The sequence below is a fragment of the Aquila chrysaetos genome, chromosome Z (genome assembly GCF_900496995.4).
Source record: "Aquila chrysaetos chrysaetos chromosome Z, bAquChr1.4, whole genome shotgun sequence".
Lineage (NCBI taxonomy): Eukaryota > Metazoa > Chordata > Aves > Accipitriformes > Accipitridae > Aquila > Aquila chrysaetos.
In genome coordinates this window covers 42,439,195-42,511,283 of record NC_044030.1, presented here as the reverse complement: position 1 = coordinate 42,511,283, position 72,089 = coordinate 42,439,195, and the positions used below count along the sequence as shown (strand labels likewise).

The following is a 72,089-nucleotide window of genomic DNA, read 5'->3' as shown; positions in this document are numbered from 1 at the left end:
ATATAGGTACCACAGCAAAGTCTGAATGTTCAGATTAGACACAGCCTCTGTGACAGTCTGTTGATTCTGCAAACCTGCAAGAATTGATACTGCACAGCAGGCACATTTAAAAAAAAAAAAAATCCATTAATTTTGCCTCGCTGTTATTTGAAGGGACAGAAATAATTAGCAAATAAATATGCAGCATATGGAGATAGCCACCAGATGGTAGCAACCACATAGTATGGGTACCTGTTGAGTTTTCTTAATTATATTGGATTTCTTGAAACCATGAACACTCATGGATGTGTTTATACATGTGAGCTCGATAGGCTGACCTGTAAAAATACTCCGTAAATTGCGAACAACTGCTCAAACTCTCCTACATCAAAAAACACCAGTAAGAAACATCCTCCACGGCCACTTTGCTCCTGGTAGCAGAACATATCCTTTATGTTCCTTCTGGCAAACAGGTGAGACAAAATTGGGAGTTCACAAAAATCAGCAACATGGTTGACAGTAGTCTCTAGTCAACTGTTGTTGCATTGTCAAATTTGATTCTTAACCTAAAGTCAAGAAGACTTTAGTGCTTACTAAACTCTTTTGCTTGATAGCTTATGCATAAAGGTTTTAAAAGGGAATAGTGTACAGTGGAAGAACCTTTTTCATGGTATTCATCCACTACTCTATGCTAATACCATCTGCTCACCAACGCACTAGTGAGGCCCTGGCCTCTAGACTGCTCTAGGCAAACACAAAAATCTGCCCTGTCCCATAGAAAAATAAATACAGAACTCCTAATCAAATACTGCAGTTTGCTATGTTTCTGCTGACCCTCATTTACACAGCTACAGGGACTGCAGCAGGCTTCTACAGTCACAGCTTCTCCAGACATCAGAACAATATAACATTTAGGAAACAAGGCTTTCCAAAAGTGAGTGTGTGTGTAAGGGAGAGTACCTCAGGCCTTCTGGAAGCTTCCTCTGCCTTTTGTTTCTGGGTGAAGTGCAAAAACTTGCTTATGGCATGCTAGGGCTAACTCCTGAAGTCAATTCATACTCCTCTGCACAGCCATGGACTGCCTTAGGTCCAACAATAAACTGCACATAAGCACCTTTCATGAGCTGGCTGCCCTGCAGCACAGAAAAGCACAGCTGGCCCAAAATAGACCAGGAGTTCATTAGATCTGCATGTCATCCACTGCACTACCCTGAATAGCTCTTTGTGGCCACCACTTTTAGAAGTGCAGTCAGAGCTGGCCCTGATCCAACATCCATGGGCCTTTATAGACTTGAAGGCTCTAAAAATAATGCATTTGAAATAATATACTCAAAGCAAGAATGTGACAGCCCACTGGAGCATAGCTCAGCACAGACTGTCTCTCTTGGTGCCTGAGGAGCAGTAAGTGGGGACCAATTGCATTGATCATTTCTCTTCCCTGATTTTATGAACATGATTTTTAAGAGCCTGGGATCCATTGCAAGTATAAGCAATAACAAACCTGAGAACCGTTTCCCAAGCTGTTGCTGCCAAGAGACTTATGCCTGCTCCAGAATACTCCATGACATAGGGAGAGTGCAAACTTGTTCTCACTTTTTTTTGTAATGGCTGCTCAGCAGTGCTCCAAGTCTGCAGATCTACTGTTGGGCATGATCTCTGTGCCACTCACCTTGCTAATATTAATCTCCCATCTCACAAAGAAAGAATTTTTCAAAATCTTCCCTTATAACAAAGCAACCTTAGCAGGAAAAAAAATACCACCCCCACCCCCAAACATTAAAGAAAACAGGGATTTCCTAGCTAGACCCATAATACATTCCCACGTCTGCTTTCTGAGTGACTGCAATTTCAGGTGGGAAAGAGGATCCAGGCTGTCTTGAGGTGTCTCCATTCAAATTTAATGAACCCCCTTCCCTATACAGAAGGCAACCCCATGAAGCAATTGGAAGAAGAGCCTAGCAGCTGTCCTTTTTCATATCTCAGTGTATCTGCTGTGATTTGTACCACATCTCCAACACTTGCCATACTTCAGGCTCTAGCATTTTTTTCAAAAACCTGCAGCCTCTAACTCTGTTCTCTGCAGTCCCTCAGGAAACCAGACACAGGGCCTTGCACCTGCATTACACAGAATTTATAACTGTCAGTTGTGACAATCATTTACCTGTAGCCCTGTTCATGCTACTCTGGCAATGCACAGGGACTTCTGCAATCAAGAGAAGCATAGTTTATACCTGCTTTGGGACAGTGCATGATTTACAAGGCATAATAAAAGAGACTAAAGACAATAGCTCTTGAATATTATTTCCAGCTGTGCTACTTTGTCTGTGTGACCTTGGGAGTGCAGACTCTATATTTAAGTTTCCATACATATGTTTGTTCCTTATAGTTGCCCTAATGCTTTTTAGCTGGTGAGGTCAGTAGTTGTCCACTGTGTATAGGTGCACCATGCATATAATACAACAGAAATGTTAAGCTACAACATCATACAAAAGAAAGCAAGTATGTTAAAAAGCTAAAACTAACAAGACAGCAATATTTACTTGTACACTGGGGCGGGCGATATTACCTTGTAAATGTTTTTGAAACTTTCTCTTACACTGCCCTGTTCATGCTCACAGCTTGAGTCACCAAGGGCCTGTTTCTGAGAGCCTGGGGACAGCCAGTGAAATCCCCACTGAGATTTCTAAGCGGTGTATGAATGCAGGAGAACAGTGTCACTGTCAAGCATTACTTGAAAAACAAACAATCACACAGACTAACAAACTTGTTACATGTTAGAACAAATTGTTGCATATTGTAACGTGTTGCATATTGTAGCAAGTCTGTACAAGGCAAACAGTTACTCCACTGCATAACAGAGAGAAGCTTCTGCTGCATCATACCACCACCACATGTTACCCTTAAAAGATAATGACAAAGCAAGGTTTTGGTGAGGATTATAAAGTTCTGGTGGGGATAGACCACTTCTTTCCAATATAAGAAATGTCCCTGGTTCTTTGTGTTTTACATATAATTTACAAAAGCGCCTGGTCTTCCATGCCCTCTACGGTATAATTGTATAGTGAAGCTGTGCTTCAGATGTGAGAAAAAACAACCCACTGTGACACTAGCCATTGCTAAATATGCAAACCGTTACAGTACTGATCACGGAGAAAAAAAAAAAAAAGGTGTTGCCGCATTGATAGATGTCAGAGGCAGCCTTAAAAGGACAACCCCCCCCCTTTTGTTTTATGTATTCTCTTTGTTGCATGAGAACCCAGACCACGTTTGTAAGTCTGAAATGTCAGGGAGCTAAAGAAAAGTTGCCTAGAGTGACGGGGTGGAGGGGTGGGGAGCAGAAAGAGGAGGAGACAGGAGAGGTTTAAGATCAGCTTTAAAGATGTAACTGATAATCATCTTGCTGCATAGCAGAATTCAAAGACCCACATTAGACAGTGAGGCTTCCCCTGCAGCGCACAGGCAGAGTGCGGTGAGCCAGCTCCAACACCCTGCATGGAATAAAGCACTTCAGAATTAAACATCCAACATCACAACCATCACTGAAAGTTAGACTCTCACATCTTCTAATAAAGGTAACTACAGCTGAGGGGTAATAGCTCCAATTACTCCTCAAAAGGTGTAGCAGATACTGAAAGCTTGGAAAAATAGACTAGATTTCTCCTACATAGCTTTCAGTTACTCAGATTCAGCAATGATGTTAGAATAATTTGTATTGAATTCTTTACTGTAAAAGCTACTACATCAATAAAAACATTGATACAAAACACAGGTTAGAGTGCCTTCCTCAATCACATTTGCTTTTCCTCCACGGACTTCTCCAAAGACTCTTAAGCAATTTTACTTGTTTTAGCTGGTCCATGAATTTTAAGCATCATAAATACAGCCAAAGCTGACCTCCTTGACATTATGCAATTTTTGTTTTATACTAGGAATTCTGTCTTTTCTGCAAATTACAAACAGTGAATGATTATGATAATGTTACAACTGAAGCACAAGCACTAGTTTCCTTTTGGTTTATAGGCACTTGTTCTAAGATCTACACAAGCTTTAATTTGTGTCATATAGTCTATTCCAGCAGTCTAAATTCATCTAAATAGAAGTAAGATTCACATTTTGGGTATGCTTCTATGTGCAGAAAGAATTAAAGTTATAGAGTCTGCTTTATCATTCTGTAGATCACTTTGTGAGGGAAGGACACTCTCCAGTGTGACACTACCATCAGGCTGTAATGCAAGAGTCTCCAGGAGCTAAGGCAGAGTCTTGCCTTTGGGCAGCATTAAAACACCTTCTTTCTTTAACGGAATCATTTTTACAGTGAATTTATATTATACTCCTTCATCTAGAACACTTTTGCACACTGTTTTTCAGAGGCAGTGCTTTCTCCCAGCAGTACATACCTGGGCAATTGAGCTACATGTCCTTTCAAAATAAAATTCTAAGGCGGGGACAGCTATTATCAGAAAACAGCCAGGATACTCACTTAGTAGTCATCTTTCTTACATCAGAAGAAAACCATTTCACACTTTATGGTCCTAATCCCAAGTTCACTGAAGCCTGGGAGGTTTCACTAATTTTGATGGGGTTTAGGTCAGATCATTAAAAAAAAAAAACAACAACCAAACAAACCACAAAGTAGTACTTCACCACCTAGCTGCCAGCCTCTGGGTGGGAATACAATTAAAGCTGAGCAAAGCAGAACCTAGCTGAGGTTTTCACTCAGCTCTTTCCCATACCCCTTATGCATCTGAGAAGAATACTTTACAGCTTTAGAGCAAACCTGAAATTCTTACACAGCTCTCACCCAGTGGGATTTCTGAGAGGATGACTAGTGGTGGGTAGCTAAAGCAGCTTCAGCACTCTTTCCTCAGGTATCTTCATAAACACCATCTGATGCAGCAGGACTGCACCTATGCTTGGTATCTCATCCTTGAAGAAATGACTGTTTTTATCTGCTGTGTTTAACTGTCACAGCTGCCTCCAGGGAATAACTTATTTGCATGGTGAAGACAGAAAAAGAGCACAGTTGCCAGGCAGCTACCAGCAGTGGAGACCTCTGAATAGCTTGAAGAGAATGGCTGTGGCTGTTCTAGGCACCTGGAAAGAAGGGAGTCTTTTTGGCAAGGCAACAACCCTAGACTAACTGATTAGCAATGACAACCAGGCAAGCCAAAGATGTTGCTAACACTTGGAGGCAGGGTTGTAGGTCTGGCAGAGATATCTCTTTTGTAATCAGAACAGAGGGAATCCTGTCATAAAACAGGAGAGTCTGATGGGTCAAAGGAGAATGGAAGAGGAGGGAGGAATACAGCTGGGAAATTTATCCCTGAAACAAAGCAAACTGAAAGAGGGGCTGTTCCCTGGGCATTTGGAAGTAAAGACTGCTTCATGACTCACAAGGGTAGACTCTGAGAGAAAAGGTGATTAAAAGAAACCCAAGTCATTGTTTGGAAAGAGGGTAGAGGACAATGAAGAAATATATAGAGAGATGGGTATGCAAAAATAAGAAGAGAGAGAAATAAGAAGAGGAGAGAGGAGGAAGGACATACCCGAGTTCCTTAGTCTGGGCAGGGCACAACCTTGTTAGGTAAGTGGGCTGATTAACCTAGAACACACCTACTCTCAGGATCACACCCAACCTAGGGCTATCTCAGAGAGCAGTTAACTGAGCCAAGCTCTCTAGACTGGGAATTACACTGAACAGAAAAAGACATACTACTTGTTATATAAACAGCAACTTATTATGTTCCTGCAGAGAAAAAGAAATATGTGTACTTTGCCTGAAAGGTTATGTTTCTCTCCAGCTGTTTCACATCTGAGTAACAGCACAACATTTGGGAGAAAGAGTAATTTTGTTCTGCTGTTGTTTGTACTGCATGAGGAGGTCATGCTCCAGGCTCAATTTCAAGCTACTACTACAGTCTGAAGAATAATTAAAAATAATGATAGCTTTTTAATTGCCTACAGAACTTACAGTTTTATTTGCTCTCTCTGCTGAGCTGCAGTCATTCCTGTTTAAATTCACAATGCAGAACAGGATATGCAGGAAAAACAGAGAAAATTATTGAATCCTTAAAAATCAAAGGGAGGACATAGTGTGCCTTCTGAGTTTTTCCCTGTAGTATCTTGAAAGGTCTGTAATTTGCTTCTCTCAAAAAATTTTGGAACGGCTGTTTCCTCTTCACAGTGCCTTTATACAATTTCCATTGCAGTCCCCCCAGACTGTGGAAGATCACATAAAGTATTTCTGACACTGGCAAAAAAGTACATATTATGTTAAGATATACGTAATACAACTTTTTCTCTAAAAAGAGTACATTGTAACAAGGAAGAACACTGACGTTACCATGCTATGATTTAAACTGATGTTCAGGACCCAACTCTTGCAGTGAGGTATCCACACTGATAAACACCTACGTTGTTTGTTGTTCTTTTTTAGAAAAAAAAAAAAAAAAAAAATCCTAGTCCTGCTTCCACTGAGACAAGTAGAGAGATTTTTACTGATTACAAAGTCAAGAGGAAAAATATTTCATATGTCATCATCACTGTTTGGCACTCATATTGCCAGTCTCAGGCACTATGCCAAAAAATGGCTAGACATCAACACTTAACAACTGCATGCTCTCACAGATGTGGGTTGCTGGCAGATCATAGAAGACAGGTTTCTGCTGATGCTGCCTATGTTGCTTCTGCTATCTGAAGGAAAAAAACAGATCTTATTTCAGCTTGTTTCATTCTGTTCCCATGTTAAAGCCTCCATGGTCATTTAGGCATGGATTTTGTTGTCATTGGCCTCTGAGGAACATCTTTGCAGAAACAGCATGAGAACCAATTGAAACTAGCTGCCTAAGCAGTTGTTAGCTTCTTGAGGGATGTAAGGAAGTACATGCTATGGCAGTCTTCAGGTGCAGAACCACCTAGCCAAAAGTATTGTAATTGTGGAAAACATACTGCCTCCACCAAACTGTTCCTTGGAGGTTCAAGGTTATATCTGAGAATCCAGAAGCTCTAAAAATGGGTTTAATTCTTCCCAAGTTATGCAGGAAGGCCACTTGGAGCCATTAACTGGTGTTTTTCTCAGACATGCGTGCACACACAGACACAGAAAGTAATATATGAAAAATTGATACAAAGCCCTAAAGTACTTCGAAGTCATGAAGATGGGAAGGAGAGGTAAAATATGGAAAGTGTTGCTTTGGCACAGATTATCCCCTCTGTTGCTCAAGTGGGATCAAAGATGCTCTGCTATGGTAACCTCTCCACACAGAATGGTCACAGTGTATGCAAGCCATTAGCTGTAGCAGATCCATAAAAAAAACCTGTTAATACACTTCAGAGCAGATGCAGATTTAAAAAACCAAGGTGTTATTCATTTGAGAATCCAGTGCTTTGCTTGAATGAGGAGAAAATTGTTTACATAAATCCAACTCCCGCCGAAAACCAAACCAAGATTCCCACTGAAAACAATGTCAGGAGCAACTAACAAGCTTGTAAGAATTAACTACATCTGCGCACACAGATCTGAGAGAGTTCCCAAATGCCTGTCATGATTTTGTATACATTTTTGATATTTCTTGCAGGGTTTTGTGGAAAAATATGTGTTTGGTGTAAATAAATGTAGCAGATGTTTGCCAATTTTTGCTTTGACAAACATCTTTTTCCATGTCAGAGGTAATCAAGTTTCTATTATTTGGAAATTATTTCAGAGTATAATATCTGAGTTCTTATATTAAGGAACTGTCTCTTGAAATTCAGGCTCAATTATTTTCCTGCTTTTAACTTTTGTTCTGTTGTTCCTGGCTAATCTCAATTGTGCTACTCTGAAGCATCCATAATTATCAGTATAGACTGCTCACCATCAGAAGTGTGTAATGTAGAAATGGAGGAAGTCTCAAATGTTGGCTGGAGCTTTTTCTTTTTGCTGAAATGTCATATCTTGCATAATATCTCCCCACTGAAACATTTGTCTTGGATCAAAGAAACTGGCATAGGAAGGCAATTTTTGATCAAAAACACATAAGGGAGTATAAGTTTTTGCAATGGGTCACAAACATCAGCTTTTCTGTGCTCTTCAGCAACAGATACTTTTTACTTTGGTTTAGACAGCTATTTGACATCTTCAGATATGAAACTGTTTGGGATTCTCTTTCCTGTTCTTGGTGACTCAGCATTTTCCTTTTCAACATCTATTTGTGAACAACTGCTACTACTAGACTCATTAGAAAGAAAGCTGTGTTTGTTACATGGTGCACCATTCCAGTTGTTAGATCTTACTGCTGACTGTATAGTATAAAAGAGAGAGATGTGTGCTTGCTCCAAAAGTGATGGATACTTTTGCTGTTCATTTTTAATATTTGTGAGGGGTGACAACAATTCTAGTACCTGAAAAGAATATAGGAACTTTTTCACATTAATGGCACAGGACTGTAAAAATAAACTCTATGGATGACTACGAAATTTTCTTTTATTAGTAGTATTATTATTACTTAAATTTTTTAAAGACTAGGATTTTCAGTAAGAGTCACGGTTTTGTAGCCATTGATCTTCAAGCAATACAAACAAATCATCCGTGCCACAAAAATCTTACAATCTAAACATAGTATAAAAAGTAATCATGGGCTAGGTATGAAGATAAAAGCAAGATGATCACATAAGAGGCCAATGACCTGTTGTTCCCAGCACACCACAATAATGACAGAATACATTCTCTTTGGATTGATTTGTTACATTATGCATATCTTTTATAATGTTTATAACAGACTGTAAATGTCAACTGCTCCATGAAAAAAAATCTCTAATTTTCCACATCATGCCTTGATTAATAAAATTGTCCAAAACTAGTTTAAAAATGTAATCTGTCTGGAACAATGTGTAAGGATACATGTATAAAACAGATCATTAAGAGGGAGAAAGTGAACCTAAGGAAGCTGTAACATTGTGTATACCTCTGCTTAGCTTACCTCCAGCACCCAGTGCCAGCCAATCTCTTACTAGGAAGTTGCAAAGGCGATGAACCAAACCATGAGAAGGATGTGCTATTTGTTTGCTGTCCTATACCATTAAGTACGAGATCCAAATGTTATGCATTAAAAATAATTTTATTTTACTGAAAACTCATGAGAAACTGACCATTTCTGTATAGATGTAAGCAGCATTACTTAGTCTAGAAACTAGTCCAGACACACTCCCCCTGTTGTTGGGATTGCAGTGGCTTGTTGGTTTATTCAAAGAGTACTCAAAGTTTATGAAAGAAAGCAAGTGAGCTGGTTTCATTAAGATAAATGACCATTTAAGGCCACACAACCTAAGGGACAAAGCAGAATCAGATACCTGCCTCTTACTGATCTTCTGACCAAGTCTACTGATATATAGAGCACCACCGAGAAACAAAATCATCTTTCAATTTATGCCATGAAGGTAAGACAAATACTTATTTTTTTCATAACAGGGGCAAATGATACTAACTGAAGTTCTGTGCCCATAACTACAGAACTTGAAATATTAAACTGTTACAAATTCTGGTATCAATTCTTTTTTCACCACAAAAATTCAGTACAAATGTATTTGTGACTCTGAGCCTAGAATATCTTTGTATTCTGACAGTTCCACTATATTGAACAAATAAAAACTTGGTACTGTAGAGCTACCTAGTCAATCAGTCCATAAAAAAATCAGCATAAAAGAAAGTAGATGACACAGAAAACCTACAAACTGCTTTTACACTGTTACAACACTCACTTTCAAATCAAGAGGGAATGACTGTTTTTTCTGCTCGGTATCTTCTGGCAGTATGTCTTTCCCATTTTGATCCGTTGTGCCTTCACCATACTGAAAAAAAAAAAAGCAATTTTAATTAGTAATTAAAAGACATGAAAATTATAGAGAAACAGGATTAAAAGGAGAAGAGATGAAGAGGAAAAATACAAATGCCCAAGAGGGAGTCAGTCCCTTATTGCCCAGTGTCTGGTGAGCTATCTGTGGTTCATTATGCATCACAGTACTTTGCCCACCAGAGTTTAAACCCTTCTCAAAGATGGCAGGATTTCTCACTTTCCTTGTGAGATGATTCCCAGGACAAGAGATTTCAGCAGTAAGCTCATCCTAAAATACTAGATTTTCCTTACTTAGTGTGATTCTTTTTTTCCCTGGTTTCCCTTTTCCTGCCATAGTCAAATCCCCTGCTTACTTGCTGCCTATGCATCCTGGAAGACCAGCATTTTCTCTCCTTTGCTTACATTTTGCCAAGGCACACCGGTGCCTTCTAAGCTCACTTTATGGGTTTCCCTAGCGGCCTTCCTGCTGTTGCTATGCTTTCCCCTGAATTCACCTTCCACATCCCAGGAAGGCAGACGGGAGCAGAGCAGACCCCCCCAAGGGGCTCCTGCTCAGCCGGACGCCTGCGGGTTGTGATCCTGGTGACAACCTGGGCCTACCTCGCTCGCTGTGGGCCCTGCCCCTGGTGGGCCCCGCCACGCGCTGCACACAAACCACCATGCTCCCCGTGAGATGAAGTTCATTAGGGAAGGAGGGCAACGAGGGCTGCACAGAAGAGCGGCTGGCCCCTCGCCCCCGGGCCAGGGAAGGAGCCGCCCCAGAAAATGCCCACGGCCATCTCCCCACCCTCAGCAGCCTCGCTGAGGAGGGTGGGGCAGCTGACCAGAGAGAACATGATTGGTGTGCTTGGCGGGTGGGGCGGGGACAGAGCTTGAGTTAGCCAATAGCTGCTCAGGACAGTGTGTTCAGGGAGTGCCAGAGGGCGCTGAGGGGCAGCGGCAGCCAGGGTTGGGAAAGATGGCCGCGGGCAGCAGGGCCTTAGCTTCCCTGCGCCTTGTTTTCTCTGGTTGGCTGCCCAGCAAGGAGGGGATGGGGAGGCTTGGTCCTTCTCTCGCACCCAAAAGGGAGGGGAAACCCCACGTTGTGGGACTGCAGTGCCTAGCTCTGGTTTAGCAGGTATAACTGGAGGGCAAGGCTGGTGTCAGTCACCGGGTAACTCTTGGGGCTCAGGTTGCCACAAAAACAAGCATCAGCAAATGGCAGCTCAGGTTGGCACAATGACAGATACAATACTTTATAGTTTTATATGTATTTGGCTAAATATTTTACCTTGGGTGAAAAATTCCTGTTTTTCTGCCTGTTTTCACTCTTCTCTCACCTCCTGCCCGAAAGGCCACTTTCTTGAATTAAAAGTACCGCAGCGTGTGGCAGACTTGCTTTAGACAGCGGGTGAGTATGAGGGAAGCTTCTTGAGCTGTCAGGGCCAGAGGTCTCAAGCAGAGCAGAAACAAAGACACAGCCTTCACAGTGCACCGAAGCATCCCCCATGCAAAACTCAGTGCTGGTGGGTTCCCACCAGAGTGCTGTTTTCCAGGAAATATTTTTCCAATTCATAATAAACCAGGGCTTCCATTTTTAAAAGTGCACTCATGCAAAAACCTCTTTACTGTGACATATGGGCCTAGTTATAATGCAGGGCTTTTTAACCAGTTCAAGTACAGCACTGAGAGCACAAATTTCAGTAAGATGTAGGATGGTGAATGTGTAGATCTAATGTGAATAGTTTTCTTTGAAAGCATCCAAACCTGGAGTTCAAAATCATTTTTCTGAGTCTTTTTAAACTGCTTCACAGTTCCACAGTGGGCCATACCTATCAAATGGGGATGGCAAAGTTCCATGTCACATGTTTAACAAGCCTTGGGTTTAAGGGTTGCAAGAGGATTTTAATGTTCTAAATTATTTGTAGAAACCAGAGGTTCTTCATTAAAAGAATATTGTGGGTGCCAACTTGCAATATCCTCACAGGAGGTGTTTCAGGCTCCCTAAGGCATGGGCAGATGAGCTCTAGTTCTTGATAGGGTAATTTAAGTAAACTGCACTCACTGTATAACTATTTATCACTTTGCTGGGGTTTTCCCACATTTCAGCAAGATTGAACAGGTTCCTTTCTTGGAGCAACTAACTTCACAGGGCAACACATTAATGTAAACTCGCTGTCAACAGTTGAGGCTCAGGCACTTGTTTCACAAACATGCCATAGCAGTGGCAGCCTCAAACAGAGGGAACAAGTACACAGGAACTTCCTAAAACCACTTCAGCAAGATTTGCCAATATTTGTTTGGTTGAATCTCAGTTCATAGCTCAAATAATAAAGGCAGAAATTCAGAAGATGTATGTCAAGGGGAAGCAATATGATTTCTCTTCTCAACAAAGTTTCCAAACAGCAGTTTTACATTACCACTTTTTATGCCCAACTATTGGATTTTCTATTTATTTATTTTGGGGGAGTATTCAGTGGATAGTCAGCAGAAATAAACATTGACTATACGCTTCAGCTAGCTCTCATTTACAAATGGGAGGACTGCATGCTGCAAACCTCTTGTGAAAACAGAGGCTGGCAGGAGGGACTGGTTCCTGTTCTCTACCACCTATGTGCTTCATGAAATCCCACAACATTACATGCATTAGCACCTTGCCTTTTCTCCTTATTTGAATACTTGCTTGCATTTAAGCTTCTTATGTGAAACAAGCACAAGGAAGGAAATAATATAATTAACAGCAAAGTAATCTAACTTAAACATGGTTTTGCCAGACTACATACAACTGTTTAGTATTTAATCAGAAGGACTACTGTGATTAGGAATGAAAGGTCTATGTGAATGAATCACCATGAGCAAATTAAGGATTAAAACATGTGGTTGAAAAAGGAAGTGGCTGGCTGCAAGTCCTCTGTATGAACTGAATTCTGCTACTTAGGTTATTTCAAATTTTTGGAGGCTGTCGCGTTTCATTAGCTAGGAAGGGGAACTTATTCCTGCTGTCTGGGCTTAGCTTCAGTAAGCTACAGAAGGAATTTTTCATTAAAATCATATGCAATAAAATCATTATGCAATCAGCAAAAAACCCCAGATAAGTAAGGTGTGGGGGATGAGAGTATTTCTGTTGTGAGTGGAGACTATGCTGTTTTGTGAGATTCTTTGTCCCGCTGGACTGTACCATCCTAGCAAGGAACTTCAGTTACCCTTAAAGTTAAAGCGAACCGTCAGAAACAAATCTGCAGTAATTTGGAGACGGACACAACATTAATGAGGTACATGAACACACTACTAGCAAGGGGAGAAAAGGTGAGAAAAACATTGCTTCAACAGCCAAGGCTGGTCAGAAAACTCTGCTCTGCTCCTCTCTGCATCAGGAGCTCTGAAGTGATGTGACTGACGTGTTGCATTTCTGCAGTCATCTACCATCCTTCAGGAACAGGTAAAAAGCACAGAACAGAATGCGAGAAGGACAAACGGCAGAGCTGAACAGCAGTACAAGCCAAAGCACGCCGGTATTCAGGAAAAGCAACAGGAAACTTTGAACACGGGTGTCGGGAAAGGGGCGATTCGCCTTTTGAAACGCATAGGCTGGAGACTTGCTGCCACCCCGTGGCAGCAGGTGTCCGCTCCCGTGAGCTAGAACCTCCAGCCGCCTAGGAAGAGGAGCGGGGCCGCGGCTTAGGACCCTGCCCCGGGGCAGACACGGTCTGGCAGCCCTGGGTTCCACCGGGAGGAACCGCACCGCGGGAGCGCTGCGGCCAGCGGCGGCACGCACAGCCGGGGAAACGGCCCACGGAGAGGGGCCGTAAAAGACGAGGGTGAAGGCCTTGCCTAAATTCGGCGGCTCATCTTCCCTCGCTGTCTCTCTCTTTAAGAAAAATGCCAGATATTGCACACAGAAATTGCTGTTGAAACGCTGCTCAGACCCAAATGCATGCTAAGTACCTGCATTTTTGCTTACCATGTTGAAGCTGCGTATCTCGTGGCTGTTAAAAGTGGCAGTATAGAACAAAGCGGCCTGAACCACTCACTGGCAGATGACTTTACAGACAAAAAGCTGTACTGGTCACCATAAAAAGTAATTTTTCAAGTACTTTTTTGAGGGTTCTTTTGTGATGAACACAGAGGTGTACACTCTGCCACATCACACAGCTATGGAATTCTTCTGTCAGAAGAGAATGCAAAATTTTAGTGTTACAAAAAATTAGTCTAATACATGGCCAGGCAGCCAGTGTAAGCACAATAGTGGTACAGTTGGAGATTTTTTCCACTAGTGAAGGCACTGATTTAAATAAATGAGGAGAATAATAATTACAGTAAACCCCCCCAAACTTACAGAAGCAACCCACAGCAGACAGGATTTAACTACAAAAAAAGAAACCAACCTATGTTTCCTCGACTAAATTTCACAGTCCCATTACCTGCATCTGATTTTTAATATTGGAGTTCAAATTGATTTTTGTCCCATTACCTGTTGTCAGCATGACTTGCTTATTGAACTGTTCAATGTTTTCCTAAACAAGTTGTTCTTCCTGAGCCATTCAGAGAGAGCTATAAGAAGGGATGGACCAGGTAATACTGATTTGCAGGTGCAAGCAAGTGGTTTTTTACAAGTTCTGTAAGAACTCCAACAGAAAGGTAACCGTTGCGTTTCCACGCTCCCGACTGTATGAAGGCTTTGGTTCTCTCACTCCAACATCGCGAATATGCAATTGAACCAACAATCTCTAGCGTTTTTCCAAAATCTATTACTTCGCCCCCTATCGTTCAGAATCTTCATATAACAGGAAAAGGAAAAATGGCTTTAGGGGTGGAAAGACTGTATCTAAGAGAAAAAATGTGTCATAAAAGTAGTACACTATGGCATATTAGTGCCATTATACAGCACTGATGTGAAATGGCCAGGAATGCCCTTTGACTGTCACCCTTAAATTGCCTAGGCAATTAAAAACTTTTTATGCCAACAGTTACTTTGATCAAAATCATTATCCTGCATTAAAACAGACCACAATGAGTTTTTGGCATGTAGAAGCCTTCAAAATAAGCATCTTGCCTGTTAGAATTTTTACCCTGAGAACAATGTATCACAACGTTTAACAGAAATCTATGCCTTACAGCCCACCCTTCCAGTACGTGTAAATACCTTTCTGTACATAGTTAATTAATTTTTTTTGCCATATGTTTCTATGGTATTCCAATGCTGCTAATATTTGGAAAAGTTTAATATTTCTGAGAAATATTAACTCAGGTAACAGTAATGTTCTATCTGCTTTGTAATCCCAGCAAACAAACCTATTCTCTCCCCCCAGTGATTGTTTATTACTGTAAACAAAATCATTCAAGATATTTCATGTTTACCAACAGGCAGTGTTTATTATTATAACTGAGAACTCTACATACAGTATTGCACAAAATTATGATGGACCACTCAACAAAACCATGTTGCTACGCCACCGTAAATAGCACTTTAACAGAAGTTTAAACACATTGTGCGTTAGGTGTCTTAGTAAAGTGACAATTTAGAGTATTATTTCGTGGGAGTACAAAAGTGCAAACTTTCACTCAAGGCATATACACAAAACACATGAAAAGGATTGCTATATGTGCCACAGGTCTAAAAAAAAGCAAAACCAAACCAAACTCCCCCACCCCAAAACACACCAAAACAAGTTAAATGAGTAAGTACTAGCACTCTTAGCAACCACCAGTGCTACCACCTTCACAGTCTTACCCTCCAGCAAGAAGCAGAGAAATGCAATCTGAAGAAAGGCCCTTAGCTTGGAGTTTTAGACATATTAATGCAGCTGTATCACATTAACTGCTTTTTTTTGTTTGGCAAGACTTCCAGCACTATAAATGCACCTAGGCAGTGTATTACCACTAATTCCTGAATTACTATATGAAGTAAAGTCACTGTGTACAACAGTTGACAGTTGAAGGAAATGGTGTTTTTACATCAAAAGGTGATATAGTATACAATCAAAATTCAGGTATTTAATATTAAACTACAGGTGTGGAAATTCTGACCTTCTGTTCCTATGCACTACATAAAACAGATCAAGAATTACTTTTTCATTTTTCTTCTTCCCTCTACACCTGGGAAGAGGTGTAGAAGGACGAATAAAAACATAGCTGCAATCCTACGTCTTCGGCACATTACTATCCGAAGTTGTTGACAGGCATGAGGGTACAACTGTCCAGATTCAATGTGACCTTTGGATTTTCAACATGCAGCCTTAATGCTCTCAGTTCACTCCCATCTCGGCACCTTCTTGTCCTTGACTGCAAGACCCCAGTCCCTGTTGTCCCCTGCTTTTCATTTGAACCCTTTTCACCAGGTGTTCTGATCAGCTGCCTAGGCAGACACATTATCTTCTCTCCTGCAGAAGCGAGCAGCTTAGCTGCACAATGTCATCTTTGGACAATCAGGGAAACATGGAGATAAAAGAATGGAACAGTAGTTCTCTCATATCACTTTCTGGGAAGGCCTGGGGAGGCATTTACACTTCTGCCTAAGCACCAGCAAAGAAGAGTTGAAGACTTTATAAGCTTGAAAAACACTAGTTTACAAAAACAGAATTCCAATAAGGAGAAAGCAAGCATAAATTCCAAAGAAAAAATGGCCTCCTATAAACGTAATATTTTAATTACTGTCTAGATTAATTTAAAACAATTACAAAATACTATGGATTTCTAAATTATAAATGTTTTTTCTTCTGTTACCAAGTTAACTTCAAGACGGGAGTTAAACAGAAGTTACTGTAAATTTGGGTGAAAACCCCTAGCAACTACAGAGGTCAAGCTGTAACAAAAGTAGTAGCAGACATGAGTAAACAAAAAAAAAAAAAGTAATGAGAAGTCTAAGATTTCTCTCTCAAAAAAAGCATTCATAGCATTTGGTTCACAGGTAGCACATTCTGTGAACATGGGGAATCAGAATCCGGAGGCAGTTTTACCAACTTTGCAATTTAAGTCAAGAAAGATAAACAACAGAAATGTGAGAAACAAGACCTGTGTGTATCTTGCTTTAGTACTCCAGTGCCTCAATCTATTTCATGTTCTTGAAAATGACTTTCTAAGTACAGCAGATACTGTGCCTTCAACAAGGAAAGGAACAGAATTAAAATTGGGTTAGGCCATTTTTAAGTATTTCTGCAAGCAGCACTATGGTAGCCTACCACTATATTAATACATGAACTTCCTTTTAGACTTCCCCAGATTTACACAAAAATAAACCACCAGAAAATCCACACACAAAAAGATCAAAGCATCAGAAAACTACAAAAACAAAGCAAGCACCTACATAATCATAGTGAACTCTGAAGCTGAAGACTGTGTGCCTGTGCATATAAATCTTTATAAACAAACACAGATAAATGGTTGAGGGTTTTGGGGGGTTTGGTTTTGGTTGTTTCCCTCCCAAGTCAAAGCAGAACACATAGGCAATATATTCTTTCAAATGGGTTTTGGATGGAGAAGCGAGTAGAGTGGACAAAGAAAATGACAAAGGAAAAGAACAGTGAGATTTTATTTCCTCGGCATGTGAAGGTACAGAGTTGTTACTACAGCACTTAACTGTTCTTACCTTTTGGATCCCAACTCATCACAAATTACAGCATAACTACATCAGTGGTGGAATTTAACACACAATTTAAATTTTCAAAATGATTTAACTTTATTTTTCTTCACGGTACCCACACTTTATGGAGCCTACAAATGTGAAGAAAATGCATTTGCTTCTGAAACCCATCATAGTAAGTGTTTTGGGGTGTTCAAAGTCAAAGAAGTAGTCCTGAGATTTCAGATGTTAAAGCTTTCTCCACAGCCACATGTTCCTTTGATGTTTGGATTATTGAAGACAAATTCACTGGACAGCTTGTCTTCTACATAGTCCATCTCAGTTCCTAGAAGTGTCAGCTGTGCCTTCTTCTCAATAAACACTCTAACCCCTTGAAGACAACAAAGAAAAAAAAAATTACATACAGCAAAATCATCATTCAATTTGAAATTCTCTTTTGACCAGCGATAAAAAAATGGAACCCAAACGTGAAGGCTACCAGTATAACTTGGTTTCCCTGGCCTAATATAGGGCACTTTTACCACTGTTTATACTCTACCTATAAAAGCCTTGCAACAGTCTTAGAACTGTTATCTGCATGTGCACATGCATGTATGTATTTTTTGAGGTGGGATTTAAAAACATGATACCCAGGGAAATACACTGTAGAACCTGGGAACGAATCTCAGCTTCAATATTTAATTCCTACACATTACAGTCAGTAACCCATTTCCTACCATTCTTAAAGTCTGTGCATCCAACAAGATGCCCCAAATCCTTGAAAAACCAAATGTTCCTCTCTCAAAATGATTATTTTTTGCTCTGCCAAAATATTAGGTCTATGTTAACTGTTAGCAATACTGAATCCTATAATAAGGCAAATGTGTGAACTTCCAAAGATATCACAACTTTTAAGGATTAAGAATTAGTAGTTCTTTTTAGGAACTAGAAAGAGCTCCCTTTTCGAAGTATACAAAGGATCTACCTCTCTGGAAAGTTACTGAACTTTAGAACTGCATATCTGATACAAAGTTGTGAGCGGACAGCTTTAGCTGCCCGGACTAGGAAATAATAAAAATAAAAATGTAAAATTGTATCAGTAAACAGCAACAAAAACTCATTAAGTTATATGAGAGATTGCTGGAAAGCTGTTTCATCATGGTAGACATTGAGATAAAACACACTACTAATACAACTCAAGTCTGTGGGCAACCGAGTTGAATCTACACATTTTTGGGGTCGGTTTGGACAGTAACTGACAGTGAAGGCTAAACCTAATGAAGGAGTTTATGGACCTGATCCCTGAAGCAGTGATTACTACCTAAAAGCCAGAAAATTTGTGCTGGGATCCAAAGCCACCAGCTCAGTGAGCACAGAGCTATATAAAAGACAGAGCCTTCACTGGCAATCTGGCTAGAAGCAACCAAAACAAACCAGAAAGCACACAGGCACACGTGAAACGTTGCCTGGCTTTGGAACGTAAGGCCTCTGACCTGACTGAGGGAAACTGCTTTTACATTCCTTAAGATCCAAACCAGGAAACGCCTTCTGAAAAATGTGTTTTCAGCCATGTAAAGCTAAAGCTCAAAGTCAAACAGAAGAGGTAACTCCAGAAGCCTGCTGAATTTGAAATCAAGAGGCACTTGCAGAATTAGGTGGCAGTCCCTATCTTACATACTCTGGTTCATTTTAATCATTTGCTCAAGTTCCAACTAATTCTCTGTTTAAGAGAATAAAATCTATGAGTTCGTCACAGGTATTCTGAAGACAGCTGGAAGATGGGCTCTGCCTAGCAGCATAGCTTCTGTAAGAAAATAATTGTGATACCCCACTTATATTTAAATCTCTTACTTTGCCACCAAATTAAAAGTAATATTCCTGAACATAATATAACAGAGTTCAGTAATGCCCAAAAAAACCACAAACCAGCCTCACAAAAGGAATTTTAGGAACTTTTAGAAAAAGAACAGAAACCAAAACAAACACTATTATGCTTCTGTAAAAATCCGTATTTGACAAAAGATGACTCATAGAAATTTTTATAAAAATTGGAAAAAAAACTATAGAATTGTGCTGGTTTTGACTGGAACAGAGTTGTTTTTCTCCAGAATAGCTAGTATGGGGTTATGTTTTGGAATTGTGCTGGAAACAGTGTTGATAACACAGGGATGCTTTAGTTATTGCTAAGCAGTGCTTACACAGAGTCAGGGCTTTTTCAGCCTCTCACCCCACCCCACCAGCCAGTAGGCTGGGGGTGCACAAGGAGTTGGGAGGGGACACAGACGGGACAGCTGACCCCAACTGACCAAAGGCATTTTCCAGACCATATGACGTCATGCTCAGCATCTAAAGCTGGGGGAAGAAGAAGGAAGGGGGGGACGTTCGGAATGATGGCATTTGTCTTCCCAAGTAACTGTTACGCATGATGGAGCCCTGCTTTCCTGGAGATGGCTGAACACCCGCCTGCCCATGGGAAGTGGTGAATGAATTTCTTGTTTTGCTTTGCTTGTGCGCACAGCTTTTGCTTTACCTGTTAAACTGCCTTTATCTCAACCCACGAGTTTTCTCACTTTTACCATTCTGATTCATTCCCCCATCCCACGGTGGGAGAGTGAGTGAGCAGCTGTGTGGGGCTCAGCTGCTGCTGGCTGGGGTTAAACCATGACAGAAACTTTAGCAATAGACCTATCATGGGATGCTCTACGAAATTATCAAGCAGCAAGCTTAAATACCAGCATATGAAAACAATTTTTAAAATACTCCTAAAATCATAGACTCCATTGTTACAAAGCAATGTAAAAGTCAAAAGCATAAAGAGGTTAAAAACTGATTATGAATCAATGATGAATAGGACTAGTTAGAGAAGATAATCAGGAAAATCCCTTGCAAATAAAATCTTTACTTTGCCAAGCCTTAGTTTACGAATGCTGATAAAGTAATCCTTTATATATGCACTGCTCTGTATTACTCTCTAAATATCTGCTCTTAGCCACCTCCAAAGACATGAATGATGGACTAGACTATGCTGGCAAAGTAGCATCTGATGCAGAGACTGCAAAGCTGCAGATTTTAACTAACTGGTTACTTCAAAACAGAAACTAAGGTCACAACAATTCCCGTAACAGAACAGTAGGACCTCTTGCTATAATTTGTTACTTCAAGTAAGTTCTAACCTTGACCTTGGCAAACCCGTAATAGGTTATTCTTCCCCACCACCACAGAAGTCTGCTCTGCTGCATCGGAAACTCACCATCTTGAACTACTTCTTCATCAGAGTCTCCTTTCGATTTCGTATATTCTAACGTGTAAGAAAGTCCATTGCATCCTCTTGTACGAACACCTACTTTAACACCTACCTAAAAAAAAAACCAAAAAAACAAACCCAACACCATATTCATGACTTTTTTTAAAACCTGAATACCAAGATAAAAAGTATGCGGAACAACAACATGCTGACATTTATTATTCTCCACTGCCTCAAAGCAGAAGTGAATTACCTTAATGGATTAAGAGGTAAGATTTTTTTTCCTTTTACAAAATTGACTGCCAAGGTAAAAGCAAACATCAGATGTTCGCTGCTGCGGATCAAACCCTGACGTATGTTAAAGTTTTGAAGTAATAAACTGTTGGCACTCCTGTAGGTGCCTGGTCTCATAAAGACAGTCAAATTTCAAAGATGGATATTTTTGTGACTTCAAATTAAAGTTTACTCAGATGCTAATTCAGGCACTATGTTAAGATTACTGACAGTAACATAATTATGAAGCTATGAGGTGAAGACAAAGGCAGATTTTCACAGAACTCTTGCAATGGCACCGTCAGAAAACTTACTTCAAACTAAAGTTTTGGAAAACATACTTTGATTTCTTCATTACCTCTATTGCCAGTCTCAATTAAAAATCAATCCCTTCCTTAAATCAAGTATGTTTATTTGCTCACTGTTTTAATCGACCTTAAAAGCCAACCTAGTCAACATGTTTGTAACATTCACAGTATCCAACAAGTCTGACAAAAAGAGCAGCTGTGTAAGTAAAGAACTGAGAAAAGGTTTTAAAGAAACAGAAAACAGTGCACAATAATATTTCAAAAGTATCTGTACCACTTTCCACAAACCAATGCTTCATAACTGAAAGGGAAAAATTTAATTGTCTATCTCCATAATCAATGTTACAATAAAAATGTATCAAAATGTATCACTTGTCATCAAGTGGGATCTCAGAAACAGTGTTTGATATCTTCAGACTGAATACCTTTCTCCATAGGAACTGCTACAAATAATGGGCTAGAAAACACACACACCATTTATAGCAAGGGGATGACTGACCAGCTAATCTGTGGGCTTAGGGCTTCCTTAGGATGGTTTAAAACATTAGAACAAAGAGTCTAGTTAGTTGCAGATGTGCAGGAAGCAAAAGAAACAATGGGCCTTGTATGAAAGTTAAAAGAGAAATAGTCTTCCTGAAATAATATACACTGTAAAGAAGAAAATCCAATGCTTGTTTTTATAATGATTAGAAAGCAAGACTCTGTGTGTTTTTCCCCAAGAAGAAAAGATGACAAGCTCAATCAGTTATTTGCAGAAATGCTGATTACTTAAAATTAAACATTGTCTAGCAAATTTCCTAAGAATTAGATGTTTTCCAATGGGTATGAATCTAACTTTATTATTATATAGTTCACAATGAGAATTCCCACAAGAACTTAATTAATAATGTCTTAACATCAAGAGTTGAAGATCTCTTTCCTTACCAGAAGTCACCACTATGCCATACTAAGAAGCTTCATTAAAATATAGCTCAAAAATATTTTGAAAATTTAAAATTTTTTCAACTTTATCCATCTCAAAAGTAACTGTACAGTGAGATGTCATTACAGTCAGTTATCTTCTGCATTTTATTTTATAAAGAAACGAAGCTTGTTATATAAACAAGCTGACATATTTCCCCTCCAAAAAAAGATGCCAACATCTCCAGTAAACACCTCAGTGTTTATTTAAAGCTTCTAAGGTAGCCAGAAATGCTTTGCGATCATGAGCTGTGCTAATACCTTAGCACAATCTACAGGTTGGCCCTGTTTATACTTACATGCTCAGGTTTATCCTTAAGAAGCTGTTTTATCTTCTGAACAGCTGATGGTGTCTGAAAAACAAAGACATATGCATCAATTTGAAATGGTTTTTTTTTGTTTGTTTATTTGCAGTGAGTGCTTGCACATATATAAAGTGTGCAACATACTTAGTTGTACCGTAAAAAACCAATTCTATTCCAACTCTGTGCACTCAAATTTTCTTAGTTTACGCTTGTCCCCTATCTGCAAAGTCCACCTTCAGCATCAGCCACCTGTCAGCATTGACCAGCCTGTATTCTGCTTGAAACTGATGTCTGATCTGAAGATATGCACTCTGCTGTTAAAAGGAGGATTACTGAATCTAATCCATGCAGAACACAGTTCTTCACTCCCCTCCTCACCCACACTGCCAGCAAACAGATAGCTCAAGAACTGCAGTCCTTAATATTACGGTGTTTGGTGTTGCCTGCCCAACCCCCCATCACTACCACAATTCAATTAAGTAGTTCTGCTCTTGTGAAACTTTTGTCACATACACCTTACAGACAAGTCAACTAGGCACAGAAGTGTTTATGGCCTACTTCTCTTCCCACTGGCCTAGAGGGCAACTAGTGGCTTTACAGCACATAAATTCACTGTTCATGCAGAACTAGTTGTTGCCGAAATGTGAGAACACAACACAAACATAAAAACTTCCATTACATGCTTACAAGTTTCTAAGACACTGAGCAAAGGAAAAGCGTTAGTGTGATGTTCTTACTGTGAACAGACTTAAACACACAAAGCTAACTACAGGCGGACTTACAGTAGAAAACCTTTTCTAATCACCGCTATTAATCTTCATTGGTTACAGAATCAGTACTGAACAGGAATTACCTGCTCTGACAAACGATTTAACCATACGCACTTAGTCTGCCCCTGTTCCTGCAGGGAACTGGCTGTACCTTCCTCCGCGGTAATCCCTCTCAACAGTACGGCCTCCCCAACACTGCCGCTAGTAGCAAACGCCCTTCCTCAATCAACAGAAGGATACAAAGCCTCCTTGGAAACAGCCTGCTCCTCAGCTTCTGTAGGTAATGCCTTTCCATTTGTTGCTGTTTTTTTTTTCTTTTAAATAAATACGCCTCTCCGGGTGACTGTGCAAAAAGGCCTCCCCCCCTCGCCCCGCACGAAGGGGCCGCACTGGTGCTACCCCTTCTCCCGCTGCCTGCCCCCCACGCTCCCGCGTTCTGCAAAGGGCCCCTGCGGAGGGAGCAGAGGGGAGCGGGGATGGGATGGGCAGCGGAACGGGCAAGGCGCAGCAGCTGCCCCCCGGTAAACTCAGGAGGGGGAAGAGAGCCCTTCAGCCTCCCCGTAGCCCCCTCCCAGGCCGCGACACCGCCCGACTCCGCGACGCCTCGCCCGCCCACGCAGACAAGGTGGAGCGGCGCGGCCCGTCCCCGTCCCGCTGCCACCGGCCGCCCGGGGGCGGCTGCGCACCACCTGCCCTGCCGCGGGTCGGGCGGCAGAGGCCGGGGGAGGCCCGGCGGCCCGGCCCGGCCCGTGGCGCAGTGCTCGCACCCGTGAGCCGGCGGGGCCAGCAGGGGCCGGGCGCTGCCCGCCCGCGGCGGCGCGGCACTGACCAGGGTGAGGGCGGCGCGCGTAGCTTGGATCTTCCGCTTGCTGACGGCGCGCACCGTGGCCCTCACCACCGACGAGGCCATCGCCCCCTCCGACCCGTCCTCTGCCCTCTGCCATGGGCGCCGCCGACGTCACGCCTTGACGCCACGGCGCCCTTCCAGCGCTCGCCCCTATTGGGCAGCGGGCCGTGATCGGCAGGCGGCGGCGCCTCCGCCCCCTTCGCCCGCCCAGAGCCGGGGGACGTGCGCCGCCGCCGGGCGGTGGCGGGGGGCGAGAGGGGCCCCCTCCCCGGCCTGCGCCGCGCCCCCGGCCGCGGGCGGGCGGGGCGTCCCGCTCAGGAGGGCTGTTCGCAGAGATAAGCGGCGGGGTTAGCCGGGGCAGCTGCAGCAGGAGGCCCCTCCCTTCGGGCGCCGCCGGCGTGCCCGGGGCGGCGGGGGGGGGGGGGAAGAGCCGCCTAGGGGAACGCGGCGGCCCGTGGGGGGCGTCGCCCCCGTCTCGGAGAAATACGGGCAGCGCACGCGCGTGTTCACCGGCGGTCCCACGGAGGAGCGCCCCGAAACACCTTCGCGTAAGGCCGTTCCGTAGGAAGCGGCGGCGGCGCCGCGGGCGACACCCGCACGCCGAGGGGGGCCCAGTCCGGACGAGCCCCTCGGCCGCGCGAGCCAGAGCGCGGAGGCGGCGCCCGCCGCCATCCCTCACGGGCGGCGCGCCGCCTCAGCCGCGCCGGCGGCCGGCGGTGGGCGCCCAGCCGCTGTGCCCGCCGCCGGCCTGGCGCACCGTCCCCGTCCCCCTCCGCCCTCGCGGTGTGGCGGCGGAAGAGCCCGGAAGCTGGCGGAAGAAGCGCGCTGCCGTTCCCAAAGCGCTCGTGGCAGGCCGCGGGGGGGGGGCGGCGACTTCTGGGTACTTGCGAGAGAAAGCCCCGCAGCCTCGGCACAGGAAGACGAATCCCATTGCTTTTAACTGAACGATGGCTACGCCAGAAGGGAAACGAGCACCCACTTTTAATTCCCGCCGACAGCATCCTTAAGTATGCTAGGTAATACTTCAAAGCCGCCTTTACAAAGTCCAAGCTCGAGCAGGGCGCCCGCTTCTACTTTGGGTACCCGATCCCGGGCATAGCCGTTTCAAAGAGCTTGACAGTAAACGCGCAGACGTTTTTCTTTTTTTTTACATAGGTACTTATGCCACTACTCTTTAATGAGGCACAGTACTTCTACCTCAAAGATAGCAAGTGTGTAAAAAAAGTTGTATTTTCTTTAGCTACGCAAAACGTGTCTTTGACATACAATTCGTGCAACTTGGGCGCACATCCTCGATGAAAACACACTCACTTAAGCGTGGGAGGGCTTAAACGCACCATCAGCCTGCAGCTGAAGTCAGTAACATGCCCGCTTGGAGGGGGGAAGCTTGCGTATGAATGGAACCAATACCTTCTTCATCATTCACAGTCTACCACGCAGGCACGAAGAGCTTTACCTCCCTGTACTTCCCTAGGATGCTTTCAGTCGTCACTCTTCAGTCACCTGTCTGCTGAGTGAATCTCAGCATGAAAGACTGAGCATGGGCTAGAACAGCAGCCTTTTTTGAAGGTGTTTTTTATCTTCAGCACATTACCAAAGGAAGATAAAAGCCAAAATCGGTATTAAAATCCAAATAATTCAAGTGAATAATAAGAAATATTGATAACTTCATCAGTATAGGGAAAAAAAAACCCCATTTTTCTTTGCTAGCAAGCTCCCGTTCTAAGCAGTTATTTCAGGCCCCCCAAAAGTTACTAGCAAAGATCATTTTTGATGACTTCTGCAGTTCTTACAAAAATGCAATGAGGTTTATAAAAGAAATCATTGTGTATTAAATACTTTTAAATTGAATTTGTAATGGATGAGAAACCAGTTTTAAATGTAGCTATGAAACAAATCTCACCAGAACAATTAAAGCGGGGGAGAGAGATGTATGGTAATCCAGTAGTTACAGAGCTGAGATTAAATTGCCTGTTTAACAACAGACAGTTAACTGTGCTGCATGCCTGAAAGATAATTTCATCCTCCTTTTTTCAGCATTGATAACTAAGTACTCATAGCACAAGATATTTTCCAACTTTGGAAACACGGACATCAAAAGCATGTGAAGTTCCTGTGAAATATGAGAATAGCACTTTATTAAAAAAAAAAAAGCAGCACAAATAAACAGTGCTACCAACTCAGTGTCCCTCCATATCATCAGAGGGACTAAGTGTACAGGTGGTTCAGAAGAGGTCTTTTAAATTATTAGTTTATTAGTATTTATTATTACATTTTATTAGTATGAATTTAGTAGTAAAGTTATTTTAGTTTATTACTACTACTTTTGATACTGTTCTTTTTCTAGAAACTTTTTGTTAATGCAGTGCACACTTTCATAGTTTTTCTTTGTATGTGGAAAGTCACTCCCTTGAGAATATACTCCCGTAAGGTAAGCAGGATCTTGGATATCAAGAATTATTATGAAGAACTTACTTACTTTTCTCCAATTTTGATTTTCAATCCATTTCATAAATTTTACAACAACTTAAATCGAGCACATATGTGTGCCTCCTCAACTGTGTTTATTCTGTCACAGATCATTCTGTAAGTTATGACTGTGCTCTTTAACTACTCTTTAAGCAAACAAAGGATTTGTTAGTTACTGGTTTAATGCTTGCAATATATAACCCAAGTTTGAGAGGGTTTATTTTAGGGCCATGTTGTGGTTTAACCCAGCAGGCAGCTAAACACCACACAGCCACTCGCTCACTCCCCCTGCAGTGGAATGGGGGAGAGAATTAGAAAAAAGGTAAAACTCGTGGGTTGAGATAAAGACAGTTTAATAGGACAGAAAAGGAAGGGAAAATAATAATAATGATAAAAGCATATACAAAACAAGTGATGCACAATGCAATTGCAGCATGCCAATACGCGGCCAGTCCCCAAGCAGCAGGCTGCTACCCGCCCCAGCTCTCCCCCTGCCAACCGCCCCCAGTTTTATTGTTCAGAATCCCTTTGGCCACTTTGGGTCAGCTGCCCTGGCTGTGTCCCCTCCCAACTTCTTGTATCCCTACAGCCTCCTTGCTGGCTGGGTAGCATGACAAGCTGAGAAGTCCTTGACTTAGTGTAAGCACTGCTCAGCAACAACTAAAACATCCGTGCGTTATCAACATTATTCTCACCCTAAATCCAAACCATAGCACTATACCAGCTACTAGGAAGAAAATTAACTCTATCCCAGTTGAAACCAGGACAGGCTATGAGATTACTAACTATATTAGAATGTGTAGTTGCATAAGGAAGCAGCAGCTTCAAAGTGATAAGACTGGTTGATCTGCAGAATGAGTTTTCATTCAGATGCAAGTTTAGAAATTTCACAGTTGAAAACTTCAGAGTTGAAAACTTCACTGCTAAAGTACCAAGTATCACAAACAGAAGAGGGCAAGTATGCATATATCTGGATTCTTTTTGTTCGTTTTAAACAGCTTCTATCTTTGAGATTATGCCATAGTCTCTTAGAGGCTTACACACTTCATTCCCATCAGCAAAACTGAAAGTAACTCTGAATAGAGGGCTAAATAAGGCATACAGAAGGCATGTCAGCCTTTTTTGCGGGGGGGGGGGGGGGGGGGAGGAACGGGCGGAATATAAATGAAAAACTACAAGAATGACCTTATTTTTGAGGGGAAAACTGACAATTTCATATGATGAAATATGCTATAGAAGACAAAAAGACAAAGTTGGAATTATTTTTTGTTTGTTGCTAGCTAATATTTTGCTTGAAAATATGTTGAGGAAAGAAAAGAAATTATTTGTGAAAGTTGCACATCTAAGAGTTTACAGATAGGTGGCTATAGATGGATGAAAACAAAAACAGGAACTAGGATCCCAGTTCCCTAAGACCACTTTGGTAAATCTAGCTTTCAACTTTAATAAAAATAGATTGGTAAGGAAAAAAATTAAACATGACATTTCTAAAACCAGATAATTCTAATAAGTTATCATTAATTCTACATTTAAGTCAGGAATACTGAAAACTACAATCTAAGAAGAAATACAGAAACTTAAGTCTGTTTTTTTTTTTTTTTAAATTTATTTCAAAGTCATAAATAACAGTGGTTTCAATTTTACCATGTAACTAATTCTTTCCTGAACAAGATAAGACGGTACATTACCAGCTCTGGAAGGACTTCAAGTAAAGCTTAAGTTCATACTACTAATTAAATTCTTGGCTGGTACAAGGATCCCCTTCACATTTTATGAAAATGAACGTGTGTTTTCCCCGGTTGCCAAATATAATACCTCTATTCTTTAAAGCATTTTTGTCTGTATCCCCAAGGCCTTGAAAAAGATTCTTAGCAGCATCAAACAGGACTGACCTGTTTCTTAGTCTTTCTTTCTTCTTGTACACAAGCACAGCAGCAAATGAACTCCCATAAAATCACAGAACAGAAACAAACCCAAGAAATCTCAATGGCACTGCTTGACCAGAGATTGTTTTATGTATGTTTACTGGTGTCTACGTTTTCAGTTCTCTACAGGAAAAAAAAAAAAAATGTAGCAGTCTACAAACATTTCAAACACTTTTACACAAGGATTCAGTAAACAATCAACATTAATAAATATTATTTGCTCCTTCAAAAAATCAGTTTTTGAAGAAAATATAATGTATTTGGCTTGCACACAATTTTAGTGCATTTTAAAATAGTCGGGTGGAGCGAAAAAACCTTGAAAACGGTCCATTTTTAGTACCTGCCCTTTTGTATATGATTTACCTAGTAAACAAAAAACTTATGGCTTTCTATTAAAATGCTCAAACAATCTATTTAAGAGCAGGGGTCTGTATTAAAATCCACAGTTGCTTGTACTAGCAATCTAATATAACACCCATATTTCATTAAACTTAAGTTGAAGGTTGTCTGTGCTGCTGTCCTGTGAATCCAGATGCTTTAGCCAAAGAAAATTTTTTAAATGAATGAAGGGCCTGTATTGCAATTCAACAGTGCTTAATATCCCTCATGATTCTTGTTGGGTCCTCTTCTGTGAGGCTTTTCCCTGAGTCATGTATTTATTGGAAAGGCTGCCTAAGATTGGGAGGAAGAAAGCATCACACTTTAAAAGGTTTAAAAAAACCCCAAAGACAAGACATAAAACAACTGACACAGACAGGAGAAGATTACTGTTAAGTCAAACTATAATGAAAGCACACACAGATCAACTTTAGATCATTACCTGCTGGAGGACAGTAGGAAATATTAAAATACAAAATTGAAAACTAGCATTTTTTTCAACTAAACACCTAATGACAAATTTTGTGTTTAAAATCCCCAAACTTAGATTTGAAAAAGCCTTGCAGTGAAAACAGAAAATACTGTGTCTTCCCAACAAAAATGAGAATTTAATTTTAGATACTTAGTTGCAGTTTAGTTTTCCAAAGTTTGTAAAGACTATTTAGGTCCCCCTTCAGGTGCCTCAGAAGAGATTTACATATTGTATTGAAAAAACCCAAGCTGCTAAAACTTTTGCAGAGTTGCACCAGAAACTCAAAGTAATTAAAAAAGAGCTGTTGCTTTCAAAATCTTCATTGTACATGTTAATAAGTATGCGAAATTACTGTAAGGAAGCTGCATTTGTAACCATATATCTAGCAAAACATCTGCTGATCCAGAGAGAGTACATAAAGGCCTTTGTATTATCATCTGACTGCTACCTGTAAGTGTAATTTTAACTTCCTTGCATTTTGGCAGCTCAGACCAAGGATGTGCTTTGATAGTCTCTCCTAAGTTAGTTGATAATGTGGAATTCTAGACAATTACTCTGAGAAAGCCTCACAAGAAAGCGCTCCACATGTCATCCCTGAAGAAACACAGAACCCCACCCATGTATGCTGACACAGGAGAGAAGAGAGAGATTGACAAAACCCCACCATATCCTTCTGCAAAATAAATCTACCAGAGTTAAAGAAAAAAGGCACAACTGACATGCCCAAGTTTTGCTTCCAGAACAAAACGGAAAAATTGCACACTTTTCAAGTTAAAAAAAAAAAAAGTGGCTTCACTTCAGAATTATCTAGCAACCTGTCCAGACTGCTGCTGTGGTCAGCAAATTAGGCAGAGTTCCCATAAGGACTGATGGAGAAAGCAAGTTAAAAATACATGCTTTTACACAGAACTTCTGAATTGAAATGAGGATATATACCAACCTGACTGGGGACTCAAAAATACTTTTCCTTTTTGTTTCTTTTTTTCTTCCTGTATAAGTAGTCCCTATAAACAACACATATGCATTGATGAACCAACAAAATTGGATTATGTCATTCCACAAAAAAAAAAAAAAAAAAAAAGGCCCTCCCTGAAAGCTTAAGTAAAGCTATTTTTAGTTACTTTATATGGACTTGAGAACATTTAAAGAGAAAAAGATCAAAGAAAAGGGACACTTGGTATTTACCTGATTTAATCTACCAGCATGTTTGGCAGCAGTGGGTACAGAAGGGGATCCACACAACACTTCTGGTCTTGAACCACCTGGAAAGGTCATAATATAACAAAGATTTGCTAATTTGAAACTAGTTCCCATTTCAGGTATCATAAGATATAAAAATAAGAAAATATTTGCAATCTATCTTCATAGTACATAGAAGATAGGACATTGTTATTTTCCTCGATTTTGTAATGTGGAAAACTGGCACAATGTGGTGAAATGCATCTATAGTTAAGCATCTAAGTTAGGAACCTACAATAAATTAAGCTCTGTATTCTCCTCCAGAATCAGAGGGAGACATGGAACTTCAAAGAATGAATGGTGATATGGTGGTAAGTGAATTGTCCATAGTCTTACAAAATGTAGCACAGCAAAGAACAAAGTCTGATCTCTTAGCTCCAGTTGTTCATAGTCCTCTATTCAACTAGAGAGAATACTTAAGGGACTAAGCAAGCAAAAAAAGCCCAAACTACAGCAATTCTCTTCAAATTCAAATACAGTAATTCCCAAACTACAGATAACAGATTAAAACCCCTACTCTAGAATTTATGATTTTAGATATATGTACTGTACAGTCTCAGTGTAGTTCTCATATGATAAATGTTATAAAATACAACAATGTCACTGATGACAAAACAGTCAGGCATACTCCCCTTTACCTTAGCAAACTCAGTATCATGGCAAATGGAATGGTAGAAAGAAATGCTCAATGAGACAAGGTCAAAGATAATGAAACTCAAAAGTCAAATTTAGACTTGACATACACCTTCAAAAGGTCAGAAGCTGAACATAATGTGGCTTCGATTTTTAAACATCGTTTCTTTCCACCCAACACTTCGAGTGGTCTATTGAACTAAGAACACTTCTCAATACCTTTAAAGTTCTGAATATATTTGCACCATTTTCCTCCCACTTCCAGTACCTGCTTAGCACAGTCTTATGCCCCCTTCCACCAATTACATCTGATTAAGATGAATGACAGAATGTTTTTTTGCTAGTAGAGAAGAGCTGGTTTGAAGTTATTTTTATACAAAGGATTCCTATTTGTCACTTTAAGAGGTCAAGTCATGAGTAATCTGTAGAGCAAATTTTTCTAGCATGAATTTAAATGCTCCTAGGTTTACCTACAGGGGAAAAAATAATACTGAATTCCTTTGGAAGCTAACTAAAAGTACCATTCACTGTCTTAAGGAGTCTCAGTTTTATCTTAGAGTGATTTTCCTTTACAACACAGATTATGAGAGAGCTGTATTCTCTGAAGGATGACTTAAATACTGCTAAGTAAGTATTTCATTATTTCATTCAGGTCTGTCAGTCAGGATCTGGATTTGGGGGCATTTTTGTAATTTGGTTTTTTTTTTGTTTTTTGGGGTTTTTTTTAAGTCAAAATTGCAAACTGACTCCATGAAAAATAAGACAGATTGCAGTACCCCTCCAACTGCTGAGTTGGCAGGAACATTCTTTATTGTACTTCATTCTCAATATTCTATCTGAGCAATCTGCACACTTTCATAATGACTTTAGGGTCTTCTGGAATAATTCTGGTTTAGATGATGTGAAGAGCTATAACGCTAGCTTTTGTTGCAATTATAATGTAGTGAAAAGAGAAGCTGTAATCTGAGATGTTAGCAAACTCTTACATAGTGAGGACAATGGAAGCAATTTCAACATTCAACTCATACCCCTTCTACTACCTGCTCAGAGAAACCATGTCAAATCTCTTGGGATACAGCAAAGTTCTGAAAGGATGAAGGGATGAGGATGAAGGGAAAACTGACTAAATGTGACTACATTTAAAAAAAAAAAAAAAAAAAAGATAGCATTTACATGATGCCATTCAGTGCAAAAACCTTACCCATTAGTCAACCTTTTTAAAAACACCAAAAAACATAAGCTCTGTTTAAAACTACTCAGCTTGATCAGTTTCATACCTGTAGCTCCTTTATACTGTGGGCATTCCTTTTTAATATGACCTTCTCTTCCACAGATAAAACAACGTTTCTCTCTTACATCCCTGTCTTCCAGGCGCTTCCACTTCTCTGCTGATTGCCTGGGAGTCTTTTCTCTTCCAGTTTCCACAACTGCCCTTGCTAGTTTCCTCTTCTGAGGTGTACATAGATACAACTTTCCCTCCTTGATTGAGCTCTCCTTTTCTGTTGTTTTAGTCTGAGTTTCTTTCTCCTCTTTGCTTCTTTTCTCCTTGCTTTCTGTGTACCTCTGGTTTTTGATATCTTCATAATCACGATGCCGTCTTAGTCTGCAGGAGCAAAAAAATGCTGCAGAGTTCGTAGGCCTTACATACATAAAGCAAAAAAACCCAAACCAAAACCAAGTGCTGTCTACAGACAATAGATATATTTAATGTATTCTTCAGTGGGTTAAATAAAGTGAATTGATGTACCTGTCCCTTTGACTCTCCTACCAAAAAGAGGGCTACACAGATGCAACATGTTTAATAATTTAACTTTACAATTAGATTACAATACAGCCCTAAATTCTAATAATTATATCTCAGAAAATATAAACACAACAGAAAATCTGCGTGCTAGATTTGCAAAGACAGTGGAAGAAAAGAAACACCAAGCAAAATGCTAACAAAGTATAAAAAATAGGGCTATTAGTTCTGGTTTTTTTTCTACTTGTACAATTCAATCAGAACTCACTCCCTTCTTTCTGGAACTGTGTATATTCACAGTATCTCTAAAATTATCTTCTACTGGGAGAAGCATCTAACATTCTACGTGACTTAAAGATCTAGCAGTGGGGAAACAGCTACCACTGCTGGACTGGTTTTATCTAACTTCTCTATACATGGCCTAGAGCAGGAAACATCAGTGAAACCTCCAAGTCTGAAGATGGTAACTAGGCTCCTTTGGTCAGTCAGATGCAGTGCTAATGGCAAGCAACTTGAAAATACCTCACAAAACAATGAATGGGCAAAAGAATGGCAGATGAGCTTCAAGGTAAGCTTCCCTTTTTTTTTCAAAAAGGGAAAAAAGGAAGACTGGGAACTACAGGCCGGTCAGTCTCACCTCTGCCTGGCAAGATCATGGAACAGATCCTCCCGGAAACTGTGCTAAGGCACATGGAAAACAGAGGTGATTGGTGAAAGCCAATATGGCTTCACTAAGCACAAATCATGCCTGACAAATTTGGTGGCCTTCAGCGATGGGATTACAGCATTGGTGGATAAGAGAAGAGCAACTGACATCATCGACCTGGACTTGTGCAAAGCATTTGATACTGTCCTGCACAACATCCCTGTCTTTAAAATGGAGAGACATGGATTTGACAGGTGGACCACTCAGTCGATAAGGAGTTGGCTGGATGGTCACACTCAGAGACTTGCCGTCAACAGCTTGATTTCCATGTAGAGACCAGTGATGAGTGGTGTCCCTCAGGGGTCCATACTGGAACGAGTATTATTTAAGATCTTTGTTGGGGACATGGACAGTGGGATTGAGTGCACCTTCAGCAAGTCTGCAGATGACACCAAGTTGAGTGGTGTGGCTGATACTCTAAAGGAAGGGATGCCATCCAGAGGAACCTTGACAGGCTAGGGAGGTGGGCCTGTGTGAACTTTATGAACTCCATGAAGTTCAACAAGGCCAAGTGCAAGATCCTGCAACCAGGTTGGGACAAATCTCAAACATGGATAGAGGCTGGGCAATGAGTGGATTGAGAGCAGCCCTGTGGAGAAGGACTTGGGGGTACTGGTGGATGAAAAACTCAGTATGAGCCAGCAATGTGCGCTCCCAGCCCAGAAAGCCAACCGTATCCTGGCCTGCATCAAAAGAAGGGAGCTGATTCTGCCCATCTACTCCACTCTCATGAGACCCCACCTGGAGTACTGCGTTCAGTTCTGGAGCCCTCAGGACAAGAAAGACATGGACCTGCTGGAGCGGGTCCAGAGGAGAGCCACAAAAATGGTCAGAGGGCTGGAACACCTCTCCTATGAGGAAAGGCTGAGAGTGTTGGGGTTGTTTAGTTTGGAGGAGAGAAGGCTCCAGGGAGACGTTATAGCAGCCCTCCAGTACTTAAAGGGGGCTTACAGGAAAGATCGGAGGGACTTTTTATGGGGAAGTGTAATAATAGGATGGATAAAACACTAAGAACAGGACAGAAGACATCATTTTTTTGCTACATAAAACAATGACGTACCTACATCTGAGTACTGCATGTTGGTCTGGTCTCAATATTTTAAGAAGGAAGTAGTAGAGTTAGAGAAGGTACAGAGAAAGGCAGCTAAAATGATTAGGAGTGCAAGTGCTTAAGGAAGAGATACTAAAAAGGCCAAGACTCTCCAAGCTGCAGAGAAGCTAGAGGGTGAACACAATCATGGCTTACAAACTCATCAAGGGGGTATCGTTGTTAACTAAATCCCACATGGCTACATCTATGGAATGCTTATGAAACTAAAATGAGATTGGCTTTAAAGAGATGAAAGAAAGTACTACTTTACGCATCAGTTAGCATACTTATGGAACTGGTTGCCATAGAAGACTGTTAAGGAAAACAGAAGAATCAGGTTCAGAAAAAAACCAACTGAACAAAAAGGACAAAATCATAAACAACTCCAGTCCACAAATAAGTACTGCCAAAGCAGGGCAGGTGTGTGCTCTAACATCTCTTACACAGCAACTGCAGATGCTGGGGCAATGCATGAGAAGAGATTACAGAAAACAGCCAACTAGTGTGCCCTCCATAGACAGCATCTCCTATTGCAATGGCTGGACAAAGGACTCAAAGGTATCAGCGGTTTTATCCCATAAGGCATTTATGTTCTTAGATGCCAAATCCTACTGACTTTCGCTCTAATGTTGTATAGAACATAGCTGAGTATGTGTAGTGAACTGGGGTTTCACTCCAAAATGCAAAATTAAAAATCCATTGCAACTGAGACAGCAGTTTAGACTGAATACATTTTCACAACACCTTCAGCATTCTTTATTTTAAACTACCACCAGCTACTGTACTTGCATTTGCTGAAGTTGAATAAATTCCCAGATTAACAGTCTGAACAATATACGTTCACAATTCTCTATTGTGTAGCAGAAAGGCTACTTCATCCAATCCGATGTAAGCAGCTTTTTAGCTACTTACATAAAAGTGCAGGTCATTTTTATTTACAGCTTTTAACACAGACAGACTCCATTCACCTTACAAGTGAGCACAAAGGCTTTCAAGATTTTGTCCCCTTGAAGTTTATTTGCTGATTTTCACTATTTTATAGACATGAAGTCTTTAAAGAGCTTTGTCTTAACTAGGGAAAAAAATCAATGGATCAGCTTTAAGTTTAGATGGTTTGTTATATGAAGAGCAGGAAGATCAGTTTAGCATTCATTTGTTACAAGAAGACAGTTGCTGAATTTTGGACATCTCGTTACTCAGGATCAGGAAACCTTGTCTTGCATGTAAAACGGGACGTTGTTCTCATGTGTGTGTGCTTAAGAAAAAGAATGCCGTCACATTCTTGTCTTGCTTTTTGACATGAATTGCACGATTCTGTGAACATGACAAAAACGTGTCTTGCTGGGAAGCAGCAGGATTCTAGAAGTAGAAGCTATTAAATGAGAATATGTAAAATGCTTTCATGAGGGCTTCTCACAGCACACAGCTATTCAGCTCTGCATTTAGAATCTCTTTGACTGCTGCTCTTCTATATAATGAAGTGCAGAGTCAGCATTACTACCTTAAAGTTAAGTAGATTTGCAGCCTTCTGTGAAAAGGCTGTTTTTCTGTTAAAAAACTCTACAGATGATGCTGGCAAAAGTTAAGTAGTGACTCCACATAGACCAAAAATTTAAAAACCAACACTATCCACCACTGCCAAAACTGGTACTGATACATTTTCATTTCAACAGTAAAGGAAATAATCTGCAGCATGTACAAGTTTTGCTTTAGGACTACTATCCTAATCTTTCTTCTAAACAAACCTAAGGAAAAGTTCCACACAGATGCCAAAACTATACTCACTTTCTTCTCATGGGACAATCTTTCATGAAATGGCCAATTTTACCACAAGTTCTGCAGCATCTATCATTTGGTGCCAATTCTCCTTCTGTTAGTACCTCTGGATCAAAAAAGTACTCCTGAAGAAGAAATCGTGCATTTAAAATGAAAATCCATATACTTGGGAAACAAGACAGATAAGCAAGTGTTAAACAGCGGTAAGAGTTACAGAGAAGAATAAACCTGGTGTGTGTAGCTGAACTCCTGAAAGACCTGATGAGATTAACTGGCCACTGGCCTGTTCTTTACAGACAGCCTGCTGACCATCAGGTCTGCAAGCTCTTTTTTAAAACTGCAAGTTTTAAGAAATGGTAAGCTGGTTTTTATATGGATTAAAATACGTAAGCCTGAATGAAGCTCTGACTTGATTAGTATTCTGCATGCCAACACATTTTACATGCAAACAACACAAAACCAGTACTCAGTAATAACGCCCATAAAGATTTTTAGAGTACCGTTGAAATTTAAGAAAGAAGAGCTTCAAGAGAGTGTAACCATACTCCTGCAAGTGGTAAGTTACACACCCAAGAACATGCACATACTGCTTTTAGAAGCAACTTACCATTTTTGATGGATATTCTTTAGGAAATATTTTTATAGGGGTACCAAATACCCTTCTGCCATTGATAAAAGCCTTCATTATAAAATTTGTCACTGGGAAAGAAAGAAAAAAAGAGAAATCATCAACCAAACATCGAACAAGCCAGTAAAATAAGATCCAAGACAAGATCTTCACTTTGTACCCAAATTTGTTAACAGGAGACTTACTTTTTCTTGACAATCCAGCTCCAAGATTATGGTTCAAATCAAAGGGGTCTGTACAAAAAGCATTACAGGCATTACTCAACTCCAGGGCAAGATCAGCAATGTATACATACAAATGAACAACCCAAGGCAGCTATTCCCGATACAGAATGAATATACTGAAATTGAACTGTTTGCAAATTTATTGAAAAGAAATTAACTCCTTGGACAAAGGACCACAGCTCTTCAGCTCTGAACTGACTGAAGTATTGTAAAAGAATAATTGAATGTGCAGCCAAGAAAGTAGAAAGCCTTTCCATGAAAGTCATACGGGCCAGAAAGTGGTTTAGGGAACATTTCCCAAATGTGTCGCTGCATTTTCTTCACAGAGACCATGGTATTACTTAACAGTATAATCATACACAGGGTTAAATCAGTCATGTAAATACGGACTCAGCTAAACTTAGTGTTTGTGAGAAAACCTCAGTTGCATTACAGCTAATTTCTTTTCCAAAGGATTTGGTTAAATCTTTTTTTCTCTGAGTTATTGTAATCATGAAAAGTATGAAGTCTGCTTTGCAGCTTCTTTTCAGTAGAGATTAAAAAAAACCCCAAACCTAAAAATAATTTTTAGCACTACTGGAACTCAATGGGAATTTTGCAATGATTTCAAACTATGAGCAAATAACAACCTATAATCTAGTAATAGAAAAATAAGCCTTGTGGAAAGACCAAATTTTTCATGTGGGCATTAAAGAAATTCCACATATTCATGTACTTCATGTGATTTTTACCTTCAATTACAATGTATTTGGAGGTCCACTGCTTCTTGAAAGTTGTAAGCAGATTTTTTCTCCTAATGCAGATGACATGCTCTTTAAAATCAAATTCTTCTGTGTAAAAACGGAGAAGTCCCAGCCACAGTTGCCCAATAGATTCAGTGTTTTTGCCACAGTCTGGCCAAACAACTGACTGAAAATGACAGAAATATTTTTACTTCCAGTAATTACATTAAGCAGAATAATTTTCTTAACCAATGTAAGTCTTATTTTGTAAAGAAACACAATTGAATTACACCAGATACTTCCCTCCCTTTCATAATTGGTATTAATAACCCAATATTGATTTTAAAATGGTGTATTTTTAAAAATATTAACAACAAAAGTGGAGAATTAATAAAACTTCTAACATTAGGTTTTGTCTATTATAAAAAAGAATTTATTAATTCACTTCATGTGCCTATTTGACAAAAAATTACTCAACAGGATTAACCAGTTATGACTAGATATGCAGCGGGTATTTGTAGGAGTTATCTCCACCCAGTAATGTGACACACAGAGCAATTAATCATCATTAACACCTCAAAATAATCTTTTAATCTATTTTTTCAGATTTTGCAATTATGTTTTTTCCACGGATGAATTACAACCAACCATACTGTAAAAGCTTTACAGCATGGGATTGGGATTTTCAAAGCAATAGCTACTCTACTTCCATTTCTGTATTCAACCACCATATTTGAGGACAATGTTTCTTAAAAGGAATTCTTTTTCATTTGCAAAGCTACAAAGCTACAATGGTAACACCATTTCAAATTAACCTGATTTACTCACCAACTCCTCTATCTTATCAAAGAAATAAACGTTCCAGCCATCAACTAAAATTTCAGGCTTTTTTGGTTCTTTGTAGATCTGAAAACATAATATTAAAATAATTAGAAAAGCCCTTCACATTCAGCAGTGACATCTACTGGTCAATACTGTGTACAGGTACTCATTTCTTTCTTGATATACTGTACCTCTTGAAGAACAGGGATGACAGGTGGATTTCGCTGTTGAAGAAAATAAAGCACCATAAGAGTATATGCATAAGAAGAAAGGCTACCTCGAGATGCATCTCCAATGTCACATATCTAGAAAAAGAAACATGATTTGTATCTTTTATGGTTATCGTCTCTTGCTGGAGCACTTGTGCTTCTAGAACGTCTGAAATACACTTACCTTAGTAAAGACTTTCATTGTGTAACACAGATATTTTACTCTAGGATCAATGGCTGCATATGCTGACAGGAGTCTTGTGTTATGCAAGGCCTATAAAAATAGGAAAGTCATATAGAAAATACAGGAGCTCTGAATAAATGAAGGAATAAGCTGAAGCCATGAAAACCAAAAACTCTTTAAGTTGTGTGCTCAAGAAATGCAGATGTGAAGCCCTGCACAGTAGAATGTATATTGACAAAGGAAGCATTCAACAATGAGGTTATCACCTGCTCTGTTAAAAAGCTGATCAACATCCTTAATCTGCACAGAAGTGGTACAGAGCAGCATTCACAGAACAGTACTTCAGAAAGGGAAGCATTAATCTACTACTGCATTTTCAAAATACTTCATAGAAGGTAAGTTCTTGAACTAAGAGATTTCAGCCCAGAAATTCAAAGCTATCAGCTGACCCATATGGATGCATAACTTCAAGAAGAAAACTTTCAGACTTACTTAGTGGTTGAGGTATCTTCCTCCAGACTCCCTTTGAGCTCATAAAAACTTTAGAAAGTTTAATACTTGACTCTAAAACTTACTTTCCTTTGACGTTTCAAGGAACTGGCTTTTGAAGTTCAGAGACACTGAAAACAACCCCAAAATTTGTCTTTGAAGTATTTGGCCAAGAACTTGTGTTTTTTTGTAAGTTCTAACACATGTTCCAGTTCAGGCAAGCTGGGTTCAAAATCACTATTCCAGGTCTCAAGGCTAAGCAAGAGCCATGACAGAAAGTGGAGAGTAGGAAAGCTGAATCTTTCTCATTTACAGAAAGACTTAAATACCTAAACCACTATTTCTTACTATTACTGAAGAACTAATATATTTTCTCAGGGAAGTGACAACTCTAAAGTCGCAACTATGCGACTGACTTCAGTCATAGTCAAACAAACAAAAAAAAAGGTTCGGAAATCTAAAACTGCAATAGGTAATTGGCAACAGTTGATTATTGAACCTCAAGAAAACAATCACTTCAATCTCAAGAAGCAGACCCACACTTTTCTGTTAAAAAAAAAACAAACAAACAAAAAAAAAAAAGGAGATCACCTTACCAGAGTATTATATAAACTGATGTCTACTTCAAGACCACTTCTGACATGGAAAAATTTGACAATTGGGACTTTAGCAGTTGTTATAGGCAAGACATTTCTTAAACCTAGGACGAAATGTTTAATTACTGAATGACTGCAATACAGTCGTAACAGTATCAAATGCTCTAAATAACTCCAAACTGTAGTAAAAAGGCTAGGCTACAAAATAAAATCTTTGTTGATATCAAAATTGTATTTCAGTTATATTTTAATATTGATATTAGACATTTGTCAAAGATGATGAATCTGCCAAGTATAATATATACAAATATACATTTAGCCCCCCATAAAACAAAGATCAGTCTAAATGTTATAGAAAACTAAGCCTATGAGATCATTGATAATTCACTCCATTTATATTAAATTCATGTGAGATACACCAAAACAAGCACTATAAATAGAAAAAAACAATTCCATTGGACACTTGTATCAGCCTACCTTTTACTATTAACTTACTAGGCACTGAACATACAAATACAACCTAACTACTAACTTGAAGCCTCAAGCTTTAACTTAAGGTTTGTTCATATGCATGTAGGTTATAAATATACCGTGAGTCCAATTCAGATGTGGTCCTGTAACATTATAACCTCATAGACCTACATATGCAAACAAAAATAAGTCCAAATATTCACAACATAACCTCACTCTTACTAACATTAAGCTCGTAGATACAGTTTTATAGTTCTCACTACAGCAACTGAACTCACATAAATGGAACCACTTATTTTAATTTTCAAGACAGTTACCTGACTCTTTCTTGAGAACTTTTGCTAAATCTTCAATGATTCTGATGCAATCAAGTCCCTAAGACATTAAGAAAAAGAAGTTGAAAGCTGTATCTGCTACAAGTATTTTAGGCAAACCTTTTATTACTTGCCATTAAGCTTAAAAACTGTATAAAACTGAGTTTCATATTTTACAGAATTATGTGAATATCAGAAATTGTTTCAAAATAGCACTTGTAAATCAACACTAGATAGTATCTTAACATAGGCTTTTAAAAAGTTTATACTAGGCATTAAAGAAGATTGATGTCCTTTTCCACTGTCTCCCATTCCTAGTCGTTCATGCTACAAAGCATGTTATTTATCTGCACAGGTAACACAAGAAGTAACAGTAGTGCAGAATTCAGAAGAAAACTGACTACTGAGAGTAGTTCTTAAACTCATGCCTAGACCCCCTAAAATAATCTGCCTTTGTGGCACCTATTTGTGTTTTCTTCTAATCTGAAAACCTTCTATTATTTTATAAATTTGTTACACTATATAAACAATATAACCATAGAATTTTGCATTTATTTTAAAAGGTTTTCAAACTACCTCAGCAGTTTCCAGCCCATCCATCGTCATACAGATATCAAGGTCACTTTGTTTGAAGCCAAAGCCATTTTTTGAGGAGCCAAACAAATTCAGCTTGGTTCCTGTAAGAGATGCAGTGGGTTATAACCACATATAGACACAGAATCTCAAATTGTATATAGCTTCAAACCAGCATGTCTTTTAATAAAGGCATGAAAACATTACTATCTCTCTATGGTACATCAAAACTTATTATCAACTTTGCTTATGAGGAAAGAATCTCTACTGTCATTGGTTCAAATGACCAGTCTGACAGATCCAGAAACAAGTTACTTTTTCCAATAATTAAATCAGCATGCAGGTCCAAGCTGAAATCTGATTGAAAAAATGTTAAGACTGCTCTCTACAGAGATTTTCAGGATAAGAGACATATCTGTCCACATACCAGGCTGCAGCCAAAAAATCTTTTGCTAATTTTAAAAGACTATGATTCAAAGTCCAGGTGTTACAGGTAAGAACTCCAGAAACAAACAAAAAAATTTAAATAGCTAGGGTCTGCAGATAGGTCAGATGTTCTGCCTGTATTTTAAAATATTACAAAACCCAGTAAGTTTCAGTAGGAAGGACTACAAAAAGCTTGTTGTTTGTAGGAGCAGATACAACAAGAATTCTGACTAATGAATAAGGCTAAAATAATGATTACAAAACTGTTCCACTACTGCTTTGATCATTTTCTCCTTAACTTGCCAATATTCCTTCCTACTAATGTGTTGTATATGTAAGTCGAAAAAGACTTAAACCAAAGCCTTAAAAGACTTAAACCAGAAATTAATGTAATGAAGTGCAGCAATGCTGAACAATACAGGTTAAATGTTCAAAACTAAAGTGTTTATTAGGCTGATAGGATATGTTTTCTTGGAAAACACTCAAATATGAACATATCAAAGTATAAACATAAAGCTAGAACTGCCTAATTACCTGGGAAATCCTGTCTAATGAAGTTTTCCAAGTTTTGTCTTATATGTTCCCGAGCCTGGTCCTCTACAACATTTGGAGCAAAATCATCTTAAAAAAAAACGACAACGATTAAGGCAAACTGATCTGTAGGAAGATTCAACAGCAAAGAGTCAATTGAAAAAAGTAAGGAGTTTACAGGGGGAGGGCGGGGACAGAAAAAGCAGAGGACAGAAGATTCACATGTGAAGGAAAGAAAGCAAAGATGAAGTAGAAGAGAAATACCTGTTCAAAGAAAAACATTAATTAGACAAATAATGCATTTTGTCTGGTCAGAAATGGCGAGAGAGAAAGGAGGAAAGTTGGGTCACTCTGAAAAGAACAAAAGTGGAGAAGTGTTACAAAACAGTATTTTGACTCCATTTTTTCTAGAACACTGAAGCCTTTGTTTAATAAAAACCACGAGTTAAGGAAGAGTAACAAAATTCAAAGTAGATAGAAATGTAAAAGCATCTGTCAAAAACCCCACCCTATAATCTGTAATTCAGGCAGCCAGTGTGTGAAAGATAAACATAAACATTTTGTATTTCTCTAGATACAAACTACTTAGTAGTCCTGTTAAAGCCCTTACAAATTTTAGAATTGTTATCTAAAAAGAGTTGGATGCAGTGTAGCAAATAAACTGGCCTCCTTTATAACACCATTAGCCTGTGGTTATTTTATTATTTTTGTAATTGTTTTTCTACCAAACAACAATATTCAAAGGAAAAAACTTACGGTAACATTGGACACAAACTTGATCTAGAATAACTGAAAATTTGGGTGTCAGTGCTGGCAGTGGGTCAAGCTCAATTTTCTTGAAGTCTTCTGGACAATCCCTCTTTAAATGACCTTCTCGTTTGCACAAGCTACATACCACTGTAGGAGACTGCATGAACAGAAAGCAAGAATGGTTTTAAAAACTATAATACTTTAATGAATTTGAGCAACACTTCCATATACCTGATAATAGAACATAAGCAATACGTTTATGTTCTGATACAGCTTGCTTACCTTGCCCTTTGTAAAAGCTGGTTTACTGAATTCATAAAAAAGTTCAGATTCTGAACACTGTTCTATTGCTGTGTTCTCTTCAAAAAGGCTTCCCTTCTCAGTAAGATCCTCTTGACTCAAATTGATCCTCAGATGTCCATCCACATTTTCTTCAAAATGTTCATTCTCATACTTATTGGGGATAGAAAAATGTTCTTCTTCCTCTGACAGTGCATCATCATCTCCAGATCCAGTGTATGTGTTATCTAGTTCATCTCCCGCTCTTACAATAACATGACACACTCTCTGGTTTAGAAGACTTGGTTCTTCCTCCTCTTCCTCCTCATCATCCGAGTTAATCATTTGGGATTTTTGACTCTGTGCTGAACATAAGAATTTTTTGGGGGATTCATCCAGTTCATCAGTACCTTCAGTGCTCTCCTCATCAATGTCAATCTTGCCATCCATTATACCACTGCACTCTAAGCCAAACTCATCACTCTCTGTAAGTGCAGCATTTTGAAAACCTTCTAAGTCTGAAGTACTACATGTCTCTATATCATGCTCATTCACTGTAACAGGGAGATCACCACTATCACTGTCTTCATCTATTCCCTGCTCAGCAGTCAAGATATTATTCCATCTTCTTTTTTGTTGTTCATGTTCTTCCTCTTCCTCCTCTTCCTCTTCATTTCCACTCTCTGTCTCTTCACAACTTGGTTTAAAATCCTCATTATCTCCAGAAATAAATTCCTCAATTATACAGTCTGAATCTTCATGGGCAATTCCCAAATGACTTATATCATCAGCCACTTCTTCTGTGAAGCTTTCTGAGCCATCACACAGTTTTGAAGGATCAATTCTATGTGCCTGGGGCATACCTGTCGTCTCCATTCTGCAATCTTCCATTACTGCTGTGTTTGTTCTACCATCCAAGTTTTGCAAGTCAGAATTTTCATGCTTTATAGCATCTTTTCCATGGTCCAGCATTTCGGATTTCTCCTCAGTGGCATTCGGAAAGGTTTTTTTGCTCAATTTTCCACTTCTTTTGTGAGGTAAGGCAAAATACTTGTAAGTTGCTCTCAGGCAGTGAAGAATATACTCATACACTAGCTGACTGTTCAGAGTTCTTGCCACATTCCTTTTGACTGAATATGGGTCTAGTAGAAAGAAGTGAGCCAGAAGTGCAGGAATTAACTCTTTTTTAAAAAAAGTACACCCTTACAAAATTTGAATATAAAACTGTTAGTTACTCTAAAACATTGTGTAGGGACGCAAGATCTATGAATTATGCTGAAGACAATTTTTAAGTCCCCTTTATTACTTTTGATAATGTTGGAAAAAATACCCAAGAGAAATATTACTTAAATTAATTTTTTTTCAAAACATATTCTACTATAATATCGGGAATCACAGTCCAATATTGAAAAATTCTAAGTTATTACACATAATGTCAATAGCCAAGACAGTACCCTAGAACATTAAAGTTAACAGTTCTTTAAAGTCTGTTGATATAAATACCTTCCACAGCGATGCGCTTTTTAGGCCAGTCCTTTGATTCACGAGACACTGCTTCTTTGAGTCGTATGCTAATTACTAAATCAGCCATATTGAACTCCAGGGCATAGAAACGAAGAAGTTCTACCCAGAGCTGACCAGCATGTGCTGAACACTGCTGTCCTGATTCAAATACTAATGGAACCTGTCAATTAGAGAAGAAAAGCTTAAATAATATTTAATGCACAGGTGTTTAGCTGTTACACTTCCTTGAATTTCATCTGTAATGTAATATTACAAAATTTATAGTTGCTTCTATACTCCTGCAATTCCAATAAAAACTGCAATTAAAAAATTGGAAGAGATAGTATAAACTTAAATTATAAAACTTCAAAATGAAAGACTGCAGCAATGGTAAAGAATAGCATCAATGACTAAAACAATTTCTCATTTAAGTGTTTATGCCATAATTTATAAATTTCCAAGAAGATATCACATCTAATCTAATTGGACAGAAAGGATTATATAGCCTTTTTTTTAGCAAAGCCTAAACTGTATTGTTAACTGTCATAACATGCAATCATATAGTGATACAGTTTCTTGCAAAGTTGTTATAAAATAATTTGTAAGAACAGTTCAAAGCTAAGAGGAAACATTTTTCATATGCTTAAACTAATTCTGAGATAAAATTGCTCCTACTCTATAAACTATATTCTCCCCCAACAGATTAAAACCCAGGGTCTTAGCAAAGAGTTTGAAATAACAACTAGTTTCCCGCTAGCCTCTTATCACCAAGAAGTAAGCATAGCAAGCCTTGTATCAAGCAGTAATCCAACCTCTTAGCTCAGCTTGTTGTTTTGCAACATATACACAAAACAAAAATAGAAGACAGTTCTTTTTTTGAGAACAGCAATGACTGCTAGACTGCTACAGAAGTAAATTAAGTAATTCAGACCTTGCCCCTTCTAGGGGAAGTATCTTGTGGCAAATCAGAATCATCAGTGGGGTTATGCTCCCAAATCACAGCATTGTTCTCGACTTCTTTCAGATGAAAATTAGTTAGTTTGTTTAATGAGAATCCTCCAATCTAAAGGAAGCAGAAAAAAGAAACTTATCGCCAAACATCATGTGAACTTTAAATCTTACCCTCCCCATGGTAGTAAGCCAAATTAAAACAGAACAAAGTTTAAAAATAGCTGTTTCAGGCCTAGAATAAGCCCCAATCTGCTTCTCTTTTCTCCCTATACTTCTCTACAAAAAGCTCTCCAGAGTTCAGTGCTTTTGGAAGGGTATCCGTATGTTATAAAACCTTGTCTTTGCACATTACACAACCACAAATAAGTGTTTTTTAATTATATGACCATATACTATAGGAAGTTTCTCTCATTCAGTGCAAAGAGTGGAGAGGCTTTAGGAATAAGTCAGTCATGTAATGAAGGAAATTGTTAACTGCAAGGTCCATGTAATGGAAACTGGAACATGCACACTAAATATAACAGGTGACTGTAAGAACAAAAGTGGGTGCCATGAATATAACACCTGGATGGTGTTCTGGAGAATTGGATTCTGGATTTGTGTCCATAATACAACTTCTGATATTAAGACGCACTCAGCTTCTAAACCCAAGAAATACATGCTCTAAACCCCTAGTCTGATCTGTCAGGCAGATATCAAACAAGCATGCTCCCCAGCTGTGGGCTACGTTTTGAAGAATTAGATGTCAAAATCCCAGACATTGTTTTGGGATGTAGCTATGTGAATTCAGAGTTCTCAAAAGTCTGGAAGAAAGGCTGAAGAAATGAGGAAGTAGATTGTTATGAAGTGCATTATTCAATGCCCAGCTCTCCTTACTCACAAAAGGGGCAACAGAGCACTTAACTCAATGACTACGATTGTGAATTGCATCCTTACAGCCAAGCATACAAAGGTCAGGTGTAGTCTGGCTGAATTCACATTCTTTCTGAATTCCTGCAGAAGTAGCTGGCTTATGACTTGCTCAGAATAGCAAGGAGCTTACAGGTTACACACCACCACAGGTGAGTGATCCTCTCATTCTTACTATTCACTGTATTAATACACATACCCATGATCCCAAGTAGACAGGTAGAAAAGGCTCTTTCCTCTGTTGTAGAAAGAAAACAACCATTAAAGCAAACACATAAGGTGACAAGCCTCCCTCTTCAGGACGATCAACACAGCACAACTGTAAAAATAAATTGTGTAGTCATTAAGGTTTCAAGTGATACTGTGAAAAATACTCTTTTAATTACTGTTCAGAAGTCTGTCACATTAAATACTGACAGAAGCTCAGACATCTTTGGCTCTTATGAGATGGATTTTGTTCTCAAGGCCTGCATATTTACTGGAGTCATGTTACTACCATAATATTTTCAGTGTAAGAGCCATAGGATGCAGACTGGCAAAACAGACAGCATACAGCACATTTGCAAAAATGATGACTCATTTTACATAGATATAGTACAAGTCAAAAGTTTTTTCATTCTTCTTAAATCATATTTTAATTGCAGGCACACAAAGTTTTGGAACAAGTTATTTTAATTCACAATAAAGTTTTCATTTACATGTGGAAACAAGCAGCTTTTTCCTTTCAATTTTTTTTCATGATGGGTTAAGTTTATGGGAAACTGGTAATTCCACTTGATATACATTCCTCTGACTTGTTTGGTAACAGAGCAGGATACTTACAGTCTGCACGCCACTGGCTGAAACTTAAAATTCCACTTTTGAAATTTAGTGGAACATTCTAATGCAAAAATGATAGTTATATAAAATTTACAATTTATAAAAAATTTAAATATCCTTTTCCCCCACACTTTTTCTAAAGACTGTTTCAACAACTGTTTTCTAAAAACCACGCCTACAGTCTTACCAGCATAATATCAATGTTGATTCAATATTTATTCACAGATAGGAGAATACAAATGACTCTTACCTTTGCCCAGTACCTGAAGGCAATCACTAAAGGTACTACAGTAGGTTCCAGTTTTCCAAGTGTAGCCAAATGGTTTGTTGTCAGACAAGCATTCTCATTCCCTGCACTCACTTTGCAAATAAGGCCACTAAAACCCAAAAAGAAACAAAGTAAAAGATCTTGGAAGTTTTGTAAGAACAGCCATAGGTCAGATTACATCTCACAAAACAGTGTAGAAGGCTGTAAAGAAAGACTTAACAGCGTCATAAAGACACCATGTCTATATTAAGATAAGCACGGAAAACCGGTTTGATTTATGGTTAGGTTGAAAATATATACATTATGATTGTCTGTAGAAGTGTTTTCAAATACAATTCAAATTTAATTATTTGTTTCTAATGACATTAATTCACTGAACTAAAAAAAAGTTACACTACTAATTTCCTTCATGAATCAAAACCATCTTCCTATACCACACCCATTAGAAAAGTTCTATGCTGTTTGCATAGCACAAGAAATATTTTCAAACACTGAAAGATCAAGGTAGCAGCAAATAACCAGTAGTATTTCTATATCAGTAGCTGTTTATAGAATGTTTAATAAATCTTAAGTGATATCCATTAAATGGGCAAAATAAAATGTCTTTCACTTGTTCTCAAAATAGTAGTGAAGGTAAGCAAGCTGATCTTGCCCTTACAGAAATCCATAATTTAATGTGGTATCTACATTACCTATAAGGAAGGAAACTTTCTGCTTAAGCAGTTATTCCAAATGGAAGGGTAAGGGTACATGCTGGAAGCCATAATGGTTGAAGGGTTTGTGAAATACACAGCTGAGGATAGAACAACCCTTACCCTCTTATTCTAGGCTAGGAATGACTTGCCCATGAGTGTTAGTTTGTGTTTCAAAATCCATGGAACTGTAATAATTTAGTACAGAAACGTCATTTTTCAGATGTTGGTACATATAATTTACATTGCTATATACTATTAGAACACACAAAGTGACAACCAAGACCTTTGCTTTTCTCTGCACACCACCACGGGTATTCTAGCATGGAAATCTGCATCAACTTCTGTAAAAGATTCTAGGCAGGAGAAAGAAAAAGAAGAAGCCACATTAAGCATGGTGTTGACAAAAAATATGTTGAACTGGATGCAACTAGAGGAGTACAGCTAGAACTTCAACTTCTTAGTAAAATTACTATTTTGAGACATACATCAGTACATCTGATAGATTAATCCTGTCACACTTTTAAAGCAAGGTTTTTACATGTGATGGGAAGATTATGGTCTACACTCTATGATAAGCACTGTTAAGAAAATACTCCGGAAAAAAGGAACTTTACAAAATTCATATACACAGTAGGTAAAATTAAATAGGTATATTTTGGTTAAGTGCTGGCTTCAGTAATCCAGGCATACAGACAGACCAATGATATCTGTAAAACAATGTTAGTGTGAAAGATGAAAAAAACAGAGTGTTATGTCAGTACAGAAAGAAAATACCGAAGTTTATTTTCCCTGGTAATCTAGACATGCTTGGTATAAGTATAGAACAGGCTTCCTGACATGATGTAATTTCTTCTTACTATGCTTGATTTTTTATTTTTTTCCTCTTATTCTTAATATAGGTTTCCAAATACAATTCAGCTACATTTTTATCTTAACACTAAAAAAGTACAGATGTCACTGCAGTCCTTTCTCCAAGTGGAGTTTAATGATCCAAACTGGGCTTATTTTTTGATCCCTCACTGTTTCACTGGTCCAGGTAGAAAGGAAACTATGAAACAATTTTAGATACCCAACTCAAAAATTCTGAAACAACAAGGTTTTCTTGATGTCACCTAGCCATTTGGACACCTGACTTCTTTGAAAAAATATCTTGCTTTTGTCACTGGGGTACCTCAAACGCCTAATGCTCTGTCCCTGTATCGTCTGACTCACAGAAAAAGGCTTTGCACAAGATGTTAATGCAAATACTGCTTGCTTTTAAAACACATTAGAGATCCTAACTTCTTATGGGATCTGGGTCTTCATTCCTCTAGTCTGGTTGAACAATAACCCCATTCTCAAAGACTATAATGGTCATTTGACCAGACAGGAAGATGCACATACAATGGGGGTGGGGTTGTAATGAGAAAAATCTAGGTCATTAAATATATGCATGTTTAATATACATGTTTGGAACCAGATGGTCTGATTTCCCAACTGCGGGCATAAAGCAAGGCAAGAAAGTAGTAAAGCTACTTTTTGCAATCTGCATTTAAAAAAGACAGTTTCTTTCCCATCTTTTCATTTTTTTGCCTGAATATGCCTGAATCAGTTTGAGTAAGTGCATTTTTTAAGATCTTAAACTTTACTTGCCTGTATGGCACAGAGTTGTATTCATTACCTCAAAAAACCCATGTGTCTGTATACAGTTGTTTGTACGTGGCCTCACTGCACTAACAGGCATGCGCACATAATTATAGGAAAAGAGACCACAATCTGAAAGTATGTTACCAAGCTTCTGATCCCATACTAGAAGAGCTTAGGCTACTTTCTGTACTATACACGGCTAGAACAGCAGGCTGGGGAAAGAAAGGCAGCACAGTCTACCTTAAGTTTAATGACATCTTCACTTATAATGTAGATGAAAACCACCCACTAGGAATTTCTCATATCAACACAAATAATGGGACTTCAATAGTCATAAAACTGAACACCAAACCAAAGTTAGTTCTGTCAATGTATTATTTTCTGCAGTATTTTTCAGTCTCATCTTTCTAAAAAAAAAAAAAAAAAAAAAAGAGTAGCATGTGGTTTACCTGTTCAACAGAGGTGGAATTCAACAAGAGTAAGAAGTAATAGTTTAAAGGAATTGAGAAGGCAGCAACTTTTTCTTACCACTGTTCTGGAGACTTTCTTGCACAAGTAAGAGAACATCTGGTTGAGTCATCTGTCAATATAAGTAATAAAGCTGTTTTCATAGCTGTCAAAAAGGTAATGTCCCACAACTCAAAATAACTTTAAAACATCACCCCTAGGCCACTTCTCTTTTTCTTCCAGAGGGCAGCAAAAAAGAAACAAAATGAAAGCAACTGAGAAAAAAACTTCTCTTAGTCCTTGGCTATGGCTAAATTGTAACAAAAGCAACACCAACTCTGCTTATTTTGAAGAAAAAAAATTCTGGAGGAATTCTAAGTAAAGCTATTTTTACCTCTATCAAAGACTTGGTTGTGGAAAAAACCCACCAACAGAAATACTATTTCTGTGTGCTTAAGTATGATTGCCTTCTGACATAGTGGATCTACCTCACGTCAATGACTGGAATCATAGCTTTTTAAAATTATATGCACTTTATGAACTTGGATCATTCTTTTTCCCTACAGCATTTCCACCTTTGCTTCCTAGAAAAAATAGTACGTTTTAACTATGGGACTGCCAAATCAACTACAGGAGGTATACCTATGGAATCAAAAGCTTTTCAGAGTCCTTAATTTCTTTTCAATGTTCAAGCATAAAGACATTTAGAAACAACTAGCATGACAAATCAAGACTATAAATTACTTCACATATAGATGACATAAGATGGTTTCATGGCTCAAAAATAACCTAGCAATCAAAAACTCTGATGTGCATATGTCAGTATGGAAACAAGATCATGGAAGTAGCATTTAATCCAGCTGTAAGAGAAGATAAATAATTATCTGTCTTGTACAACTGCTAGGAGTACAGATGTTTTAAGTGTTTTCAGAAGGACGATTTGATAAAACACAAACCTGTATTATACTGCCTGACCATTGCTGGTGTATGAAGCGGGAATGTTATTTTAAGACCATTTTAATGTGATAGCTGTTTTACCCAATGCATTTTCATAACAAGTGCTACCACCACGCTATAAGTTATATTTAAACCATAATCTACATAAAGGTGCAACATTCAAAACCACTTAGACATGCTTAATAAAATGGTCCTACTTACATTGGCAGGAAACTGGATATCTATGTTTATGTCTGAAGTTTTGAAACCAAATCTGCTGTAGGAGGAGCCATACAATCTTAATGAGCACTCTGCAACAAAAAGAATTATACTGGATTTACTCCACACCTCATTCTAAGTCTGTAGCTACTTCACACCATTTTCAGTAGATCTTAAACCTACATATAGTTTTGATAACCACAGGAAATTAAGAAGGGTCTTCCAACAGCACAGAACCCTGTTAGTAAATCCTGCCTTCCATGCTGTTGCTAAGTAAAGGCTTATCATGAAGGTCAAATGCCCCCCATGTCCTGTTCATCTTCACTTTTTACTACAGGTCTGTTTGGTCATGAGCACCCTTGCAATTTAATTCTGATACAGGGTTATATTGCCACATCATGTTGTTCAACAGACTAGTAACTAAATATACTGTTTTAGAATTTAGCTAGCCAAGGCTTTTAATTAAGTTTTCACTTCACAAGCTGTTGGTATTTGGTTCTGGTTTTGGTTTTCTGTTGTTTTTTGTTTTTTGTTTTTTTTTAAGTTGGCATATCTAGCATTTAAAACAAATTGCAAATAATACCTGGCAATTTTTGACGCAGTAAGTTTTCCATCACTGCTTTAATGTTGAGCCTTTCTTCTAGATCTTCATTATTTAAGCCAAACTCCTGCACTACATTTTCAATAGCAACACCAATAGCTTGTATTTGGGAAGGTGTTGGAGGCGGCAGAGCAGTCAGCAGCTGTTCTTCTTGCTTTTCCTTTAAAGATAGTAAGACTGATGTTTTAATGATTTTCTTGAGTTGCTTAATGCACTAGAATGAATGTCTGCAACTCATCCCAAGTAACACTACCACAGGTTTTCCAGATAATGGAGGTAATTGGAAGCAAGAACATCAAGAGACAAACTGTGACAGATGTAAAGAATTAGATATTCCAGGCAACTTCAGTAATGTGCAGAGGTATATATACATATATTTGGAACATTAAAAAAAAGTTGCCAATTCTTTCATCTCCTATGAAGTGGGAAAGGGTAGGAGTTAAAAGAATTAAAACCTGCAGAAGACAAGTATTTTTGTCAACTTCAAGCTGAGAAAGTAGAAGGAGCAGAAGATATTTAATTAAAAAAAAAATCAACAGTAAAATTGAGGTTATGCTAGAAGTTATTTTTATGTTCAAAACAAACTTATTTCCTTTACATACAAACAAATCTGTAATACTCCACAAGTTCTTAACTTTTACAGTATTTCTGAATTGAAATCTTCACCCTGACATATAGGTTATAATTTATAATTCTGTCATACCAACTATATTTGCTATTGCTGCTCCTCATTGCTCTGGACTTTGATCAAAACTCTTTATTGTTGAAATATGCCAATGAAATATTCAACAAGAAGAATACCCATAACTAGTCTACAAGAATTATAGAACAGCAAAACAGAAGAGTCAGTTGGTACATCTTTTTTATTACAGTTCAATCATCAATAACAAAATATTACTGAGTTATACTTTAAATGAGGACTTCTTTTAATAATAGGCATGAAAAAGTACAAATTAAATTCCAAAGCTGAGGGCAGAAGCAAAGTGCAGGTCCCAAGTTTACTCTTTTTACCAGTATCACTAAGTAATAGTTTTTAAGAAGATTCAAACACGGTGAAAAATAAACGCAGAATCATTTTAGAAGCAGTGCAGTTTCCTTGTCATTAGTAGGGTGAAGACAGTTTCATAAATCTGCATTTTATGCTTTTTCTTGTCCTTAACTCACCTTTAGGCTCTTCTTGTGTCTTTTCTCTTTAATATGCTTATGAGCAAAAGCCACCGACTCAATCAAAACATCACACAATTTGCAGGTATATTTAGCTGATGGGTAGCTTCGAGGTTGCTAAAATAAAGATAGTAAAAAATCCTAAAATACAGAAATATACTACCTTCATTTCATTCAATACCCTTGCTAAGTTGAATGACTGTAACTCTGAAATCCACAAACACTCACTTCAGCTTTCCTAACTCCAGTTTTACAGTCTAAAAGTTAGCACATCGAGTATAATGCCAGAATAATGGTGGTACTGGGTCAATAAAGCCCAACACCTTGTCTTTTACAGTGGAAAATACCCAATGCCCATGGAAGAATATATTAACTGAACAAACATACAATAAAACTTTTCTAGTCCACTGCCCCAGCGTCTAGTGATCTGATGTTAATGCATGACCTAAAGGAGCTGCCATTTTCTGTGCTTAAATTGCTGCCAAACCAAGATTTATTATAGTAAAAAACCAAAGGACAACCTGCCTTCTCTTGACAATTCATTAACAGCACCCATTTTTTATGTTACATCAATTCTATAGACTTTCTAGCTACAGTCAGAGAAATTGCTCAAAGTGCATCCTCTATATTGTATTTACAGACAAAAAAAATAGGAAAGGTTAGTAAAGACAGTGGCACCTTCTTCAGTCTATAAATGCAGTCTCGCTTCAATCGTTCTTCAGCTTGCTGCAACCCTAGAAGTTCTTTTGCTGACAGCACAGATTCATCTATGACTGGACCATCCACTTCATCTTGATCATACTCATCTTTCCTAGTTCTTCTTGATCTTCTTGGCTTCCTAAGCTTCTTCATTTCTTATAAAGAGTTACAAGAGAAAATATGTCAAATAACTTCAGAGCACCACACAGCATTTTGTTTGTTTTTTTTCTTTAATTATCATTCTACTATTTGCGAGTCAAAGAAGATATGAATCCTCTACCCTGCATGGTTTCATAATCTGTTCTCTGCAAGTCTCATAACAGCAAGTGTGTATATTTATGTCATAACCTATAGTATCTTTGCTCTGAACTACTAAAAAACACAAATTTGTCCCACTGAAGTCACCAACCTTATTTAGTTTTGTTAAAGCTGGCAAAAAAACTCCAACTAAATGCAATAGATTTCACTGCCTAGTTGAGACATACCTGTATGTCTTTATAATGAAAAGGTAGAATATATCCAAAGATTTCAGGGTGCCTGGTCAGGTTTAGGTAGAGGAACAAGCTAGAAAGTGAACTGACCCATAGACCACTACGAATATCACAGAATTAGTGAGTGTAGGCCAATCTGAATGATTTGTAAGAGCCAACAGCACTATGATATAGCACTGCCATGGCTTAGCTAACATACTACAATTTATTATCACCAGTAATAACAGCCTGTTAATGTCACTCGCCTTTCAATTAAACCTGCATATGGATCAATATTGCCTGCACATTATTAAATAGACAAGTGGAAAAAAAATAACCCCTATTGGCTATGTAAGTCAATAAATAATGAACTTGCTAAGTATTTGCACACATTGCTTAATAAAGCTATAAAACTGGCAGAATAAACGTGCTTAGAAAGCTTGTTATGTTTACAGCAAAAGTTCTGGAACAAATTAATGTAAATACCACTTCTACTTTTAAGCAAACTTTGTCATCATTTTGAAGCAGGAATTGCTACTGGTCCAGAGAATACCTGTAAAAATCATCTCAGGAATGAATATACACAGGCCAGATTTTCACACATTACTTTAGATCACATCTTACCTTTCACTTGAACAGCTATATAGGATGTCCAGATGCATGGAATTTGTAAAGTTCCCTGCTTCTGAGAAAGTTTATGCAACTTCCTCAGACTCCAAAACCCTTATCACAGCATGTTTTCATTTGTAATAATTAAAAAAAAGATAAAACACAAATGCTCTACCAAATACACTTACAGAGTTTCTTTCCTGTGACCACAATTTTTGTCTCTAGTAATTGGCAAAAGGGAAACAACCTGACTGTGTCTTTTCAACCAGTTGTTTGATTCAGTTCACCAAGCAGCACGCATGTGCTAGTGTTGTAAACAGGACCAGGACAAGAATGGTAATATTTCTCTCAGCAGCAGCACAAGTTTATGCTGGAATAAACAGAACTTAGACTTAATATGTTGCAAGGACAGTACTCCAAAGGAAGGTCCAAGGAGTATGTCCTGGGTTCAGCTGGGATAGAGTTATTTTTTACATGAACCTGGGAGGTGGGGGGGCATAGCTGGGGCAGCTGACCTGAACTAGCCAAGGAGCTATTCCATACCATGTGACATCATGCCCAGTATATGAATGGGGAGCGGGCTGGGGGGAGCGCTCTCGACTTTCGGTGGGGCAAGTGGCAGAGTGTCGGTTTCCGGGTGGTGAGCAGTTGCACTGTGCATCACTCTTTTTGTATACTCTTTCATTAGTACCGTTGTTGTTGTTGTAACCTTTTTTTTGTGTTGTCCCAGTAAACTGCCCTTATCTCAACCCTCGAGGTTCCAGGTTTTTTTTTCCTTTTCTCTCCTCCGTCTCCTCCCTATCCCACCGGAGGGGGGTGGGAGGATTGAGCGAGCGGCTGCGTGGTCCTTTGTTACTGGCTGGGCTGAAACCACGACAGTCCTTTTTGGCGCCCAACATGGGGCACGAAGGGCTGAGATAACGACAGATCTGGCCAGAGTGTGTTGAAACAAATTTGTCACACGCATTTCTTATATTAGATAAATAGAGGTTAGTCACAATGTTGATTCATTTGTTTACATGGTGGTGTTCTGTAAGTTCTTACATGCTCTATGTATTGCCTGTAGTTACGTTTCTCACCTCTGGGAGAGTGACTGGGATTATCATTTTGCTGTACTGGGCAATGTCGACTTGTGAAATGATTACATCACTGGTCATGAGGTTAAGCTGGTATCTGTATGAGGCAGTGATATCATCTCCATACTTCGGGCACCTTCTATCGGATTTTATTGGTAATTACAGCCAATCCATGGGGAAGTTAGGGGGGGATACTTCCCCCCCGTCCGTTCGCCTCCCTTCTCTCCTTCCGACTAATTACAACAGCTTTTGAGAATTTTGAATATCCTTGGGATGCGCAAGCCAGTGTGCTGTTAGTGCTATGCCTCCTGAATACGTTTCAGGTCTTGTTTAGGGCTACAAAAAGGCTCTTTAAGAGTACCAGCCAGAGATCTGCCCCAAAGCTGGATATTCATGGGTGGCACGGCATGTGGGAGGATATGGGCAGGTATCTAGAGAACTTCTCACCTCCAGTGGCTTGGAAGTTCACTCCCAAACAACTACAGAACCCTCATGAAGTGGTAGAATATTTGAAAGAAAAATGCTGTGGCTATTCCAAAGACGTACAACTCACTGCACTGTGCTGGGCCCTGGCCAGTATCTACCAAACACTGCTTGATATTAGGCAGCACCCTCAGGGGGAAAATATGGAAAACAGGGCAACAGGCACCGTGGCTACCCCAACCCCGGTGACAGATACTGCAGCTAAACCAGAGAACCAACCTGTGCCAGTATCAGTTGCCCCTGTATAGAAAAAGAAACACACAAAGAAATCAGTTCGCTCAGTGAGAGATGAAGATGAACCAGGGTCATCGCGAGAACAGGAGGAAGAGGCAGAACCTGAAGTAATTACCCGATCTCTATCCCTGAGTGAGTTGCGTGACATGCGAAAAGATTTTAGCCGCCACCCAGCTGAGCACATTGTTACCTGGCTGCTCCGATGCTGGGATAATGGGGCTAGTAGTGTGGAATTAGAGGGTAAGGAAGCCAAGCAGTTGGGATCTCTGTCTAGGGAAGGGGGCATCGACAAGGTGATTGGAAGAAAAACACAAGTCCTCAGCCTCTGGAGGCGACTTCTGTTAGGTGTAAAGGAAAGATACCCCTTCAAGGATGAAGTTACATGTCACCAAGGCAAGTGGACCACCATGGAGAGAGGTATCCAGTACCTGAGGGAATTAGCCGTGCTGGAGGTGATCTATAATGATCCAGAAAATGCGCAGTCACCCACAGACCCAGATGAAGTCCAACGCACACAACCGATGTGGCGGAAGTTTCTACGAAGCGCACCACCAACCTATGCCAACTCATTGGCAGTAATGTCCTGGAAAGAAGGCCATGGACAAACGGTGGACGAATTGGCTGTCCAACTCTGGCTATACGAAGGAAGTCTCTCTTCCTCCCTACGGGCCTGTGTCTCGGCTGTAGAGGAATTGTCCCGAGAGTTCCAGCAATTCAAAGTGGATATGTCTTCCTCCCCACCTGTACAGGCCCGCATCGCAGCTATTGGGAGTAAGCATTCCTCTGCCCAAGAGAGAGGAGAGAGAAAGTACACACGACGGGCTAACCTGTGGTTTTACCTGCGTGACCATGGAGAGGACGTGAGGAAGTGGGATGGAAAACCCACCTCAGTCCTGGATGCACGGGTACGGGAGTTGCGAGAAAAAGCAACCAGAAAAGAGGATTCTTCTTGGAAAACTGCTGCTCCAGTTTCCCGTGAGCAGGCCCCCAGACGCAGTAGATGGGCTGATCTCATTTCTGATCTTCTTGAAGGGACTTCTGATTCACGTGTGCGAAGAGTGAGTAACGGACATTCTAACCAGGATTAGAGGGGCCCTGCCTCCAGCCAGGTGGAGGAGAGGGACAACCGAGTCTACTGGACAGTGTGGATTCGATGGCCTGGCACATCAGACCCACAGGAATATAAGGCTCTAGTAGACACTGGTGCACAATGCACCCTAATGCCATCAAGTTATAAAGGGGCAGAACCCATCTGTATCTCTGGTGTGACAGGGGGATCCCAAGAGCTCACCGTACTGGAAGCTGAAATGAGTCTAACCGGGAATGACTGGCATAAACACCCCATTGCAACGGGCCCAGAGGCCCCGTGCATCCTTGGTATAGATTATCTCAGGAGGGGGTATTTCAAGGACCCAAAAGGGTACCGTTGGGCCTTTGGTATAGCTGCATTGGAGACGGAGGAGATTGAACAGCTGTCTACCCTGCCTGGTCTCTCTCAAGACCCTTCGGTTGTGGGGTTGCTGAAGGTTGAAGAACAACAGGTGCCAACTGCTACCACGACGGTGCACTGGTGGCAATATCGCACCAACCGAGACTCCCTGATCCCCATCCATAAGCTGGTTTGCCAACTGGAGAGCCAAGGAGTGATCAGCAAGACTCACTCACCCTTTAATAGTCCCATACGGCCCGTGCGGACATCTAATGGGGAATGGAGACTAACAGTAGATTATCGTGGGCTGAATGAAGTCATGCCACCGCTGAGCGCTGCTGTGCCAGATATGTTAGAGCTTCAATATGAACTGGAATCAAAGGCAGCTAAGTGGTATGCCACAATTGACATTGCTAATGCATTTTTCTCCATCCCTTTGGCAGCAGAATGCAGGCCACAGTTTGCTTTCACTTGGAGGGGTGTCCAGTACACCTGGAATCGACTGCCCCAGGGGTGGAAACACAGCCCCACTATTTGCCATGGACTGATCCAGGCTGCACTGCAAAAAGGTGAAGCTCCAGAGCACCTGCAATACATTGATGACATCATCGTATGGGGCAACACGGCAGAAGAAGTTTTTGAGAAAGGGAAGAAAATAATCCAAAACCTTTTGAAGGCTGGTTTTGCCATAAAAGAAAGTAAGGTCAAGGGACCTGCACAGGAGATCCAATTCTTAGGAGTAAAATGGCACGATGGACGTCGTCAGATCCCTATGGATGTGATCAACAAAATAGCAGCTATGTCCCCACCGACTAATAAAAAGGAAACACAGGCTTTCTTAGGTGTTGTGGGCTTTTGGAGAATGCATATTCCAAATTACAGTCAAATTGTAAGTTCTCTCTACCAAGTTACCCAGAAGAAGAACGATTTTAAACGGGCGCCTGAGCAACGACAAGCCTTTGAACAAATTAAGCAGGAGATTGTTCATGCAGTAGCTCTTGGGCCAGTCCGGGCAGGCCAAGATGTTTAAAATGTGCTCTATACTGCAGCCGGGGAGAATGGCCCTACCTGGAGCCTCTGGCAGAAAGCACCTGGGGAGACCCGAGGCCAACCCCTGGGGTTTTGGAGTCGGGGATACAGGGGATCTGAGGCTCGCTATACTCCACTGAAAAAGAGGTATTGGCAGCAAATGAAGGAGTTCGAGCCGCCTCAGAAGTGGTTGGTACTGAAACACAGCTCCTCTTAGCACCCCTACTGCCAGTGCGTTCCAAAAGGAAAGTCTCCTCTACACATCATGCAACTGATGCCACGTGGAGTGAGTGGGCCGCACTGATCACACAACGGGCTCGCATAGGAAGCCCCAGTCGCCCAGGAATTGTCAAGTGATCATGGACTGGCCAGAAGGCAAAGATTTTGGAATGTCGCCAGAGGAGGAGGTGACACGGGCTGAAGAGGCCCCGCTGTATAATAAACTGCCAGAAAATGAGAGGCAATATGCCCTGTTCACTGATGGGTCCTGTCGTATTGGGGGAAAACATCGGAGGTGGAAGGCTGCTGTATGGAGTCCTACACGACTAGTCGCAGAAACTGCTGAAGGAGAAGGTGAATCGAGTCAGTTTGCAGAGGTGAAAGCCATCCAGCTAGTGTTAGACATTGCTGAAAGAGAGAAGTGGCCAGTGCTCTATACCGACTCATGGATGGTGGCAAATGCCCTATGGGGGTGGCTACAGCAATGGAAGAAGAGCAATTGGCAGCGCAGAGGTAAACTCATCTGGGCTGCCGCGCTGTGGCAAGATATTGCTGTTCGGACAGAGAAGCTAGTGGTAAAAGTACGCCACGTAGATGCTCATGTACCCAAGAGTCGGGCCACTGAAGAACATCAAAACAACCAGCAGGCAGATCAGGCTGCCAAGATTGAAGTGTCTCAGGTGGACCTGGACTGGCAACGTAGGGGTGAGCTATTTATGGCTCAGTGGGCCCATGATACCTTGGGCCATCAGGGAAGAGATGCAACATATAGATGGGCTCGTGATCGAGGGGTGGACTTCACCATGGACACTATCGCACAGGTTATCCATGAATGTGAAACGTGCTGCAATTAAGCAAGCCAAGCGGCTAAAACCCCTGTCATATGGAGGGCGATGGCTGAAATATAAACAGTGGGAGGCCTGGCAGATTGACTGTATCACACTCCCACGAACCTGCCAAGGCAAGTGCCATGTGCTTACAATGGTGGAAGCAACCACTGGATGGCTGGAAACATATCCTGTGTCCCACGCCACTGCCCAGAACACTATCCTGGGCCTTGAAGAGAAAGTTTTATGGCGACACGGCACCCCAGAAAGAATCGAGTCAGACAACGGGACTCACTTCCGAAACAACCTCATAGACACCTGGGCCAAAGAACATGGCATTGAGTGGGTATATCACATCCCTTATCACGCACCAGCCTCCGGAAAAATCGAACGATACAATGGACTGCTGAAAACTACATTGAGAGCAATGGGGGGTGGAACTTTCAAACATTGGGATACACATTTAACAAAAGCCACCTGGTTAGTTAATACTAGAGGATCCGCCAATCAGGCTGACCCTGCCCAACCAAGACCTCCACATACTGTAGAAGGGGATAAAGTCCCTGTAGTGCGCATGAGGAGTATGTTAGGAAAGACAGTCTGGGTCAGTCCTCCCTCAAGCAGAGACAAACCCATCCAAGGGGTTGTTTTTGCTCAGGGACCTGGGTACACCTGGTGGGTGATGCAGAAGGATGGGGAAGTTCGATGTGTACCTCAGGGAGATTTGATTTTGGGAGAGAATAGCCAGTGAATTAGGCTGTATGATAATTAACTACTAAATAACCTGCCAATGTATGTCATTGTATCTATAGTGTCTATATGCCATATCAAGGGTATTACTGTAAGAATTACCCAAATGACTGAAGGATGGACTTTGAAACTGAGCCAAGTACAACAGTGATAGAACTTGAACTGGCGCCCAGCAATTTCCTCAAGATCAACATCTTCGACCTGCAGACCAAGGCTGTGGGTTGCACCAAATGTACCAGCCAGAAGTTCCAGAGGCAGCATACAACAACCTAACACCTCACACCATCTCTCTTATCCTGAAGAAGTGTTACAACAGATGGAGCCCCAAAGTCATGGACTAAATAAAATTGATGGACACATTGGAGGGATAGCCCATCGACTAAGGGAATACTATTTGGGGGGGGGGGGTGGTGTCCATATACATATATATATATATATATATATATATAAGACAAGGAAAGTGGTAGTGGTTGATTGGAAAATGTAAGATCTGGGCATGATGTAGATGGTATAGAATAAGGGGTGGATAATGTCCTGGGTTCAGCTGGGATAGAGTTAATTTTTACAGGAACCTGGGAGGTGGGGGGGCATAGCCGGGGCAGCTGACCTGAACTAGCCAAGGAGCTATTCCATACCATGTGACATCATGCTCAGTATATAAATGGGGAGCGGCCGGGGAGAGCGCTCTCAACTCTCGGTGGGGGAAGTGGCGGAGCGTCGGGTTCCGGGTGGTGAGCAGTTGCACTGTGCATCACTCTTTTTGTATACTCTTTCATCAGTACCGTTGCTGTTGTTGTAACCTTTTTTTTGTGTTGTCCCAGTAAACTGCCCTTATCTCAACCCTCGAGGTTCCAGGTTTTTTTTTCCTTTTCTCTCCTCCGTCTCCTCCCTATCCCACCGGAGGGGGGCGGGAGGAGTGAGCGAGCAGCTGCGTGGTCCTTTGTTACCGGCTGGGCTGAAACCACGACAGAGCAGAAACAGAAGTCTGAGTCTCTGAACTTTACACATCCCTTCCATTTCCCATGCTGACTCTCCTGCTCAAACTCCTAAGACCTGCCACAGTTGTTTGACTACATTTTTACTGATCAATGTAGACAGAAACTGGAGTAAAATGGGTATTAAAATAATGTCTTTGCAGGAAAGCATGTGACAACTACCTACTTACCAATTATTTCTATAACCACTAAGTAACTTTAAAAAAAAATTACAAAGTAAATGAATACTTCTAATGTTTGGTAGTTACAGTAGTGACAATCTAATTATAGGTTAATGACTAAATAAAGTACTAAAGACAAGATAAAATTAAAGCTTCCGCAGAAAAATCAGAGATTTGGTAAACTCCTTCCTTGTAAGCTACAGTAAAAAGGGATCAAGGTAAAGCAAAGTGACCACTACATAAAGGATTTCAAGTAAAAGGAAATGCTAAAAGAAACATTTTTAGTAATTGTTTGCTTCTTGACATAGAATTAAAGCTTCTGAAGGGACCTCAAGAGGTGAGCTATGCCATGCCTGTGCTTCGAAGCAGGATGAAATTAACTTTGTCAATCCTGAGCAATGCTCACCTAACCTGTTTTTAAAGGCCTTCAGGTACATACTCCATGAGCTGCGCAGACAATCTCCCCAGTACTTCCCCAGCTTTACCATTAGAAACTTCCCCAGCTTTACCATTAGAAACTTCCCCTTTATTCCTCATCTGAACCTTTCTTGCTCAATTTTAGGTCTGTTGCTTTGTGTCCCATCTATTGGAAAGATGCAAGCCAGATTACTACATCAGCTTTTTAATACCTTTCTAGACAGCTAAAGACTGTTATCATGCCTCCCTACCCTTTCCTTTTGCAGAAAGATTTGAGATGGTTTACAGTTTGTGTAGTTTCTATTTTCTATGTACCCTGGCATTCTTCTTGCTCTTCTTTGGACTGTTTCCATTTTACTCATTCAAGTAGGGTGCCAAGGCTGGACAGAGCACTGCAACTGAGTTTACCAGACTCAGAGAAAAAGGAGTACTTCAGGCTGTGAGTCTGTTTTCATGCCTCACAACACCATGACACTGACTACTCAATATCATCTTCTGATTCACTACGATTTCAGATTCTTCTCTGAAAAAAATACTACTTTATAGTAACTTTTCCTCCTTTATTTGTACAGTTGACATTCTTACTGAAACAATGGCATCTGCATGTCTTTTCTATTTCATCCTGTATGTGGGACGTTTCTCCAATTGTGCAGTTATTTTAATTGACCTTCCTGCTTTTCTGCATTCAGTTCCTACCAGCTCCACAGCATATTTGTCCTGGTTTCAACTGGGATAGAGTTAATTGTCTTCCTAGTAGCTGGTACAGTGCTATGTTTTGAGTTCAGTATGAGAAGAACGTTGATAACACTGATGTTTTCAGTTGTTGCTAAGTAGCGTTTAGACTAATGTCAAGGATTTTTCAGCTTCTCAAGCCCAGCCAGTGAGAAAGCTGGAGGGGCACAAGAAGTTGGCACAGGACACAGCCAGGGCAGCTGACCCAAACTGGCCAATGGGGTATTCCATACCGTGTGACATCACATCTAGTATAGGAACTGGGGGGAGTGGGAGCAGGGGGAATCACCACTCAGGGATTAACTGGGCATTGAGCAATTGCACTGTGCATCATTTGTATACTCCAATTCTTTTATTATTACTGCTGTCATTTTATTAGTGTTATTATCATTATTAGTTTCTTTTCTGTTCTATTAAACAGTTCTTATCTCAATCCACGAGTTTTACTTTTCCCGATTTTCTCCCCCATCCCACTGGGTGGCAGGGGGAATGAGTGAGCGGCTGCATGGTGCTTAGTTGCTGTCTGGGGTTAAACCATGGCAATATTCAAATCTAAAAGCACACAGTTAATAAGCATGCTGTCTTCATTCATCATCAGAATAGTGTAATAAACATTGAACAGAACAGAATCCTCGTAGATGCTTGCTCAATGCTTCCTATCATTTTGACAAAATCTTTGGTAAGTATTTTCTGAGTATAGTTATGTAATTAGCTCTGCACGTCTCTTGTATTAATTTCATCTAGAGAATTTTCCTCTAGTTTACTTACAGAGCTGTCACATAAGAGTGTCTAAAGTACTACAGCACTAGTACTAGCAGTATCTACCTACTGCTTCTCTCATGTCCACAGGAGACTGGTCGCTATTTTAAAGAAATAAAATTAGAAGGACTCGGCATACTTTTTTCTTGACAAATCCATGTTTGCTGCTCCTCATCTCTCTGTTACCTTTCAAATACTTATAGCAGATTACATTATTTGTTCCAGAACAGATTCCCAAGATTAAAGTTGCATACCATTTTTTTAATTCCACTTTTAAGAGACGCTTGCCCTTTCCTATATGCCAGTAGCTCACTTCTGAATAAGTTCTCAGGTATGATTGCCGGTGGTTCCAAAAATCTACTTCAGTGAGTTCCTGAAGTTTCACAGAAAAAAGTTCATTAGACCCAGCAAATTCGAGAACAAACTTGCAAAAGCATTCTACTCTGCTCTCTCCTCATCTGAGGTTGAGTTTAAGTGTGCAATTTACTTCTAACAATGAGAGACACTGGGCACCTGCTCACAGTTTACCCTTTTAGTGGCAGCTGATATCAAGGGAAAGGACATTCAATTCCTGGACTTCCCAGTATCAACCAGCAACAGCTTTCCTTCTCAGCAGGGCGGCAGATCAATACTGACTTTGGCCCCCAGTCTTGACTAAAAGAAGACAGATCTCTTGTTAACAGGCAGTTGTTCCATGTTAGCAGCACCTCACTTGTGCCTTAGTCTTTCTTATTTTATCTAATTATATTCTCTTCTTTAAAGCCTCTTCTTTCTGCTTTGATCTACTTACACTTCCTTCTAGTACTTGCATTCAATGAAGACCTTATGATATTGATCAGTTTACCCTCCCTCAGCCTGTTCTTCCTTGCATTTCAACACTTAGGGCTTGTACTCTCATTATTAGTACCAACTGTCCATAGAGAAGTTCAATATGCATGGAGAGTTAGTTCTGTGTTATTGCTGTATTACCGTTGCTAGTATTAAGTTCTCACTACACCTACAAGGCATTGTTTTCAATCTTCATTAAGACATGTTGTTACAGACCTCATGAGTAGCTCCAAAATCCTACCCTGTATCAATTTAACTGAAACATCCCTTATTAGCCTTGACAGATTCAATCAAATTGTACCTGGAAAACTGCAAACAGGGACACTACACAGATGTCGCAGTCTACTTACTCCTACCACTTCTACACTAACTTATAAAGACAACACAATTTATAAAACAAGTTCTGTATTATTCGCTGTAACAATTTGTTTAAAGTGCTGCAGTATACTACAGTCAATAGTTTGCAATATATGACAGAATAAAGATGATCTTTTTGCTTTAACAGTGAATCTTGAAATTTTACTTTTCAGCAAAACACACAGAGGGCTACTTTACTGGATAGCTATGTAAAAAGCAACAAACGTGCTGATTACCAGAGTTTCCTTTCTGCATGTCTGCCACGTCTTCTAAGTCTTCCTGAAGTTGTCGTCTTACATTTCTGTTTCCAGCACCTTCAACTTCATGAAAAGAGTCCTTTCTTGCCCTGCTATGCACAGGAATCCAAGCAACCGATCTGTACTCTCTCCAGCTGTCAGAAGTACCATGGTGGTCATCAGATACCCACTTCTTCATCTGGTCTCTTTGGGTATCATTTAACTTTGACCCTTGACTGTAAGTTGTGTTTTTAAGTGAATTTGGGCTACTGAAAACACTACGTGGCCCTCGCCTGGGACTGCTTCTGTAATGACCTGGTGTTCCCCTTTTCTTTTGCAGGCTGGTATCTATTTTATTGCTATGGCCATTTCCATATTCATCCATGACTCGGTAGTCTTTCTGTAAGGGACTTCCTTTTAATTCTTCCTGATGTAAAATTTCCTGTTCCTTATTTTGTTTGGCAAAGCAAGGTTTTGCAGCATCTCCCATGGTTATTGCTGTTCAATTTAGTGATTCCCACCTAGAAATTAAAAAGTTAAAGTTGTATTTTAAAATTAATCAAGCAATAAACACTGGTTATTACTTGTTATGAAAACCTCAACAATCAAAGCCCTGGCTCTGTAATAACATCAAGGCAAGCAAGTCTTGGTGGAAAGCAAAATTTGCTCCAACCAAACAAAAGGCAGTTCAAAACTCAGCTAGGTTTCTTCTCTTAAAATGTCTAACACCTATGAGTGGTTCACAAATTGCAGAGACAGCCTATGGCTTTTTTGAGCATTAAGGTCTAGATGCCTTTAGGACGGATAACTACTTTTAAGAGTCCACATCAGAGTCTCAGCTCAGTACAGGAAAGCTTTGCAAGAATGACTGAAGGAACTTCGTAGCAAGTAGAGTATGTAGGAGGCAGGAACAAGGATGGCCCCAAAGCCATTCTATATCATCTGAGTATTCCTCTTTCCCCACAGTAGGCACCGTTCACTGTGTTAGGAATGAAAACTGTGATCAGAGGAGACAGAGGCGTAGAAGTTGAGTAGCAATCTATCTGTCAGGCAAATATGATACAAAGATTAAGAAACAATGCTGCACTCCCAGTCCACTCTGCACATTTTACCTATACCAGCATTCTGAGGTCTCACGTAACTTGGTATTAAGCACTCATATTTCACATTATTTTAGTATTCTCTAAAACATCTGGGGTACCGATTTGCTCTTCCCCGCCCCGCACTTGGTCATGTCCATGTTCTTACTGTAAAAGACTTCCAGGGAGCTGTAAGTCCAATGTTAGCATAAACCCATGTGGACTGTGAAAGGGGGAATTACCTGGAAGAGACTGGCTAAAGACACATAAGCACCAGCAGTCACATCGACACTGAATATTGTATGATTTAAATATAGCCACATGCAACCAAATAAAAAAGGTTTTCTCTTTCAAAAGACACGGATGCAGGGAAGGCTGTAGGGCATTTACAAGAAGCCCTTAAACAGCAGGAAAAGGGTAGAAAGGCCCTTCTGTTGCCTTTAATACGGGAGTAGGGTACCTGATTTTCTTAAAAGTTTTTTTAAGTCCTGCAGGCCCCAAGTGTCTGCTTTCTATAGGCTTGAGGCCTTTAGTGTTTATCCCCCTCTTAAGCAGAAGAGGGTTTTTTTGCTCTTACATGAGTGACAAAACAAGTGGGATTCCTGTCCTAAAGACCTGAATTCATAGCCAGTTATGCACAACTGTGGAGACACAGGTATTCCAGCTAAGAGCTTAAAGAAAAGTTTCAAACGCAAAAAGTGAACTCGCTCCCTATTTTCGGAAAGAAACTGCTGTCAAACCGGAATTTCAGAGCGACCTAAAAACAGCTTGTTTTAGAGTCATCCCCAGAAGCAACGCCCACACCCAGCCGCCAGGCTGGATGACGCCATACTCCCCGCACTGGAAGGGAGCGGAGAGTCCAAGTTTACACTCGCCTCTGGCTCCCAACCACGACGCGAGGTGCCGGCCTGGCGGGGCGGGGGTTGAGTGGGCTGCCCCGCAGGGTCAGCGGCAAGCGCAGCCGGGGGACGACACGGTTCCCCGCGGGGACAGAAATAGCAGGCAGCCCTGTCCAAGTTGCCAACGGGACCCAGGCGGCGGTGTGACGATACCGACCTCCGTCACCACCAGGCAGGAAGCACGCTGGGCGGGCCGGGGCTCCCTTGCTCCCACGCGGCAGCTCCCGGACCCCTCCTTCCAGTCCTCCCACCGGGCCACAACACCCCCCAGGTCCCTCCCGCACCCGCCCCCCCACCCGCTCTCCGAACGACAGAAGGCCCGGGGAACGGCCCGGCGGAGGCGCGGGGACAGCCAGGCGGCCGGGGCGGACTGTGGCGCGGCGGACTGTCGCGCGGCAGCCCCCCCCCCCCGCCCCGTCCCGTCCCGCTCGCCCCTACCCCGCCGCCTCAGCCGGACAGCCGGCGGGCGGAGGGGCCGGCGGCGGCCCAGGCCCGGGGTCGGGGGTGGTGCGGAGCGGTCGCCGGGGGACACCGCCCGCTGCCGGGGAAGGCCTCGCCCGGCCACCACCCGCCGAGAGACGAGCACTCACCGGCCGCCGACGGCCCGCCCTGCTACGGCCGCCCCGCCATTGTGCCGCGGCGGAAAAAGCACCGGTCCCTCCGCGCGGCCCATCCGCGCGGGTCTTCCGGCAGCCCGGCCCCGCCTCCCGCCGCGGCACCGGGGAAAGGCGTGAGGGCGGGATTTGTGGGTTGGCGTCGGCGGCGGGCGGGAGGGGCCGCCAGCGGCCGGCCCCGGGCCTCCCTTCGCCCCCGGCGCCCCGCCCGCCGAGTGCGGTGTGGGTCGCCGGGCCGGCTGCCGGTGGCGAGGGCGCTACGCCACGGCTAGCCCTGCCAACGCAAGACCCACGAGCGGGCGTGGAAGGCTCTTCCCGGCGGCGGGGAGGAGGGAGGCGGCCGTTGGTGTTCCGTGGAGCCCGCCTCCAGGGGAGAGGTGTATCGCGCGCACGGCGGTCGTTTTCCTGGAAAGTCAACGGTAAGCAAACTGCACTGGCGTCAGCAATCACCAAACCAGTACGACGCAAGCAGCTACCGCAGAATGGTCCCTGAAGGTAACGTCGTTTGCTTGTCCGCTGGAGAGCTGAAGACGTCGCCACGCCGCTGGGTACCAAACCCACCCCCATAGGGTCTGTGCGTGTCATCAGACCGACCGCCCCGGGTCGAAGTCGCTCAGGTTCGGAGCAGGCTGCTCTTGAGAAACACGAACTACAGGAAGCGGGAAAACCCAGGGCCGGTGGGGAAGTGGACGTACACCTGGTTTCCTGTAGAAGAAAAAAGTACTACTTCCTTTATCGCTAAATTACCCTTTTCACCGAGTTCAGTTTATTTTGTGAATAATGCTTGCACTTGATCAGCCTCTTCCTCTTACAGCTGCCTCTGTTGAAGAATAACTCTGAGATTTAGAATAGTCTGACTGTTTTGTGCAAGGTTTATTTTGTCTATATCAAATTAACAAGTAAGGCTGTAGTCAGAAAGGCACACACTTGGCATTCATAGAGTAAGGACACCCTGGAACGATTAGGCCTTGATGTTTTGAGGATGCTTCGTGGGCATTGCCCACTTGGCGAGAATACTCAAGGTCCATCAGAGAGAAAAGAAACATGAAAGATAATTGGACCTAAGAAATGTAGGAAGTGACTGATAAAAAGAAACATCCTGCCCCAGAAGGTGCCAAAGGCCGGATGATTGACAAAGAAGCGTGAACTGGGGGAGAGGTAAAGGTGGCAGGGGGAGATCAGGGCCACAGACTCAGTTCCAGGCTGGAAAAACTTGCCCCGCCCCTGCAAGGAGCATGCCTGCTAATCTACATAGCAAGCGAGGCTAATTTAAATATAACTAGCCAATGATAGGTGAGATGGTGACTACTAACCAATGAATGTGAATTTAGGTGGGTTTTTACTAATCATGTAACAGAATAAATACATTGTTTTTCTTTGGTGTGGTATGCTAGCTTTGTGGAATTACCACCTAGCATGCATCCTTGAGCAAATATGAAATAAATAATGTCTCTCCCGAGTGTGTGATTATTGGGTGGTTGCACACCAGGAAACGAATCCGCTTTTCATACAACACCTCCTCTTTCTGCATGCCCTCTTCACTACCTAATTACTGCCTAGTTTTGGAGGGTCTCTTCCTAGTGCTCTTTTGCATCCAAATTTATGGAAAAGAGGTGCTCTTAACCCACCTCATGAGATGGTCCTCATAAGAATTCACCCTCCCATTCCAATCCAGACTTCCTTAGCAAAATGTGTACAAATACACAGACTTTGAAGGGAGGTGAATAGTAGAGGCTTCCCAAAATTACTTATGGTACCTTCCAAAGACAAGACATTATAGCTTTATAGCCTAGTGCTTTGCATCAGCACAGGAGGCTAAGAAAAGTCTCCTGGCAAGACGCTCTCTGGAGAGGGCCTGGCATGGAAGGATAGCTTAACTTACCAAAACCTTGCTGTGAGCAGATCTGGCTGGAATGCCAAACACAGAAATGTTCCTGAGCCCTGTCTTGCCTCCTTCTTCCATAAAACTTTTTGAGTGGCTGCAGGCTCACTATGTTTCATGTCATATTGATTGCGGTGGGTCAAACAATGTTTGGTCTTACGGAAGATCCCCACTAGTGCAGTCATGCCAGGCTGTCTCAAGTTCCTGTCATTTTTATGAAGTTAAAACTCCTGTTGGTTTTATGAAACTCACAGATTCTGTTTTAGATTTCAATTAGATGGATAATTGTATACTCAAATACTAGCATTTTCTATGATCAGACAAATACGAGAGGAAGTGAGCTAAAAGGGTCATACATCCTAAATACACATGATGCTCAGAAGACCCAAACTTTGATTAGCTGAGATTTTTTTCTAAATAGGTAGCATGAAGATACAGTTAGTCAGCTTTTGTGAGAAAAAGTAAACTTAGCATACTGAATACAAATATACTGAAATGGAAAAGAGAATTAGCAGATCTTGTTAAATTTACCTGGACTAAAAGAAACCAAGAAAGAGAAATTGAAAAATGTTAAAAGAGTACAATTCACTAAATGAAATAAGATGAGCCAGATACATATAAATAATAAGACTGAACGTAAAGGACAAATCACAGTATTGGGCATCACAGAATCATATTTTATTTTTGAAGAGATGTAATCTCTGCAATTTCTCGAGCGCTGGTCTTGAGTCTGCCACAGACTTTTTGCTCCAGCTTAAAGCAAGTCATTACAGTTCCAGTTTCTCCATAACTACATCTAATTAGCTCAAACAAGTATTTGGTACATCTTTTAAATAGCTTTTTTGTGTATTGTGCAACAGATACCATTTTCCTTTCAGAAAGCTTATCCACCAAGAAAAAAAAGATTGAGGTTTTCTATGGTTTTGGACCATAAACTGGGCCAACTGGGGATCAGAAACCTGCCATACTGGTGCTAATAGGGATGGGACTGCCCAGGCATAGGAATGGTGGGAAGCAGAGGTGGAGAACCTGTTTTTACTGTGACTCAGCCATCTCTTGGAGCCTCACCCCATACCTGCTGTCTTTGTCACCTCAGCATTTCACTGTTGCGACACTGTCCAGCTTGAAAAGCTGCTATGAAGTATTGAAAATGTTGCTGCTTGTCTACCTCAGTGGAAGATTACATTGCTTGCAGGTAAGTCAGAAAACCTGTTTGCCAGATATTTTACAGTGAGATTTTCCTGAAGACAATGGAGCTGACTCATTTACATCTGAAAAGAACTTAGCCCAGTGTCCTGTCCCCTCCCAACTTCTCGTGCACTTCCAGCCTACTGGCTGGTGGGGTGGGGTGAGAAGCAGGAAAGGCCTTGACTCTGTAAGCCCTGCTCAGCGCTACCTAAAACATCCCTCTATTATCAACACTGTTTTCAGCACAAATCCAAAACATAGCCCCATACAAGCTACTGT

The 72,089-nt window shown here is 40.7% G+C and overlaps 2 protein-coding genes across 4 annotated transcripts; both read right to left on the bottom strand.

Moving 5' to 3' along the window:
- Positions 1–15,134: 15,134 nt before the first annotated feature.
- ISCA1 (iron-sulfur cluster assembly 1) lies at positions 15,135–24,210 on the bottom strand. The gene is made up of 4 exons (XM_030004817.1): positions 24,036–24,210; positions 22,431–22,484; positions 20,597–20,702; positions 15,135–17,737 (listed from the first exon to the last, which is right to left on the bottom strand). The coding sequence occupies exons 1-4, from the start codon at positions 24,114–24,116 to the stop codon at positions 17,589–17,591; spliced, it is 390 nt and encodes a 129-aa protein (XP_029860677.1). The 5' UTR covers positions 24,117–24,210; the 3' UTR covers positions 15,135–17,588.
- Positions 24,211–28,104: 3,894 nt separating this feature from the next.
- On the bottom strand, positions 28,105–68,829 carry TUT7 (terminal uridylyl transferase 7). Of its 3 annotated transcripts, none has more exons than XM_030003540.1 (29): positions 68,717–68,829; positions 66,149–66,669; positions 54,517–54,692; positions 53,839–53,955; positions 52,657–52,834; positions 52,077–52,165; positions 51,000–51,051; positions 49,129–49,198; positions 48,133–48,259; positions 47,263–47,382; positions 46,135–46,266; positions 45,204–45,384; positions 43,704–44,842; positions 43,428–43,578; positions 42,675–42,761; positions 41,718–41,818; positions 41,145–41,202; positions 40,357–40,460; positions 39,272–39,361; positions 39,070–39,183; positions 38,885–38,962; positions 38,066–38,243; positions 37,296–37,343; positions 37,090–37,181; positions 36,492–36,607; positions 32,447–32,772; positions 30,483–30,559; positions 30,238–30,301; positions 28,105–29,119 (listed from the first exon to the last, which is right to left on the bottom strand). In XM_030003540.1, the coding sequence occupies exons 2-29, from the start codon at positions 66,636–66,638 to the stop codon at positions 29,052–29,054; spliced, it is 4,623 nt and encodes a 1,540-aa protein (XP_029859400.1). In that variant the 5' UTR covers positions 66,639–66,669; positions 68,717–68,829; the 3' UTR covers positions 28,105–29,051. The 3 variants fall into 3 exon arrangements, with proteins under 3 accessions (XP_029859400.1, XP_029859401.1, XP_029859402.1); XM_030003541.1 differs by lacking the exon at positions 68,717–68,829 and adding an exon at positions 64,982–65,100 and having other exon boundaries at positions 66,149–66,384; XM_030003542.2 differs by lacking the exons at positions 66,149–66,669; positions 68,717–68,829 and adding an exon at positions 55,805–55,965.
- Positions 68,830–72,089: the final 3,260 nt, after the last annotated feature.

Bases quoted from the DNA above. Each gene is read 5' to 3' on its own strand.
- ISCA1 (XM_030004817.1), bottom strand. From the start codon at position 24,116: ATGGCCTCGTCGGTGGTGAGGGCCACGGTGCGCGCCGTCAGCAAGCGG. The intron at 22,485-24,035 runs GTCAGTGCCGCG...TTTGTTTTTCAG, and splicing joins CGCGCGCCGCCCTCACCCTG to ACACCATCAGCTGTTCAGAA. The intron at 17,738-20,596 runs GTGAGTTTCCGA...GTTGTCTTCAAG, and splicing joins TGAAGAAGTAGTTCAAGATG to GGGTTAGAGTGTTTATTGAG.
- TUT7 (XM_030003540.1), bottom strand. From the start codon at position 66,638: ATGGGAGATGCTGCAAAACCTTGCTTTGCCAAACAAAATAAGGAACAG. The intron at 54,693-66,148 runs GTAATCAGCACG...ACTCTTTATAAG, and splicing joins CATGCAGAAAGGAAACTCTG to AAATGAAGAAGCTTAGGAAG. The intron at 41,203-41,717 runs GTAGTTTGAAAA...TTAATGTCTTAG, and splicing joins ATGGGCTGGAAACTGCTGAG to GGACTTGATTGCATCAGAAT.